Below are 72,089 nucleotides of genomic sequence, written 5' to 3' on the forward strand. Positions count from 1 at the left end.
AACTTTGCGGCAAGCACTTCCGGAACCGGTCGTCCCTGCGGAAACACCACCTGGTGCATACCGGAGATCGACCATACGATTGTCCGCACTGTGACGCTGTGTTTCGCAACACCACCAGTCTGGTGCGGCACGTTGCCCACAATCACAAGGGAATGGAACGGATCGACCCCGGAGACATCGTAGAGGAAGAACCTGAAGAGCAGGATCATACCGAGTACAAGTGTGCCATTTGCAACGAGGAGTTCGTGACGCAAGCCGAGTTGGTGCAGCACATCAATGTAACACACATTGGATCCGTTTAGGCCGTTAAAGGTAACTGATTAAACAAGTAAAACGGCTATAAAAAAAACTACAACTTTTATTAGATGACCCGTCCATACTATAAATATTTGATCCTTGAATTGGAATTGTCGATTACCTACCTAATAACATTCAGAGAAATCAAAAAAAATGACAGATACTTAACATGGTAGGAACCTTGATGGCTACAGCATAGTTATGTGAATACGCATGAATCTGGAAGTAGAAATCCATCTAGAAATTTCTTCGTAGGGACTATTTATAAGTTCCGTCAGAGTTTCCTCCTGAAATTTCATTAGAAATACCTCTTGGAATGCCTTCCAAGATTTATTCTGCATTTTCTGAATTCCTCCCAGAGATTCTTCCGGATTACTACCGGTATTTTCTCAAGCTTCGAACATTTTTTTCAGGGATTCTTCTACGAGCATCTTCCTGAATTACGACCGATTTTTCTCGAGGATTTTGTCGAATTTCTTCCAACATTTCTTCAATAGATCTTCCCGATATTGCTTCCAGTATCCCTCGTGGCATTTCCCGGAGATCCTTCGGCGCTTTCCTCAATGACATTTTCGTGGATTTTTTTTTCTAGGATGTATTCCGAGATGTTCACAAGATTTTCTCCCCTTCTCTTGGACGCTGTCGCGAAATTTCTCCTAGAAATTTTCTCGAGGTATCTCTTAAGAACTTTTCGCGATTCATTCCATTGCACCTGGAGACGACGCATCGTGGCAGAAGCTGATTATACTTGATATATGGTAATTAGCCAGCTATGTAGATGCAAATATTAAAACGGGACATTCCACAAAAGTTCAGCTTATTGGACGCAGTGGCTTAATTTCCCCAACAGGGGAGAAAAAAATGGATAATTATGGAAGAGTCTTCGGGACCAACTCAGCAAAAACTACGACAGAAAACCCGGAAGTTGTTTAACCGGGCCAAGAAACACAACAGTGGGAACAATACAAAGAGCCGCTCACAGTCTATAACAGGGAAATTCAAAGGTCGAAGAGGATCAATTTGGAGCAACACATGTGAAAACATTGGAAGTACTCCGATTATTGCTAGGTTGTAAAAAATCCTAGCTGAAGATCATTCAATAGGTCTTGGAACTCTTAAAAAAGAAGACGGTTCTTTTACGAAGAGCTCCGAAGAAATCTTAGGAACAATGATGGAAACATGTTCTATTGTTGATTTCACTCCAGACCAGAATACACTGAAAAAAGTTTTCACGTTATTTTCCTGATTTTCACATGGACTGTTAAAGAGTTCCACAATATCAGTCTTGTCAGGTGACTACTGATACTACACCATCGTCACAATCACTCCAGGCCGTTCAATATCAAGACGACAATTGCAGGCAACGACTTGATATTGACCCGCACTCTAGATCACAATCATTGCAATTGATCTGATATTATAATGATGCGTTAGCGTAGTTACTGATCTGATATTTTAGTGATGCACGCCAAAACTCAAAGTTTTTCATGACCAAGGTCCAAAGCTTGTTACTTTGTACCATCTCGGTAAGTCTTCATATGGATTTTAACGCGAATTTTAAACATGGTCTATCAGTGATATTTACACACCATCACAGTCCGTCCAATTCTGATAGAACAAGGAGAGTGACAGTGACTCGACAGAGCGCACGCTGACTTGGATCACAGCTGGCCTATCAAAATCATCTGTTTGCTTGCCATTGACAGTGACAGAGTGCAACTCTGCTGTTCACATGTGTATGTTCATTGAATTATATGGAAATAAACACACAGACTTTGCGAAATTATGTGATTTTCCCATAGAAGCTATGTGATTTCCTAATCTTTTTCATATACCGTATTAATTTCATGTGATATTTCAGCACACTGGATTGCTTCACTAACTATTCCTGAAGTGGGTTTATTTTGACGGGCTGGTCCTGACGAATTAGGGTGGGCGGGGCAAGATGGGTCGCGGGGCAAGATGGGTCAGTGCCATTTTCGGGCGCATTACTCATGTTTCGGTTATGGTAATAATTTTGTTAGATGACCAGCATGAATATACAAAAGTTTGGGACATTGATTGAAAAATTATTTACTCTCATTGGAAATAAAAAATAAAATGGTTTTTAGCCATATTTCTTATACGATACATGCCATATAATCTCCATATAAACGGCCGCGGGGCAAGATGGGTCACCTTCAATTTTGAACGTTTTTTGGAGCATTCAAAAGTTATTTATTTTTTATTACAAGACTATCTCATAAATGACTTCAATCAAGCGGAATGAACGCTCAAAATTATAACATAAAATTATGATAATTTTTTAGTGAAAACATCGATTTTCAAGTCGCCTTAGGACCACTCAAATCGTAAAGTTTTTTATTTTCCAAACAAATTTATAAAAAGTTTACTAGTAGCATTTGTTTACTTAATATGGATATGGAGTATATATGAATGCGGAACAAATCTTATATTTTGACGTTTTTCGTTGAGAAAATGTGAATTACTTAAATGGTGACCCATCTTGCCCCGCACTTTTTTCACGGCCCAAAAACAATCACTTTTTAAAACTGCTTGTTTAACATTATATTTTGTATTTAATGAACTTTTTATCGACTTTTAGCATAACTAACTAGTGTATTAAAGAGTAGCGGACGAATACAAACCAATACGATTTGAATTTACAAAGTTATAGTGATCCATCCTTAGGTGACCCATCTTGCCCCGCCCCACCCTACTAACGAGATAGAAAATGTTTGTTTTTACAACAAAGAGCAGGATTCACAAGACTTTTCGCACATAAACAAAGAAAAAGTAAATGATTTTTCGCATGCCTCGTAGAAGGAATTACAAGAATATGAATCTCTAGGACCAAAAATTGCCACTTTGAAGAAGCATCACCCTCCCTGAATCGAAACATATTCATGTTTTAAGGACAAGGTATTTGGAGTACATAGCTCAAAACTTCTAGAGCACCGTTTTTTAGAACCGTTGAACGGATTGGGATGAAAATACATCACGCAGATTGCTCAGTGGTTGTCAACAGCGTGATGCATTTTAATCCAAATCCGTTCAACGGTTCTAAAAAACGGTGCTATAGAAATTTTGAGCAATGTACTCCAAATACCTTGTCCTTAATGTATCGCTGGGAATTCTCAAAAATCTATCGAATCACGTAAATCTAGTTAAAAAGTTTAAATTACATGAATTCTGAATTGTGCAACTAAAAATGATAACTGTGGAAATTCCTTCGATTGGCACCAGAAGTACAGCTTCCGCTCGATAACTGGGCTTTGACGACAGTTCAGTTAGTGAGCGCCGCTCGATAACTGGACTGAGCTCCTAGAGTCGGAGGCTATTGTTATATTATGTTTTGTTTACTGATTTGCAAAATGTGAGGTTAAATTTCGTTTATTTTTGACAGACAGCTGCTTTTTAACTGGACTTTGGACTAGTTATCGAGCGCCCAGTTAAAAAGCAGTCCAGTTAAACAGCAGTCAGTTATCGAGCGGATGCTTTAGGTTATTAGGAACATTCAAGAACGAAAACCATGACCGAAAACGCAAAGCTGTGAGAATAAGCTAGCAAATTTGGAAAATAGGACCCTAAAATTTAGGATTCCGAGCAGATTACTAAAATGTTTCTACTGAAGTCAGAAACTAACTGTAAGGTAACGTATATTTTTCTATTGTTCTACGACTGCACATTTGTGCAGAATCAATTTGCCCAATTTTTATTCCATCAACGGAAATGCATAATCGTTCACTGAGTGATGTAATAACTGAAGAAAGTCGTACCAATTACAACGTGTGCAGACCACCTCGTATCCTTCTATAATAATTATAGTGCCTGAATTAGCTTAACGTCCCCAGTAGTTGAGTTTCCCGTAAATTTCAACTTCAAAAATGTTTTTTTTTTATAAAATGACAAAGTTGCAATTGAATTAATATAACATCAACCATTCAATGCAAAATATAGATTTATTGGGTTTCACTTAACGTTTTGGCCTCTTCGGAATTGTCCAACCCGGAACTACTGCTACTACTACAACTACTACTTGCTTCTTCCTGATTCTTCGCTGCACCAAAATAATCCTCCGTCTTGAACACCTTCGCCGGTTCGTACATCCCGTTCGCATTCCTATTGGTCTGCCGTTCGGCAGGCTTAGGTTTACCGAAAATGTTCAGTGACTTGAGCAGCACGTTGATTGTTTTGTCCGGAATATCCAGTTCTTCCTCGGCTATCTGCACCTGCCGCTCCACCGTATCCAGATTTTTGGAAACCATCGTAACGAAACGCTCCAGCGCATCCAACCGATCGCACAGACTGTCGAACTCCGGCTTCATGGCCGCTATCTTGGGAATGTTCTGCTGGACGGCCACCGACGATTCCTCCTTGACCAGTTCCAGGAGATTTTCAAACTCTTCCATCCGAAGCAGCAGCTCGTCGATGCTGGAGCTGATTGGCAGGATCTAGAATGGGGATGAGCAATATGCATACAACGTATGATAAGCAGTAGACATGGTTTGAATGTTACCTCTGTTTCTAGATTGGACGCTTTGAAATAGCAGGAATAGTCTTCGGGTGGTTGTTCTTCTGCCATGGCGACTCAATAGATATAAGAACTTTACTAACAATAATATAATCGCGGACGCTATCACATTGTAAATTACGAATAAATGCAATTGAAGCCAAACTCAAACGCAAAACTACATTATTCCGATTCAGATTCTACATGCACCTAGGGTGCTTGCTTATCGTATTTTGCGATTTTGTTGTGGTTCCCCCTTTGCACGAATCGCAGCTGAATGTATACAATGTAGAGCGAAGGCTTTTCGTTTGTGTGTTAGTCGGTATAAGTTCCCTCGAGGTACTGTAATCGCCAGAAAGGCAAAGAATGATAGATACAGTGATGATGTGTGTCTTATTTGAAAAGTATTGTATTCTGGATGTCTTATTTTGAATCGAATTGTCTGAAATTGTGTAATTTTCTACTATACTGATCATTTTGTAAAATGAACAGCTTTCTTTATGTTTTTTGTTATTCAAAAAAAATCATATAAGTTTTTTACCAGGGAAGGACTCTAAGGTAATCTGTGAACTTATGGTCCTCCGGAAAGTAGGGGGTTGGTGTCCGACCCTGTGAGCCATTCGTAAAAAAAGTCATTGTAACGGAAAACTAGTAACAGAATAGGAATAATACTAACCGAGACAAACGGGAATGACCCCAGCGAACAAAAAGGACTTGCTATTGGAAACTCGGTACGTGAAACTGCCAATCGCTCAACTTCATGGGGAACACAGCATACTCTTCAAATGAGTGTAATCAGTTTCGTATCTTTTGATTCCGCCCTATGTTGCTTATCCTTTGACAGATACGCGTATTTCGACTACCAATTGTAATCTTCCTCAGTGTCAGTTATCCACAAAGTCGGTACAAGACAGCATACTCGTTGATCTACTGAAAGACCGTAGACGAGATCAACGACGCATAATACGCATTACCAGGGCTGCAGCAATATTCGCGAGTTGGGAACAGCTTTCATCATATCGCCCAGAGGAGGCGCGTAATCGGTTGGTAACCGATTGACCAAAGAATATCCAGGTTGAGGATCAAGGACCGATTCTTCAACTTCAGCATAATCAACGTGGACAGCCTTCTTTCGGGAAGCACTGATGATGCCAAGGGCGCATCCTACGCGCAGATAGAATAAGAATACGACCGCTGTACAAGCCGCAACGCGGCGTCAAGATTATCATAGGAGAACTACCTAACCGCTCAGGTAGGCCAGGAGGAAGAATTCAGACCGATGATTGGAAAGCTCAGCGCTCACCAGCTGACGAACGAAAACGACTTACGAGTTACGACTCATCGATTTCACCACCTTCAAACAACATAGCCATACGTAGCACCTATTTCCAATACAGCCTCCTTTACCGTTTCACCTGGAGATCACCACAACAGACGGAATCGCGAATCGATCACGTTCTGATTGATGGACGGCATTATTTCGATTTCAGGACCTATCGTGGCGCTAACGTCAACTACCACCTGGTGATGGTCAAACTGCGGCTAAAACTTTCCGCCATCGACAATGTACGTTACCGGGGTTCGCCACGGTTGAACCTAGAGCGACTGAAGCCTCAGCACGCACAGAATCTCGAGGAAGCGTTGCCAGACGGACGATGGTGAGCTCAATGTGGCCCCTATGGAGTACTGCTGGAGTGCAGTACCATCAACCATCAACGACGTAGCCAACAGCACCATCGGGCATGTGGAAATAAGTCGACGGATCGAATGGTTCGACTTGGAGTGCAAAGCGATGTTGGTAATGCTGAATGGCAGAACGTGGAACGCTACAAACAGAACCGGAAACAGCAGACCGGCCTCTTTCGGGGGAAAAGGCGCAGTCTGAAAGAAGCGGAGTACGAAGAAATGTAACTTCTGTGCCGTTCCCAAGAAACACAGAAGTTCTACCAGAAGCTCAACACAGCCCGCAACGGCTTCGTGTCGCGTGTCTTGATGGACGACCGTGAAGTGATCGAAAGGTGGAAGCAGCACATTGATGAGCAGGGCTGGATCTAAGAAGGGGCCGGGGATACAAGCCCCCACATTTTAGGGGCCCCCACAAAAAATCATTTTTGATTGCTACACATTTATTTTATTTTTCATATTGCTCAAGTACTGTTCAAAAACAAGGAAAAAACTTTTTTGCTCACCGCTCAGAGGGGCCTCCACATCTGTTCTGGCCCCGAGCCCCACAATCCTTAATCCTGTATCTGTAGGCTCCGGAAACTAAGGCAACGAAGGAAACGACTAGGTACGCCAGTGCTGCATCCATCCATTGCTGATCCAAGTACCACGCTGCGCTGAGGTAAGTTAGGGATGTCATTCACCAGCTCATAACCAACAAAGCAGTTGGTGAGGATTGTATTGTAGCAGAACTAATGACTAATAGAAGCTAATAGACGAGATCTGGAAAACTGAACAGCTACAGTAGGTGTGAAAGAAAGGTGCAATCTACAAGAAAGGCGACTAGTAGCCTACTACTAAGGAGTGTGAGAACTTTTGACAGATCACTACACACCCAATTTTTTGTTCATGATCCAGCAAATTTTTTTGCTGGCAGCATATCAGCAATACATCGATTTACTGAACTTCAGCAAACATCTCTTTATTTTACTGAAATTTTGCAATATTGATTGCTGAACGCATTTCAGTAGTTAATTTTTTGCTGAAAATCAGCACTTCACTCGACCGATTTGACATTTCGCCGAAAATCAGCAAAAAACTTTGCTGAACGCACTCCAGCAATTCATTTTTCGCTGAACACCCAGCAACCCGGGTCTTTCTGTCACAAGGTCTGTCATTCCGAAAAGTCAAAACATTGTCGTCTCGTCTCACAGTTCGCGTGCAGTTCGATCGAGTGTTTTCGAAAAAAGTGAGTTTTTGTGGGTTAAAATTAAGAATAGGGCACTGCATTGTTTTGATTTTGAATGGGTTTTTGACGTTTCTTGGCCTTGTTGTTTACTAAATTTCTGTAAGAGTGAAAGAGAAGGAGAGAATTTCATGCAGTGCCCTATGGATCCAGAACTACAGGCCGTCCTCTCTCTCTCTTCATGGCGTAACGTCCTCACTGGGACAAAGCCTGCTTCTCAGCTTAGTGTTCTACATATGAGCACTTCCACAGTTATTAACTGAGAGCTTCCTCTGCCAATGACCATTTTGCATGCGTATATCGTGTGGCAGGCACGAAGATACTCTATGCCCAAGGAAGTCAAGGAAATTTCCTTTACGAAAAGATCCTGGACCGACCGGGAATCGAACCCGTCACCCTCAGCATGGTCATGCTGAATACCCGTGCGTTTACCGCCTCGGCTATATGGGCCGTCCTGAAGGATTTAAAACAAAATGAGAGCCTGGACTTGGAGGAGCTATTCCGTGAGTAATTTTATCATAAATATTTGTGATTTTTAGGACCGAGCGGAATTAAACAAAAATGGCGGATTATCTTAGATGTTTTTACTGTAAGCTACAAGTGGGAGGTTATGTAGACGGACTGCGTCGGCATTTAAAATTTCATGCCGATAGATGCCTCCGACGAGAATTTTGACGAGCTTCCCGATGAAAATTTACCGGAGGAGAATGAGTACTGTTCGGCGCAGTCTATTCGAGAATTTGCAGCGATATCCCTCTGTCGACTGAAGGCAGACGTTTCCTTCACAGATAAGGAAGTGCAAGAAGTCATAAGTTTTGGTGAATCCATTATCGGGCAGATTAATAGCTTTGTTCGACACACGGTGTCGACTTTCTTGGATCAGTATGCCTCTCACATCCCAGCAGAGCGAATAGTCGAACTTCAAAATAATTTGAGTTTGGAGGATGTTTTTGAAGAAGTTAAAACCCCTGCTAAGCAACAACAATTTCTTAGTAAGTTGGTTTAACCCCCCAAACTCGAACTATCATGCTGAGAGAAAAGGAATCAAGCAGATTTGTACAGGGAAAAAAAAGCATCCACCAAGGTAATTTTTCCTGAAAATTTAATGAATGGCAGTACGGCCGGAGCAAATATGTTTTGAACTTTTATCTAAAACGTCTTTGATTCACAAAAATACACAACTCTTTTAATTTTCAACTTTGTAACTTAAATCTTGATAAGGTGTTTGAATCAATATGACCCAGGCAGGCACCTTTCAACTGTTGTGTGAAGAATTAGCCTTAGTTAAAATTCACGAATAAAAACAATACCTTTCAACTATCGAATGAATTCGTTAACTGCACTTGTTGCAGACGTCAAAGATCATATGACGTCAAAATCATCTAAAATCCTTTTTAAAATCTAAAAAAAAACGTTTCAATGCAGCTGAGAGTGCATTCAGATGCAGTTGTCACCTTATTTGTAGAGACGAACCAGCCAAGAGCTGAAAGTCTCTGATATAAAGACCAATCAATCAATCAATCACCTTATTTGTTAAAAAAAAATAGCAAAATGGTTACAGTTAACGGACTTTCAGTTGAAAAGAATTGTTGTTAAACTGTTTACACCCAACGAACGTCTACTGTATGGTTTATTAACAACTCCTTAGCTGGTCAGCAGCTTGCGATAAAAGTTTTAACAAATGTGTTTAACAAATTGTTCCGGCCTCATATAATTAATTAAAATTGTTAATATCATGTGTCAATATCAATGGCATAGATCATAGTTCGTGCCTGCCACACGATATATGCATGCAAAATGGTCATTGGTAGAGAAAGCTCTCAATAAAAAAAACTGTGGAAGTGCTTAAAGAACCTTATGCTGAGAAGCAGGCTTAGTCATAGTGGAACGTTACGTCAAGAAAGGAGGGAAGGATGGTAGCCACATTTGGTTGTGTTTTAAAAAAATTCGCGGCATTTCTGCAACACCTGGCGGATGGTGAACATCTGGTCCGTTGTAGCGCGTTCACCCATAAATCCAGCCTGATATTGCCCCACGAACTCTCTTGCAATCGGTGATAGACGGCGGCATAAAATTTGAGAGAGTATCTTGTAGGCAGCGCTCAGTAGTGTGATCGCGCGGTAGTTCCCGCAATCCAACTTGTCGCCCTTTTTGTAGATGGGACACACGATACCTTCCATCCATTCCTCCGGTAATACTTCCTCCTCCCAAATCTTGGTAATGACCCAGTGTAGTGCTCCCACCAGTGCTTCTCCACCGTATTTTAGAAGCTCGCTTGGTAGTTGATCTGCTCCAGCGGCCTTGTTGTTTTCAACCGGCCAACCTCCTCCTCAATCTCTTGAAGGTCAGGGGCCGGAAGTCTTTCGTCCTGTGCACATACTCCTAGATCTGTTACCACGCCACCTTCGGTACCGTCTACCCCCGTTGGTTTGACCTCATCTAATCTGAACACTTTTTAATTTGACCCCCTCTAATCTGCACATCGTTCAAACCAAAAATGGTTCAAACGTCATTCTACTCATGGAACGGGGTGAAACGGAACGCAGAATCAAAACAAAATAGCAAAAAGGGTTACCATCAGTGTGTTTTTCGATGCTCACAGGGTTACTAGAAGTTCAAATTAAAAAATGAACCCCGTTGGTTTGCATGAGGTGTCGTTCAAACCAACGGGGGTAGACGGTACTTGCAACGTCGCCATTGAGGTGCTCATCGTAATGCTGCCGCCACCTCTCGACCACCTCACGCTCGCTCGTGAGAATATTCCCGTGATTATCTCGGCACATGTCGGCTTGTGGCACAAAGCCTCTGCGCGAGCGGTTCAGCTTCTCGTAGAACTTTCGTGTGTCCTTAGCGCGGTACAGCTCTTCCATCGCTTCGCGATCTCGTTCTTCCTGCTGGCGCTTCTTCATCCGGAAGACTGAGTTCTGCCTGTTCCGCGCCTGTTTGTAACGTGCCTCATTCGCTCTCGTACGGTGTTGCAGCATTCTCGCCCATGCTGCATTCTTCTCGTTTTTCAACTGTTCACATTCGCCGTCGTACCAGTCGTTTCTGTGATTCGGAGTCGCGAAGCCTAGTGCTGTAGCCGAGGTACTACCTATGGCGGATCGGATGTCCCTCCAGCCATCTTCAAGTGTAGCTGCGCCAAGCTGCTCTTCCGTTGGTAGGGCCACTGCTAACTGTTGCGCGTAGTTTTGGCCACTTCTACGTTACGCAGCTGCTCGATGTTGAGCCGCGGCGTTCGACTTCGACGCGTGGTGATAACTGTCGAAAGTTTTGAGCGCATGCGTACAGCGACTAAGTAGTGATCCGAATCTATATTCGCACTGCGGTATGTGCGGACGTTGGTTATATCTGAGAAGAATTTACCGTCGATTAGAACGGTAGTTGGTCGGGTGATCTCCAGGTGGCTTTGTGGATATCTTTGCGGGGAAAGAAGGTGCTTCGGACTACCATACCACGGGAGGCTGCAAAGTTTACGCATCGCTGGCCGTTATCATTCGATACGGCGTGCAGGCTGTTTCGCCCGATTACCGGTCTGTACATTTCCTCCCTTCCTACCTGCGCGTTCATGTCGCCGACAACGATTTTCACGTCACGCGGCGAGCAACCATCGTATGTTTGCTCTAACTGCGCGTAGAACGCTTCTTTCTCGTCATCGGGTCTCCCTTCGTGTGGGCAGTGGACGTTAATGATGCTGTAGTTGAAGAAACGGCCCTTAACTCTCAACATGCACATCCTTGCGTTGATCGGCTGCCACCCGATCACACGTTGTCGCATCTTGCCTAACACTATAAATCCTGTTCCCAGTTCATTGGTGGTGCCACAGCTTTGGTAGAAGGTAGCCGCTCGATGCCCGCTTTTCCACACTTTCTGTCCAGTCCAACAAAGTTCCTGCAACGCCACGATGTCGAAATTGCGGGGATGTAGTTCGTCGTAGATTATCCTGTCACATCCTGCGAAACCTAGTGACTTGCAATTCCATGTTCTAAGTTTCCAATCGTAGTCCTTATTTCGTCGCGTGGGTCTTTGCCGATTGTATCGAGTCGTATTTTCTCCTATGTTATTCGCAATGGGGATTTTTACGGGTGGCTTATTGGGCCTACGCCAACACTCCTGTCTCGCCGGAGGGCCATCGTGCCAGTTCTGTTTAACGTCCCAACCAACACTGGGACGACCACGCTGATGGGGCTACCACCTTGGATCCAGCTGGGCGTGGTGCAGCGTTTCTTACTCAGCCGCTGGATGCCAGAACAGACGCTGTTTGAGCCGCACCTCCTTGGTGAACAGACACTCGGATCGTACCTCCTCAATCTAGCTGAAGTCAGAAGGACAACAGTGCCCAGGCTGCACTACCAGCTAAGCACACAACTCTTAGCTGGCGGTCTTTGTCATCGCTTGACCCGTGGAAGCATGAGGTAGGAACTTGTGAGGACCAGAGCTATATTGGACGCTCTCCTTATCGACTCACCGTTTTGCAGCCCAAAATACGAACGATGAAATATAGGCATATAATTATACAGAATGATAAGTGTCTTAACGTTAGGTTGTTTTGATTTTACTCTTGATTTTACTAGTAAGACTGCAGTGTTGCTTCAATTCGTGAACAGCTTGTACCGCCTTAAAAGATATGCCTTCAAAAATTATCAAATACCTAAATGCGAAAAGATACGGCAAAGTGGCGAACCCTATACCTTCTACACTGCTAACAGAATTGATAGACGACTTGGGCAAAATGTCATTTCGCTTTGAGCTCGTTTCTCCGGTTTCTCCAGTTTCTCATACAGCAGGAAAGGAACCAGAAACATAAACCTTTGCATCATGACCCTCCTCTTCGCTCTCCCGCGAGAACACAAACGAGGAGAGCTTATACGCAAGAGGCGCACACAAAGCAAGCACGCAAGCGAAACGTCATCGCACACCGTGTCATGGCTTTAGTAGAAGAAAATTCAAGTGTGATTGCGAGAGTACAACAAAACTAGCTGCTGGAGCGATTGCACGAGCCGCGCGATGTGAAAAACAAATCGGAATCGGAAACGGATCAAAAGTTTATAATCGGAAAATTGGCCACCTTCGCGAATCGGCCTTTTCCCGACCGGATCTAGTTAGCCGGGAAGGAGACAGTACAGTTTGGTGGTTTTGCGCGACGGCTGCTGAGATCATCGCGACTGGACGATTCGAACAGCCAGCAACCATATGGAGAAAGGATCGACATTCGTGGCAGAAAATTATCGGAATTAGCTAATATTCGGTAAGTTTAGGTGGGCGGTTTGAGGATAATCATAAAAATCGGAAATTTGATCAATACGCGGCGGTGACCTTTGACATTCGGCAAGCTGGCAGCATGCTATCATAAAACTTAATGTTCGCACATAACTAGCTTGCTGAATGCCTCTGGCTACTTTGTTGTGGTTTGATAATAGCACTAACAACGCGGCTACGGTAACGGTGGGAAGAAAATAAGAAAAAAAAAAACATGAACACATCACCGGTTGTTGCGTAGATATATCTGAGAATTATACCTGCTATTTGCTATTCATATCAACCAGCTAAGGTGCGATAATAATGGCTCGGTGATAAGTGCTGCACCGGGTATTGCTATCAAGAAGCCATATCTAACAGTTGTGTGTAGGTGTAGAAACATATACATAGCGAGTTGACTTTCGTATGGTTCGGGTATTTTCGTCAAAATAAGTTGACTCCACAAGCACAAAAATAGTGTGAAAATTAAACGCTTAGGGGGATTAGGGGCATAATGGACACCCGGGGCGAAATGGACACCCCTGTTTTTGCGGAAACCGTTGACTTTTATGTAAAACTTTTAATGCATAAGTGTAAAGGAACAAGTCATTGTTATATTTTTCAAAAGTACCATTTATATTCCTTCAAAATAACCAAAATATCATTTAAATTGAAGTATGTTTTTCATATGGTGGATTTCTTATAATTTCGAAGCAGCAGCAAATAAGGTATTACGAGTGTTTGAGTGTGTCCACCATACAAACAAGTGAATTGTTAGCTTATCTACATGTATACGCAGATTTAGCAATGGATGAAGTATTATAATTTTGGTCAGAACTTACTGAAAATAGCAATTTTAATGTTGTAGTCGATTCGGGGCGAAATGAACACCGGCAATGGACTACCTGCATCGATTTCCGACACATTTCACCACGAGAGGCGCTCCAAATATAATTAAACTCTATCGGAAACTAATGGAAACTATTGAATGTTCCGCCAAACTCCAACAGATGGGGACTCTGTTGCGTAAACAACTTTACAGTAGTTGCCCCAATGTAGGGTCAGAATGTGGTTTATGAAATTTCACTTCAGATTGAATCTATATATATAAAAATGTAGTGGCATACGTGGGACCGCGCATAACTTGCGAACGGAGGGTCCGATTTGGGTCGTCTTAGTTTTGTTCTGTTAGTTTTCACCCAAGGAAGGTTTATGAGCCATAAAACATGGGCAAATCGAGAGTTTTTGAAAATCCATTCTTCATACATTTTGAACGGGAACTTGGGCTTGGCTAGGGACTTGAAACGTCAAAAAACGCAGTAGGCAGAACAAAGTTTGCCGGGTTCAGCTAGTTTTTAATAGAAATTTGTTAACGCATTTCAGTGCGTTGTTTTTAATTTGAATGTATTATTTATAAAACAAATTACATGCAACTATTTGTATTGAAAATAGACATTGAAAATTATTCAAACAACTTATCTTGAGCTGAAACAGTATTATGCCTCTCAAGAAAAATCAGAATATGGCGATTATCTGCCTCTGGCTTCTGATATTAGCGCGACAGCCACTAATCATAACAGCGTCGCCAGATTTAAAAGTATATAATTCCATTATATGGGGTTTGACAGCAAGAACACTCATTCCACTGAGCCACTCTTGCCGTTCATCACAAATACATTCAAAAACATCTGTCAATTCGTGATACCCACGTGCTTTTGTTTTTGGCGGGAACACTTTTTCTTTTGTTTTGCCTTGCGACTGTCATGCGGCGGTATGCCTTGCGAGCGTACGACCGCCGCAGGACTCTAATAAAAGATAAGCGCGACAATACAGTTTTAGGTGCAGTACGGTAAAGCTGCTACAGCAAAATTTTGACAGATCGTTTGCACCATCGGCATCATCACCGCCACCGCGAAGTCGTGAGCGCATGCATCAGCATAGCAGCCAAACAAAATAAAAAATATCGCGGTTTCTAGTGCTTGTTTAGTGAAGAAAAATTACCTTAGAGCCTGAAATTTTCGCAGGAGGAAATCAGGTAAGTCTAGTCTAGTCGTTGGTAAATACCGTCCTCCCAACATCCAACCTCAACAGTGATTTTTTTTAGATTGGTGGACGAGTACAAATTCAACAAATGCGAGAGGAAAAAATGGGCACAGGAGCTCAAAGAAGTGCTGCAACTAGCACCAGAAACGTTGGAAAACTTTCCCCGTGAAAATATTCGGCCCAAAATAGTGAACAAAGGGCCGTGGAAGGTGGCGTTACAAATATACGTGGTTTAACCATTTTTACCCGGATTCAACACATCTGGATTATGTGGCAGGCGGTCACGCAAACGGGCTCGAATCCTTCATACACTAACTGATCGGATATCCCGTTGGACAAAAGGGAAGCCCACCCCGGCACGATTGGAGAGCAGTCCACGTCGATTCCGGATGATCGTTGCGAACGTTTACAGTGCCATCGTGGAGGCAAAAGGCCATCAGTCAGATTCAAGCCGCAGATTCCACGAAATGTGAATCGATAAGTGTTCTATTTCGGTGCATTAGTTGGCAACTGTTGCTAGTGCAGCATAGGTATATCGGACTAGTCCGACCACTTGCAGAAAAAAAAATGTTTAACTTTTACTTGAGCGTTTATTGAAAACAGTCAATAAAAGATTTAATATACGTTTCAAACAAAGCGCCAACTTATCTCAATCCGAGTCTCAATCCATATCCGTTCATACAGCAATCATCCCACTTCCGTTGCACCATTTCTGCACTTCGAATTAACGAGATGTCAACGCAGACTTTAATGAAAACAATCTATAGTACAAAGGCCCAAAGAGATTTTATAGTGGAATCAGGCTAAATGCTTGTCAAATTTATTATTATAGAAACGTTTGATTCTTAAGGAATATGATGCGTCACCTCGCAGCCTGGGAGAACTTGGTGAACCAATTTTGATAACTTCTGATTAAACGTGAAAGTGACTCATAAACTGTTTCAAAGTTTTATAAGAGACAATGTGGCATGTAATGCGTCACCTCGCAGCCTGGGAGAACTTGGTGAACCAATTTTAATAACTTCTGATTAAACGTAAAAGTGACTTATAAACTGTTTCAAAATTTTGTAAGAGACAATGTGATACAAAAATTAGGCATTTAATGCGTCACCTCGCAGCCTGGGAGAACTTGGTGAACCAATTTTAATAACTTCTGATTAAACGTAAAAGTGACTTATAAACTGTTTCAAAATTTTGTAAGAGACAATGTGATACAAGAATTAGGCATTTAATGCGTCACCTCGCAGCCTGGGAGAACTTGGTGAACCAGTTTTGATAACTTCTGATTAAACGTAAAAGTGACTTATAAACTGTTTCAAAGTTTTATAAGAGACAATGTGATACAAGAATTGGGCATTTAATGCGTCACCTCGCAGCCTGGGAGAACTTGGTGAACCAGTTTTGATAACTTCTGATTAAACGTAAAAGTGACTTATAAACTGTTTCAAAGTTTTATAAGAGACAATGTGATACAAGAATTAGGCATTTAATGCGTCACCTCGCAGCCTGGGAGAACTTGGTGAACCAGTTTTGATAACTTCTGATTAAACGTAAAAGTGACTCATAAACTGTTTCAAAGTTTTATAAGAGACAATGTGGCATGTAATGCGTCACCTCGCAGCCTGGGAGAACTTGATGAACTAGTTTTGATAACTTCTGATTAAACGTAAAAGTGACATATAAACTGTTTCAAAATTTTGTAAGAGACAATGTGATACAAAAATTAGGCATTTAATGCGTCACCTCGCAGCCTGGGAGAACTTGGTGAATTAATTTTGATAACTTCTGATTAAACGTAAAAGTGACTCATAAACTGTTTCAAAGTTTTATAAGAGACAATGTGGCATGTAATGCGTCACCTCGCAGCCTGGGAGAACTTGGTGAACCAATGTTGATAAATTCTGATTAAACGTAAAATTGACTCATAAACTGTTTCAAAGTTTTATAAGAGACAATGTGATACAAAAGTTGGCATGTAATGCGTCACCTCGCAGCCTGGGAGAACTTGGTGAACCAGTTTTGGTAACTTCTGATTAAACGTAAAAGTGACTTATAAACTGTTTCCAAGTTTAATAAGAGACAATGTGATACAAAAGTTAGGCATGTAATGCGTCACCTCGCAGCCTGGGAGAACTTGGTGAACCAATTTTGATAACTTCTGATTAAACGTAAAAGTGACTCATAAACTGTTTCAAAGTTTTATAAGAGACAATGTGGCATGTAATGCGTCACCTCGCAGCCTGGGAGAACTTGGTGAACCAGTTTTGATAACTTCTGATTAAACGTAAAAGTGACTTATAAACTGTTTCAAAGTTTTATAAGAGACAATGTGATACAAGAATTAGGCATTTAATGCGTCACCTCGCAGCCTGGGAGAACTTGGTGAACCAGTTTTGATAACTTCTGATTAAACGTAAAAGTGACTCATAAACTGTTTCAAAGTTTTATAAGAGACAATGTGGCATGTAATGCGTCACCTCGCAGCCTGGGAGAACTTGGTGAACCAGTTTTGATAACTTCTGATTAAACGTAAAAGTGACTTATAAACTGTTTCAAAGTTTTATAAGAGACAATGTGATACAAGAATTAGGCATTTAATGCGTCACCTCGCAGCCTGGGAGAACTTGGTGAACCAGTTTTGATAACTTCTGATTAAACGTAAAAGTGACTCATAAACTGTTTCAAAGTTTTATAAGAGACAATGTGGCATGTAATGCGTCACCTCGCAGCCTGGGAGAACTTGATGAACTAGTTTTGATAACTTCTGATTAAACGTAAAAGTGACATATAAACTGTTTCAAAATTTTGTAAGAGACAATGTGATACAAAAATTAGGCATTTAATGCGTCACCTCGCAGCCTGGGAGAACTTGGTGAATTAATTTTGATAACTTCTGATTAAACGTAAAAGTGACTCCTAAACTGTTTCAAAGTTTTATAAGAGACAATGTGGCATGTAATGCGTCACCTCGCAGCCTGGGAGAACTTGGTGAACCAATGTTGATAAATTCTGATTAAACGTAAAATTGACTCATAAACTGTTTCAAAGTTTTATAAGAGACAATGTGATACAAAAGTTGGCATGTAATGCGTCACCTCGCAGCCTGGGAGAACTTGGTGAACCAGTTTTGGTAACTTCTGATTAAACGTAAAAGTGACTTATAAACTGTTTCCAAGTTTAATAAGAGACAATGTGATACAAAAGTTAGGCATGTAATGCGTCACCTCGCAGCCTGGGAGAACTTGGTGAACCAATTTTGATAACTTCTGATTAAACGTAAAAGTGACTCATAAACTGTTTCAAAGTTTTATAAGAGACAATGTGGCATGTAATGCGTCACCTCGCAGCCTGGGAGAACTTGGTGAACCAATTTTGATAACTTCTGATTAAACGTAAAAGTGACTCATAAACTGTTTCAAAGTTTTATAAGAGACAATGTGGCATGTAATGCGTCACCTCGCAGCCTGGGAGAACTTGGTGAACCAATGTTGATAAATTCTGATTAAACGTAAAATTGACTCATAAACTGTTTCAAAGTTTTATAAGAGACAATGTGATACAAAAGTTGGCATGTAATGCGTCACCTCGCAGCCTGGGAGAACTTGGTGAACCAGTTTTGGTAACTTCTGATTAAACGTAAAAGTGACTTATAAACTGTTTCCAAGTTTAATAAGAGACAATGTGATACAAAAGTTAGGCATGTAATGCGTCACCTCGCAGCCTGGGAGAACTTGGTGAACCAATTTTGATAACTTCTGATTAAACGTAAAAGTGACTCATAAACTGTTTCAAAGTTTTATAAGAGACAATGTGGCATGTAATGCGTCACCTCGCAGCCTGGGAGAACTTGGTGAACCAGTTTTGATAACTTCTGATTAAACGTAAAAGTGACTTATAAACTGTTTCAAAGTTTTATAAGAGACAATGTGATACAAGAATTAGGCATTTAATGCGTCACCTCGCAGCCTGGGAGAACTTGGTGAACCAGTTTTGATAACTTCTGATTAAACGTAAAAGTGACTCATAAACTGTTTCAAAGTTTTATAAGAGACAATGTGGCATGTAATGCGTCACCTCGCAGCCTGGGAGAACTTGGTGAACCAGTTTTGATAACTTCTGATTAAACGTAAAAGTGACTTATAAACTGTTTCAAAGTTTTATAAGAGACAATGTGATACAAGATTTGGGCATTTAATGCGTCACCTCGCAGCCTGGGAGAACTTGGTGAACCAGTTTTGATAACTTCTGATTAAACGTAAAAGTGACTTATAAACTGTTTCAAAGTTTTATAAGAGACAATGTGATACAAGAATTAGGCATTTAATGCGTCACCTCGCAGCCTGGGAGAACTTGGTGAACCAGTTTTGATAACTTCTGATTAAACGTAAAAGTGACTCATAAACTGTTTCAAAGTTTTATAAGAGACAATGTGGCATGTAATGCGTCACCTCGCAGCCTGGGAGAACTTGATGAACTAGTTTTGATAACTTCTGATTAAACGTAAAAGTGACATATAAACTGTTTCAAAATTTTGTAAGAGACAATGTGATACAAAAATTAGGCATTTAATGCGTCACCTCGCAGCCTGGGAGAACTTGGTGAATTAATTTTGATAACTTCTGATTAAACGTAAAAGTGACTCATAAACTGTTTCAAAGTTTTATAAGAGACAATGTGGCATGTAATGCGTCACCTCGCAGCCTGGGAGAACTTGGTGAACCAATGTTGATAAATTCTGATTAAACGTAAAATTGACTCATAAACTGTTTCAAAGTTTTATAAGAGACAATGTGATACAAAAGTTGGCATGTAATGCGTCACCTCGCAGCCTGGGAGAACTTGGTGAACCAGTTTTGGTAACTTCTGATTAAACGTAAAAGTGACTTATAAACTGTTTCCAAGTTTAATAAGAGACAATGTGATACAAAAGTTAGGCATGTAATGCGTCACCTCGCAGCCTGGGAGAACTTGGTGAACCAATTTTGATAACTTCTGATTAAACGTAAAAGTGACTCATAAACTGTTTCAAAGTTTTATAAGAGACAATGTGGCATGTAATGCGTCACCTCGCAGCCTGGGAGAACTTGGTGAACCAATGTTGATAAATTCTGATTAAACGTAAAATTGACTCATAAACTGTTTCAAAGTTTTATAAGAGACAATGTGGCATGTAATGCGTCACCTCGCAGCCTGGGAGAACTTGGTGAACCTTTTTTGATAACTTTTGATTAAATGTAAAAGTGACTTATAAACTGTTTCAAAGTTTTATAAGAGACAATGTAGCATGTAATGCATCACCTCGCAGCCTGGGAGAACTTGTAAGAAATTGGTGAACCAGCTTTAACTGTGAAAATAGCTTTAAGAAAACAAAATAGTAAATCCACCCTTGGGCTATCGGATATTTTATAGAGCCCAGCAAAACAACCAACCAACCTCCCTCCCCCCTTTTCGTGGTTTTTAATACTTATAAACATATACAAACTACAATAGTTAAACAAAAATCACTACTTTCTCTAATGCTGACGGTGTCTACAACGGAGATGTCTAGAATGGTGTTCGCCATGTAGGTGGTTTGGTAGCCGGATTGATAGATATTGAACAGCCATGATGGTCAGAATAAACTGAAAGAAATAGAAAAAAAGAATAAATATTAAACACGATCACATTCCGCATTGATTATTGAAGTATTGACCCACTGGAGGAATCCTTAGAGGAATACCATAGGAAATCTTTGAAGGCACTCTTGGAGGAATCCCTGAAGAAACTGTTAAAGGCATTGTTGTAGGAAGTCCGGTAGTCATCCCTGAAAGAACTCCTGAAGTAATCCCTGTAGGAATGCCTGAAGGAACTCCTGGAGGAATCTCTGAATGAACTCCTGAAGGAATCACTGAAAGAACTTTAGAATGAATACTTGAAGTTATCCCTATACGAACTCCTTGAGTGATTTTTGAATTTCTGAGAGAACACTCCTGGATGAATCCCTGAAGGAACATCTGAAGATATCCCTAGCAGAAATCCTGAAGAAACTTCTAAAGGAATTCTGAAGGAACTCTCGGAAGAATTCCTGAAGGATTTTAGGAGGAATCCCTAAAAGAACTCACGGAGGAATCTCTGATGAAACTACTAAAGATATCCCCCTCGTTTTCCGGAATAGCTTTCCAACAGTTTATCTTGGCATTTTTACCGATAGTTTTCCGATATTTCTCTTGGATTTCCCCGCGAAATTTCGCTAGTAGCTGCATCCAGCATTCCATGAGGTTTTCAATTCCTTTTTGGATGTCCTCATGTTTTCCTTTCAGGATTATTCTTTGACCTTTCTGGAAGTACCTGTTAGCCTAAAGGAATATTCAGAATCTTAGGACAATTTCCTTTTAAAGATTTTGGGAAGAGTTCTGAGAATAATGCACAGAAAATCTGTAAAAAAAATCTCAGGTGGATCACTGCGAGAAATCCAGCACAACTACAAGGAACAGTATGGCTCTGATAAAATTCACGGGAAGAAATTAATAAGCAATATCACATTTTCTGCAGTCACTCTGGAAAAAATCTTAGGAGAAAGTTTATGGTAAATTCAGAAAAACTCTAAGAGGCATCCCAGGAATCTTTGGAGAGAAGTTCCAGGAGAAACTCCGAGATAAATCTCAGGTAAAACTTTAAATCAAACCCCGTGAGAGCCTTTAAAAATCATACCGGCTGAAACTCCCGTAGAAAACGAGGAAGGAACTCTAGAAGAAAGATCACAGAAATTTCTTGCAGGTATTACAGAAAAAACTTTGGAAAAAGTGTCTGGAGGAACTAATGCAGAAAATTCGTGAAAAACTCCACAAAAAATCCTTGGAGGAGCTCCAGTAGAAATCCAAGGAATAACTTCTATAGCCTCTCTGATAGAAATTCTGGAAAGATGTCCTGGGGAAGTCCCAAGAGAAACACCAGAGGGAATCGCGTAAAATCCCAAAGAGGAATCCCGGAAGATTTTTTGCAAAAACCTCTATGATTTATCCTGATATAAATTCTTATAGAGAATTCGGGATAAATTCTGAAATCCTACCATGAATCCTACGATTTTTCTTTTCGAATAAAATACAGGAGGAACATCGGGAAAATCCTACAAGGATCTCTGGGAGCAATAGCAGGCACCCCCGTGAAAAACTCCAGGAGCGATAGGTCGTAATTCAGGAATCCTTGAAAAAAAAATCTGCAAGGAATTCGGAAGTTTACCTGTCCTGGAAAAAACTCAAAAAGGAATTCCAAGAAAAATGGCGTGAAAAATACGGAGTTTTGTGAGAAATTTTGGGAGGCATTCCAGGAGGTATTTCTAAAAAAGTTCTATAAGAAACCCTGACTGAATATCTGAAAAAATCTTTGCAGCGGAATTTCTACATAGATTTTAACTTCCGGAATCGTCGCTTTGTCGGAAATATTTGCTAGATCTATGAGCTCTTCTTGGTTTCCCGAATATCCAGATTTCTTCTTGATTTAAGTTGCTTTGCGAATAATCTTTCAGAGGATTTCAGAGATCTACAAGTATAGTAAGTTCACTTATTTTTATTGATACGACCGAATTCGAATGAGTGTAATCACTTTCGTACCTTTTAATTCCGCCCTATGTTGCTTATCCTTTGACAGATTGCCTATTTCGACTACCACTTGTAATCTTCTTCAGTGTCAGTTATCCACGACCGAATGTTTTATTTTTTGTCAGAGTAAAATTTTCCTGAGCACTGAAGATGTTCCCTGAGTATTCCAGGTTTTTCCAGGGAGTACACACCTTGTTGAGGGAATGCCGAAAGAATGCTTGAAGGAACTCCTGAGAAAATCCCTGAAGAACTTCTGGAGGGATTCTGAAGTAACTTCTGCATGAATCTCTGAAAGAACTCCTAAAGGTATCTCTGAAGGAAGTGCGAGAAAGATTATTGAAAGAAATCCCGAAGAAATTCTGAAGGGATCTCTGAAGAAACTCCTGGAGAAATCCCTGAAGGAACACCTAGAGAAAGTCCCTGTAGATACACCTAAAGGAATTTCTGAAGGAGCTTCTGAAGGAATCCCTGAACATACTTCTGCAAGCATCCTTAAAGGAAGTTCTGAAGGTATTCCTGAAAGAACTCCTGAAGGAAAGCTGATGAACCTCTTGGAGGAATCCTTGAAGGAACTCCTGGAAAAATCCCTCACGGAACTCCTGGAGGAACACCCGATGGATTTCCTAAAAAATCCCTGAAAAAACTCCTGAAGGTTCTCTTTTCTTTTTATTCTTTGGTGCTTTACGTTACCTCTGGAATTTTGCCGGCCTCTCTTCAACTTAGTGTTCTTTGAGCATTTCTACAGTTACTAATTGAAGGTCTTTCTTTGCCTGCCAATGCATAAGTCTAACTGAAGAGTTGGACCAACTCCTGAAGACATGTTGAAGGAAGTTCTGGAAGGAGCTCTTTGAGAAAACTTTAAAGGAACTACTGGAGGAATCCATTAAGAAATTCGAAATTCTTTGAGAAACCCTGGAATCCTTAGAGTATATCCTGGATGAAAAACCATAAGAAATCTCTGAAGGAACTCTGGAGGTATCCCTGCAGGAACTTCTAAAGGTATCCTTGAAGGAGGTTCAACAGGTATCCCTGGAAGAACTCCTGAAGAAACTTCTAGAAAAATGCTGAAGCAGTCTCTGAAGGAAGTATGGGGCAATCCCTGAAGAAACTCTTGGAGAAATCCCTAGAGGAGCTCCTGAAAGAATACTCTAAGGAACTTCTGAAATAATCTCTGAGAGAGCTCCTGAAAAAACTTCTACAGGAATCTACAGTTCCTTAAGGTAAAGCAGACAGTGGCAAGTTGGAACGGGTGGGATAGAATGAAACTGCAGGCTAACGTGATGTTATCGAATTATGACAAACCATTTGAATGTTTTCGAATGAAGCAATATTTTGGTAAAGGAAAAATTTCCAAATTGTATTGAAATCTGTTTCAAATCTTCGCGTTTCATCTTACCCCAACCGTGTCAACTTGCCCCGGTGTCCCTACTCCTTGAGGAATTCCTGTTTTAACTTCAGGAGGAATTCCTGGAAGAACTGTTGAAGGAATCCCTGAAGGCAGTGTTAAGAATACTCACATGCAAACAATTATACTCACTTGCTATTATCTCAGTTTAGAAGCATGCTATCAAAAACGGTGTTTGAAGGACTTTTTAATTGTAGCTTTATCTAAAAGTTTGCCGAACAAAGTAGAGGTCTCACGTGCACACTGAAGTTGTCAGGGAGCTATGAGCACGAGGTGAGTATAAATTATAATGATTTTACTCACCTTGTGCTCACGACTCACTCCCGATTTTGGTATGCGTGTGGGACTGTTACTGTATATGGCAAAATTCTAGATAGCACTAGAATGTAAATCAGGCCAAACATATCTAAAGGTCCTATCTGCAGAAGAGAGGCTCTCTTTGGTTTCCCTCTCTTTCATTAATATCTCAGCTGTTTATTTGAATTATGATTGTCTCCTTGCATTAAACGATTGTCAAAACAATCGGCTTTGGATTAGTATTGCAAAAGTAGTTGAAAAATGTACCATTAAATTGCAATAATTGAAAGAGAAAGTGAACAAAGAGAGCCTCCCAAATGCAGATAGGACCTATTGAAATGTTTGGCCTGAAATGTGCTTCGTACACCGTTTTTTGGTAGCATGCATCTGAACGGATATAGAAGCAAGTGAGTATTCCCAACACTGTGGAACTTTTAAATGTATCCAGGAAGGAAGTCCAACAGGTATCCTTGAAAGAACTCCCGAAGGAATGCTGAAGCAATCTCTAAAGGAACTATGGGACAATCCCTGAAGGAATTCCTGGAGTAATTCCTGAAGGAACTCTTGGATAAATCCCTGAAAGAAGTACTGAAGGAATTCTTGAAGGAGCTCTTGGAGAAATCTCTGCTAGAAACTCATGAAGGAATCTCTAAATCTTCCTGGAATCCTCCAGAAACTTCTGAAAAAATCTCTGAAAAAGCTTCTGAAATCATGAAGGAATTCGTGGAGGAATCCATGGAGTAACCCTTTAAAAATCTGAAAGAAATCCTTGGAGTAGGATGAATCTCTCAATATCTTAGAAAATCCCTACAGGAGCTCTGGTGAAAACCTTGAAGGAGCTCCTGGAGGAATCGCAGCAAGAACTCTTGGAAGAATCCCTGAAGGAACTCCTAAATGTGTATTTGGAAACAGTTCAGCAGAAAGAACTACATAAATTGAAGTCAATTGCATTGAAATTGACTGAGTTAAGCAGCAAGTGCCCAAAATAAGTCAGCCTGCGCACAATGCACGACATTAAAACGGGGAGGCAGCTAGGCGCATGCTGCCACCCGCCTTCCTTTCTAATCATATCCTTACCTTATTGCTGTTGTTGGTTTCTTCCGTACTGATCCAGCTCCGCTGAACCCAATCCTTGCACAATCTTATCATCGCTAATATATAGATTGAATTATCGCTCATCCTGGCCTAAATGTCATTCCTCTCGATCGACTCACGGGAAGCGCATCCATCGGCAGGATGTACCAACTGTATACGATATGGTTTGCAGAGTGGGTATTCTCGAACATCGGACGGGTGCTTTCCATTAACGGACCAACCCTCCCGACACTCAGCTCCCGTCCTCTCCCGACGTAATCATTCATATTACCGAAGCTCCTCCTTGCAATTTTCGGAAACTCTTCAGCAACATCCTTTTCGTTTTTCTACAAAAAATACAAGGCTATTTTGATTTGGGATCATTCAAGTTTTCTTGGGGGAATGGAATCCCACCAATGGAAATCCAAATCTCTCTGGATTTCCCAATAATCTAATGTAAATACAAACCTGAGATTGCAGCTCCAGCGAGAGGCACGTTTCATTATCACCGTCAGGGCGAACATTTTTCCTTCCGCAGACGATGGAGATTGTTGGCTGGCGGAGATGGTGTTCCGGAACGCACCGTTTGCACCTTTCGCACACATTTTTTCCTGCAATGTAGATGAAATATTACATAAATTCATGCAGATTACTATTTCAACCCAAATTTTTACCTTTTCGTTTGTGTCGATTCACGTTTGCTTCGGGAACGGGAGAAACCACTTCTTTTATTTTGTTTTGTTTGACAGATGGATAAACATGAATCCATGTATATTCAAGGTGCCCATGTGGCCCATGTATATGCAAACGAAAATCAATCAGCATCGAGGCAGAAGTTTTCAATCGAAAAAATGTATGAAGATTTGAACATTTTTTCAATTATTTTAAATATTTCGAAGTTTTGGCAAAAAATATTTGGTAACGCAGATCGCTATAATTATTACCTACAACCAGTACCAAATATTTTTTCCGATAAAACGTTTATTAGGTCAAAAAACCATTTCTTGTAACTTTCTTCATATATTTTAAAATCGAAAAACTCTTGCTCACTAGCGCCATCTCTTGCAATTTCCGCCGAAGCGGGTAATCCATTATGAATGGATGTACGTGCGTTGCATACTGTTAGGCGTTTAAGAAAATTTGAAAAAAATCAATCCGGTTATTTTAGCCTAAAATTTATTTAATTAACTTAGGAGTTATGTAAACTCGTCTAAGATAGAGTATTAGATCTGTGGTATTGATCTCCGTAGGCAAATTACTTAACTGATCGATATTCTCAAAGATACAGCATAAAATATGCAGGGGTGTCCATTATGCCCCGTTGGGTGTCCATTTCGCCCCGTACCTTTCCTACCAGCCCCAAAAAACACACGGTTTTCAATTCATTATTTCTTCACAATAATGACATTCTAGCAGCTGTAAATGATTGAAATACGTAGGAAACAAGTTAAAGTTGTAAGCCAACTGATAATATGTTAAGCACCGACAAACTGACGTGACACTCGGTTTCAGAACATGACCGAGAATGTTAAACGGTCAATTCAAAAGCCAGTGATCGCTAATGTCAAATTGACAGCAACAAAATGATGACGCCCTTGCATCAAGCGGCGGCGCCGGCGTCGTGATCCAACGTTTTGTAAACATAAACACGTGATGGACCATCACTGATGGTCGGTATAATGAGTCTGCGCACGGCGTGTGTATGGGAAAAGTTTATAACAAAAAAAATAGGCATCGTCAAATTTTTCGCTATTCAAAAATAGAGGCTTTCAGCTTTCATTTGCAGGGTCCCTCAAAAAAATCCACCGAGGGATCCCGAACAACTTTTTCAGAATACTGTTTTTCCTCATACAAAATGCACGGTTCCAAATTAATCCCTATTTCTACTTAACAAACATACCCAATTTTTGTATGAAAAAGTTCCCCCGACGGAATATTTCGATGTTGGGCTTGAATGAAAGCTGGTAGCGTCAACTTTCACGTAGCGTAAAAATTAGCGATGCCCATTTTTTTGTAATAAATTTGTTCTACCAGACACACCGTGTGCGTCTTCAAGTGCACTTCGAATAGGTCATTTTTACCACCATTTCACAATTAACATTTCAGCATAAAAGCTAAGAAAGTACCTAATTAAATGGAATCAAATATTGGTGGCTGTTTCCACCTACTTGCACATTCTTCTGAGCCAGCGAATTCAGCGAGCGTTGTGACGATGTTGCTGCTCCTGCTGCCGCTTAGACATCGAGGGCTCGGCTGATCACTATTTTATGTTTTAATGAATGAGTTCATATCGAATTAATCACTTATATTGTTCAACCAATAAAAAGTTAATCGGAAACTTTTAATTTAAGTATGATACATAATATTATGAATCATAATTTATGATAAATTGATAGCATCTCGATGCTGAATAGCAACAGCAAAGGCAAAGGCAGCGATGACCGACACCGACGACGGCGACGACGACGACGACTACGACAGGCGACGCCACGGAATGTAAACATGCACTCTACATTCAAACCAATCAAAACATGAAAATCTGTTAAATTGATAAGCGTTCAACGCTTACAAAAGCTGTATTTTGAAACAGAATTCATTTATTTTTATTTTATTCGTCAATTATCAAAAGTATAATTAATTATTTTCAACTAAAGAGCATCATCCATCGTTTAGAAAACCTTTTAATTTCAACACACGTGTGTGTGGTAATATTTAGGAGTGCTCGATATTGTGCGATCAAAATACTTCTGAACCAAAATCAACAGATGGCGCTAGTGTTTCAATGGCTTTAAATTTGAACTTTTGGACGCGCATTTCGTGATACTTTGTTCTAGCCACCACGTCAGTTTGTCGGTGTGTTAAGTTTTTGTCTGTTACACAGGCCTAACATACTCATTTGCTTAGGGTGTCCATTATGCCCCTAATCCCCCTATTTGCTTAACCATGAGGTGTTCAGTTTAGTCCGGTTGTTTTAAATTGCTACTAATAATCTAGAAGGGATGGATTTGATTCCCATCCGGTGTTTATTTGTTCATAATGTTATTATTGATTGTTGTTAACGATATTAGAACCTGAAAGATGTCGATTGTTTGGATGCTCCCTATGATCTGATCTCACGCTTTGTACCTGCTTGAACATATGCTGGAGATACCCAATCAATTTAAATCTAGCGTTTAGAGTTCGGCAAAGAGCTATCGAATCTCTTCATGCATCATTTTTACGCCATTTACAGTTCCTTTTTTTTATTTTCCACGTTTTGTGTCAAGATTTCGTTTCTAGTTCTTTATATGAAGAATCTTAACACTTCGCCAGAAAACGAGGATTCCTAAAATGCAATAGCACGCTGATCGAATGGTCGGACGACTACGGCTGTTATCGTAAAGCACCTAAACGTTAAGTGGTTAAACCGCGAAGTGGGCAATCAGACTAATCGACGCAAGAGGTCACTAGGAGACAGCACTTTTAGTAATCATAATCTGGAATTCATCATAGACGTTAAATGTTCTATGCCGACTCGCTGATGGACAACATGAACTTCGATATATCAGCGAGTATGCGGGTCCTTCTAACGTTCGTTGAGCAACGCTACGGTTCTCCTGGCGAATCAAAGCACAAGCTGAAGCCGAAATTCAAGAATCGATAACTTCTTCGTGGTGTTTTCAAGATGAGCGAGTTCATGTCTTCCTTGCAGAAGCTTGAGGATTTCAACTAGGGTGCCTGTACCAATTATGGCACTACATAAGGAAAACTATTTGTTCAAAAATAACGAGAAGACCAACGAATATCATCAATATGTTTAAAAATAGCTTAGTTTCCATACTTTACAGGAAAAATATAGAAACGGAGCCAGAACTACTTTTAGTATTTATTACAGCGTGTGCCAATGATAGGAACCCTGTATCAGTTATGGCTACATTTCTTAACTTCGGTTTTTTTTTCGCACTATTTGCATGCATTCCTTATGGGATTAGCTATAACTGGTACAGTATGGCGAACAAGAGTGCAAGGAAACCGAAATTTTAAGGAACATGATTTATTTCTACCATAATTTGAGCAAAATGTGAAGTTTAAATGAGTGCAACCTTCTCCTGTGAACGTGATCTGTTGTTCACAATTTTTTTCTTGTTGATTTACTTCGTTAAAGGGTGAACATCAACTATGGCGAATAATTGGTACTATAGCCATAATTGGAACACTTACTCTATTCAGTTTAGAAGTTTCGGATGCTGTTTGTGCTGGAACAAGAAGGACCGGACATGCTAACGAAGCGTAGACACGGGTTCTTATCGGGCCGTCGATTGAAGATTGCCAACTGTACCACATCATCCGAGCCGGAACAGCGAAAAGCATGTGGAAAGCCTCGAAGAAGATCTCCGAGACGTCCATCCATGTCATGAAAGATTACATGTTACTGAAGCTATACCCGCAGCGATTACATATTGGGAGGAAGCGAAGAATATCGAACCACATGAACGAGGTAACGGCATTAACGAACAGCCTAACAACAATTGGAAAATAACTCAAGAATCACTTGATCGTCGCGATGCTTTCAACTTCTACGGCATCCTAAGGTAGCTAGGTAATGGCCCTTGAGTCTTAATCAACGTGTACAGCCCACACTCAGGAAGCTGACAAGGACGCATTCTACGCGCAACTTAAACGCGAATACGTCCACCGCCGCGTCTAGATCATCATAGGAGGCCAACGCAAGTTCAACGCTCAAGAGCTGCCGGACGAAAATGGCCTACGCCTCTTCGATTCCCTCGCCTTCAAGAACATGGCCATTCGTAGCACATTCTGTCAGCACAGCCTCCCTTACCGTTACACCTGAAGATCACCACAGCAAACGGAATTGTAAATCGACCACGTGCTGATTGATGGCAGGCACTTCTCCGACTTCATCGACTCTGATCACTCCTGGTGATGGTTAAGTTGCGCCTAAAAACTCTCCGTTATTTGCAATGTACCGGTACTGCAGTACCGGTGGCCGCCCCGATACTGTCTAGAACGACTGAAGCAACCGGATGTCACCATCGCATACACGCAGAATCTCGAGGCAGCGTTGCCGGACGGCGAGGGTGTGCTCGATGTGACCGCTCTGAAGGACTGCTGGAGTACAGTCAAAGCAGCCACTATCAACGCAGCCGAGAGCACTATCGAGTACGTACAATGGAGTCGATAAAAAATTGGTTCGACGAGGTGTGCTGAGCGGTTTTGGAGGAGAAGGACGCAGCGCAAGCGGTAATGCTGCAGCATGGAACCCGACAGAATGTAGAGCGATACAGACAGAAGCGAAAGCAGCAGACCCTCCTTTTCCAGAAGAAAAAGTGCCGCCTGGAAGAAGCGGAGTGCAAGAAAATAGAACTTCTGTGCCGTTCACAAGAAACATGAAAATTCTACCAGAAGATTATCTTAGATTATCTTTGAAAAATGCGTAATAATTTGAAATTCTTTCTTAGGCAAAGTTGTGGCCCCTGTTCCACTCTACAATTAATTCTTTGATACCAAACTTCTAGCTCTTATCGTTTTCTTGCAATTAAATTAACGATTTAAATGTGCGGCACAATGCGCAAAAAAGTGCTTACCATGACAGTTGCAAATTTATGATCTGAAACGCGATGTTTTAATCGAAATTGAAAGAAAACGATAGAAGTTTGATGTCAAAGAACGAATTGTAGAGTGAAACAGGGGCCACAACTTTGCCTAAGAAAAAGTTTTAAATTATTATGCATTTTTCAAAGATAATTGACAAAAACCAATTAAAACTCACTACTATTGAGCCATTTTCTCTAGAAAACCTAATAAAGAAATGAAAAGAAAATTCAATAATCTTTCAAATAAGGGTAAAAAAACTGCAAATTGTTTGACCATTTTAAAGTTATAGCCAGTTAAGGTGAATATATAACGAAGCCACACCTCGAATTTGCAAAAGCACAAATCTGAAGAACCGAGGGTTGGTTTGAGCTGAAAAGTTGATCGATTGGTCACCACCAGCGGGTCACCAATCGATCAAATTTTCAGCGCAATCCGTCTGTTGGTTCCTCAGATTTGTGCTCTTGAAAATTCGAGGTGTGGCTTCGTTATATATTCACCTTAAGGCAATAATAGTCAAAAACATGAATAGTTCAATAACTTCGCAACGATTGAGATTTGACCATATGCGTAGAACAATTCCCAACTAACATTTTCAGCGCTATAAGCTTCAGTCATTTGCTTTCTGTTGTGTAACCATCGAATAAAAGCAGTCAACGCTCTATAAAAAGGAAGCTAGTCGAATATAAATCATAAGCTAATACACGACTGCAAAACAAGCACCATACAGCTACCAAACTCGGTTTTCAGAAATCCATCGCTTGTCACTGGGGTTGCCTTTACTCCACTCTATTCCAACTCCGGGAGATTTCCCGGAAGATGTAAAAACTTGAGCAAATCGAATAGGATCCCCACTAACAAAACAGCAGCTACTATACAGACAATTCGTTATACTGACAAATCCCAAAACCAGCAGCGCTTTGAAGGCCGTTATGCGATATCATTACAGCTAGAAGCTGTAATAAAGAAACTGTTGGCATGCCAACACGGCTTGACAAATGTAAACATTATTGTCAAAACAAACTTTAAGCGGGATATATAGCTACTACACAAATTCTTTACAGCTATCCATCTCTGTGCTGTGAAATTATTTGGGTTGCTTTTATTGCACTTTAATTCAATGCCGGAAGATTTGCCGGAAGATGTGCAAATCGAGTAAGACCAATACAACAGCTGCTTTTATACAGTACGTTTTGTAATGTTGCCAAATACACACAACAGCAGCGCTTTGTAGCTGTTTAAAGAACACTCTTTCAGCTAGAAGCTGTGACGAAGAACCTGCTGGGGCAACCACACAGCTTGTTCAATGTAAACATTATTGCGTTTCTTGTAGCACAATTATGAAGCCTTGTCTGGAGTAAAACGAAACGGGCTATTTTCTGTGCTATTTATATATAGCAGTGTGGCAGCAAGGACATCATCGGGACCATTGGATACGGAGATCGGGAGTTCGATTCCGAGTAGCGGCAAGTACTTTAATTATTCAATTTTAAAAGCGAGGATTCCAGTGCCACATGTATTGCGTCACGGTATCCATAACCTAATTATATTTAATCGATTAATTTGGAGATGCCGTATAACTGTTATTTAACAACTGTGAAAAGGCTGAAAAAGCGCCTTCTAAAGATGTTATTCAGTTAGTGGTTACATAGGAGTCGAGAAAAGAGCTATGATTTGGTGTCATAGAAGCTGCTCGCACAGCATGTATAAGTGGATTAAGTTCGCCAGATTCATTGGTATAGGGCTTGCATAGAAGCTTCCGTCCATATATACAACACAGTAACTCAGCATCAAGCTGTATTGAGGACGCTTTGTTGACGTTTACATTCACAATAAATGTTAGTTGTTTTTTTTTTCACCATTTATGGTCCTCTATTACCCTTTAAAAAGTTTTCACTCAGGAGCCTAACACCCTGTATATGTTATGATATTGTAGAGAAAATTAAAAAATTTGTTTTATGAGATGTGAAATTTAGCGACCTTTGTACTATTCAGTGGTTTGAAAATTCTGATGGTCTTCAGCTTCAGGCGCTGTCTTGTAAAGGTTAGTGACCAAAATGGGTAAATTTTTAAACAACCTTTCAGAAAATTAGCCTGTTAGAGATCATGGAACGTCGAAACATAGATTTCTTAACGTCAGATGGACGAAAATGAGGTTTGAAGTTGAAAAACACTTTCGCAGTATGGTGGAGCGGACCTGGTGTGATGGTTAGAATACTTGACTATCACTTCGAGGGCCTGGGATCGAATCCCACTCCTGACAAACTCGCAAAATGTGAGTTCTTCCTTCGGAAGGGAAATAAAGCGTGGGTTCCGAGATGAACTAGCCTAGGGCTCTCAATAATACAGATAAAACAAACTTTCGTATTATTTCCTGCCGCATACTGTATTCGTCTACCTTGATTTCATGCTGACAATAACGTGAGCCGTGAAATACGAATGTGCATCATCAGTCGTGCATACTACGGGCTCCACAAGAAACTACGGTTAAAGAAAATTCACCCCCGCACTAAATGTATCATGTACGCTGGATGAACCAAGAGCTCGCTGCAGTCTACGGCGAACCCAGCATCCAGAAGGTGGCGAAAGCTGGAAGAATACAGTGATAGACATTCGTTTAGCCGAGACCAAAAAAAGTGTCAGAAAACTCATACAAAAGATTTTATGATAAAACTTTTTTATCGTAGTGATAGTATATCTAGTACTGTTTTATAAAAAATGTGATACATCACACTTACATATACACTGAAACAAAAACGAGGGTAAAAACCCTTCAAATGTCATTTTTTGCCTAGACATTCGTTTGGCCGAGGTAAATGAAAAATTGGTTTTCAATAGATTTTTTGCAATTTCGTGAGTATATTTCGAGGATATACTCCAAGGCATTTAGTTTATGACGTGTTAGCAAGATAATTGACCTTAAAAGTTTACTTTTTTGTATAATTCAGAGAAATATTATTGCTAATTTAGAGAAAATGTTCCACTTTGCGGAAGATTGAAAAGCTACCGCAGCTGTCAGACTGATGATTTTCACCAATGTATCATCAATCAGTCCAAGGATACCTTGGATTGAGCCTTGGATACCACGCCAATGATCATTGTTTGTTGTTGCTTTTCAGAACATTTCACTTTGCAAGCATGCTTTGATTTGACCAAACTTTTCAATGATTCGATCATTTTCATGGCTGCGGTAGGACTTTGACAGCTGCGGTAGATCTCGGCGGCTACCGCAGAGTGGAAAATTTTCTAAAAATCCGCAATATAAAATAATGTCCCGATAAGGAGAAGCGACAATAAAAACAATAATTTAACAAAAATGATTTCTGTAAACACTCAAACATAAGCTAGATTAGCAGTTTTGAAAATATGGCACAGAGTTATTGTTAGAAATGTTCAAATTATTGCATAAAATGTCATGAAAAAAATATGTATATTGGTTTTTGGTTGTTTAAACTTTAAAATGGGATTGATAAAAGCTAAAATAAATAGTTCTGCATTGAAATAAAGACGTGCCCTAATGGCTGTGGAGTATACCTGTTTGATACTAGCATTACTAAATGAGTTAGAAGACTGCTAAGTGAAAGAACTGCAAGAAGTGTCAGAATTTTTGTTCCCTGTTTATTTAAAAGCAGATGCTCATACAAAAATGCAAGATAATGTCAAACAATTGGCTTATTTCATTCAATTTGAAAAAATATATTATAAATGAGTCTTAGTTGCTAACCACATTCATTTTAACATGATTTATTTGAAAAGAATGTCTAAATTATGGAACATTCATGCTAGAAATTTGAATACGTTCGGTGCCATTTCTCGAAATGTGAGCCGTCCAATATATGTTTTTTCAGCCAGAATACAGTCTAGAAGATATTGGGAGCTATTAAAAGACGTAATAGTAGTAAATGCTGTGATATATGCAAGTGAAACCATCATATTTCATCAAAACAATACTTAAATACGTGATTTTTTTATGGTTTGCGTTATTTTTTTCTGTTAAAAATATTGTTTTTCGTAAATTTTCAACCTGCCTTGGTCATGAAACTTTCATGAGATTCTTTTGAAACACTTCCGATAAAAATAACTACATCAAATCTCAATTTGGAAACATTTACAATATTATGACATATTTATATGAGATGCATGCAAAATTAATAAGGCAACACTTCCAAAAACGATCTAATTCATGATTTACAAGTCGATCCATAATGCAGGTCACCATACAAACTGATTTTGTTGGATATTTTTCGAAATTTGTTAGTTTTTTATTATGGAATTCTAAAAATTGTACAATTCGGCTAAACGAATGTCTAGGCAAAAAATGACATTTGAAGGGCTTTTACCCTCGTTTTTGTTTCAGTGTATATGTAAGTGTGATGTATCACATTTTTATAAAACTGTACTAGATATACTATCACTACGATAAAAAAGTTTTATCATAAAATCTTTTGTATGAGTTTCCTGACACTTTTTTGAAATTTTTTTGGCCTCGGCTAAACGAATGTCTATCACTGTATAATGGACAGAGCATGTTGCAAGAATGCTGGACAACATCCCTGTAAAGTTGGTATTCGCTACCCATTCGGTTGACATAAGCAGGCGTAGAGCGTAGAAAGCACAATGCTATGGGTGGACCATGTGGAGCAGAATCTGTTGAGGATTGGGCGTGACCGAGTATGGAGAGTGACAGCCACGAACCGAGTATTGTGGCGTTCTATCGTTGATTATGTCAGTAATGTACAAAGCCATGATTATAAGAAGCTCACCAAGGACATCAAGAATGCTGAACAGAAGAAACGATCAATTCTGACTATACATGTCAATGGTTGCTACTCCGTTATTGATCTGAACTGGTACCAGTTGCACTGTGATCCAACTGAATAAGGGGCTGGGACATTCCACTTATTCTCAAAGTGCAATTTTAGCAGCTCATGCTTATTTGATCAATAACGGCGCCGGCCAAGTCCTTATAGTCAGCTGGGAAAGGAATGTTAGAGTGTACTGGTTGTTGCTACTAGAGACCGAGAGCACTCTGCGTCCCACAACCCGCACGGACTGGGGTAGTTGTTAGACGGAAAGGATGGGAGATCTGGGAGTCACCGTTGGGTTGGTGATGCGATCCATGGATAGGGTTATTTATAGTGTTCGTGATAGATTGTGTGGTGAATAAGATGAATAAGGTCAAGCGGCACAGCACGCTTTGGTTGCATAACTTATAGGCGTTATATATACACTGCACAGTGGTCCACGAATCAGATTTACGAGGAAAGATGCATGCAGCGCCTTCAAATGATATTTTAGACAAATATGGTCTTCTACAAAGTTGTTCCTAAAAATAAGGCCATTTTTTCAATATACATGAAAATTAGGGTGGTCCATATTTTCAAAGAAATTGGTAACCAAACTTTTTTATTTGCAAGAATAACTGTATACATACTTCGGGAAAGTTGTAGATCTATCAATTTTGAGCAAGTTTGCTGAAGACACTTTTTATGTAGCTTTAAAATTGACCGATCTAGAGGTATTTTTCTGAATAAGCTTAGGGTGGTTCAAGAAAAACCGGTTTTCTGGCGTTAACTTTTTCAGTTTCGATTTTTCATCAAAGTCGCCCAAGAAACACTTGTAGAGCATTTGAAGACGCGTCGTTTCGTGCACTTAGATGATCGTTATCTCTTTTGGTTCAAAAGTTATAGGCATTTTTCGTAAAAAATCATAGTTTTTTAAAAAGGTGTTAAGACGGGTTAGGGCAAACATAAAAAATATCTTTTGCCCGCATTCAAAAGAAGAAATGTTGTTATAAAACATATCAAAAAATTAGAGGGGTGTTATTTTTGTAACTCAAGTGAAAAATACTTGAAAAGTGCCTATTTTTTCTAGAAAATCATCAATATCTTTTGAACGGAATGACGTAGCAACATTTTCAGCGCACGAAAATGCGCGTTTTTGGAAGCTCTAAAAGTGGTTCTTAGGCGACTTTAACGAAAAATTTGAAACAAAAAAGATAAAGCAATAAAACGATTTGTTCTAGCGTCACCCTATGAAAACTATGGGAAAATGCTCCAAATTTGGTCAAAACAGTTTAAACCCTTTATCTTTTTTGTTTCAAATTTCTCATCAAAGTTGTCTAAGAACCAGTTTTAGAGCTTTAAAAAACGCACATTTTCGTGCGCTGAAAATGTTGCTACGTCATTCCGTTCAAAAGATATTGATGATTTTCTAGGAAAAATAGGCACTTTTCAAGTATTTTTCACTTGAGTTACAAAAATAACACCCCTCTAATTTTTTGATATGTTTTATAACAACATTTCTTCTTTTGAATGCGGGCAAAAGATATTTTTTATGTTTGCCCCAACCAGTCTTAACACTTTTTTAAAAAACTATGATTTTTTACGAAAAATGCCTGTAACTTTTGAACCAAAAGAGATAACGATCATCTCAGCGCACGAAACGACGCGTCTTCAAATGCTCTACAAGTGTTTCTTGGGCGACTTTGATGAAAAATCGAAACTGAAAAAGTTAACGCCAGAAAACCGGTTTTTCTTGAACCACCCTAAGCTTATTCAGAAAAATGCCTCTAGATCGGTCAATTTTAAAGCTACATAAAAAGTGTCTTCAGCAAACTTGCTCAAAATTGATAGATCTACAACTTTCCCGAAGAATGTATAAGTTATTCTTGCAAAAAAAAAAAAGTTTGATTACCAATTTCTTTGAAAATATGGACCACCCTAATTTTCATGTATATTGAAAAAATGGCCTTATTTTTAGGAACAACTTTGTAGAAGACCATATTTGTCTAAAAAATCATTTGAAGGCGCTGCATGCATCTTTCCTCATAAATCTGGTTCGTGGACCATTGTGCACTGTGCTGTGAGTGGAAGTTATAAGGGAGGGAAACAACTTTTTTCAATTCGTTTCTGGTTCTAGCGATGGCTATGAACATATGAATATACATGAGTTGTTTATGTAGAGAAGAGAGAATGAGAGAAAGTGGATAGAAAGATACAAAGTAGGATGAAAAGGACGGGCCAGGGATTGAACCCATGACCTTCTGCATACGAATCAGAAGCGGTAGCCACTAGACCACCAAGCCCAAGAATGCTGAACAGAAGAAACCGAAGCAAAAGTTGATGACGGTTACAGTTGGTGAAGCATGTCTGATCGCAAGCGATGTTGGATGAGTAAGCGACTCCACCCATTACCAATAATAGGGTATTGGTTCCCTTCTTAAGCATGTGGCTCCCATTTTCATCCTACGAAAAACAAAGGATTGAAGCGCTGTTTGTTTTGTTTCTTATTTTTGTATTTTTTGTTAGAAGTGAGCACCCATGGAAACAAAAAGAACGGAATCAATCAGTGCCGTAATCGCTTGTTTTTGAATAAGATGATTATGGGAGCGTGAGATTACTGATGGCACACATACCCTAGTTTGTTGAAGATATGTTAAAATTTGTTGAACAAAATTCTGTTTAACGATCAATTTGACCCCGAAATAAGGCCTATTAAATGAATTAACTAACGGTTTTTTGAACAATACTAGTTTATGGTTTTTTATGGTTGTTTTTTCTTGAAAAATAAAATATCTTATTATCTGGATACCTTGCATAGATATCTGCCCATTCTTCCATCACTGAAAATGAATTGGATGATTAGTTTGCACTGGTTATATTTTTTTTTAATATCAAACTCTCCTATTTTTTCCAGGATTATACTACAACAGTTGCAGGCATGAATCCCACCAGAAGTAGCTGCTAGAGCCCGTTAAAAAAACACCCTACATTCCGGTCATCCAACAGGGAAACTTCCCTCATTCCCAGTAACTACCACTCGACCAATACAGAGACAGCATCATATCACTTAGAACCTAAGGCAATCAATCAGTCCCACTACGCAAACATCCACACCCAACGATCGACTATGACCAACATCAAGTATGAACGGGTCAAGCAAACCATCGATCACGAACCCCAGAACGAGGAAATCGAACTGGAAGGTGAGACTCAAGTGCGCCGCCATGGCCTGGGCGGATCCAAGAGCCACCAGTACGTAGTGGCCAGCAGTCGGTCCGCGGGTGGCGCAGGACCGACCGCGAAGCGGAAAAGCTTCACCCACACCATCGTAGTCACGCTGATCCTGATCCTGTGCTACTTCACGCTCTCGATCGGGCTCACCTTCTACCAGCGGCGATTGCTGCAGGAACTCAAATTCCCGCTGTCGGTGGTGCTATACCACCTGTGCGTTAAACTAGTCATGTCCGCCGTGGTACGGGCTATCCTACGTTGTGCCACCAAGAAGAAACGCATCCTGCTGGACTGGAGAACGTCGGTACGGAAAATCCTGCCCACCGGGTTGGCCAGTGGGATCGATATTGGGTTCTCCAACTGGGGACTGGAGCTGGTGCAGATCTCACTGTGAGTATGCTATGAATGAGATTATTTTTATGTTTTGCTACATAACTTAAATTTGGATTGGTCGACTGATAAACAGCGTTTCCGATGACGAAATGCTGTTCTTATTTTTTCGTCCAGCAGGTTTTTCTTGTGAGCAATTGATTGATTGATTTATCTTTATTTGAGAGACTTTCAGCCCTTGGCTGGTTCGTCTCTTTTCTTGTGAGCAAGAATTTGCTTGTAGAGATCTCAGTTGGTGTTCCTGAGGTCTCGATAGAATTAACTCATGGTCTCTCTATTGAGAAGGTAATATGCTTATGATCTGAGAGATACCTTGTCAGATACTTCCCAAGAGGTAATAGGACACAATCAGTATAGTACTAGTTTTGTAGTAATAAGCTGATTTTTTGTATGGTGAGAGGGTTAAGGACAAACGTCTTGAAATCCCGCTTCAACAGTGCATCAGAACTTCAAACGCACAAATCTCAAGAAACAAGCTTCAAACAACAGTGCATTTTATTATTCCGTTCTTGCTCACTTGTAATGAGCTTGAAATAAGAAGCTCAGGTGCGTCGATTTTGTTTACGGAGAGATTTGTGCGGAGCGAATGTCGGCAATTGTGGCGCCCATTTTGGGATTGTAACAAATCTGTATTTAATTCTCCGTTTCTGCTAAAATGATGCAGAAAGCGTGGGTAATATGATTCCTTGCCTAATTTGATGCTGTTCGAGCAAAACTCTATTGTTTAACTTGCAAGAAATGGAGAAAACAACAACACTGTTCCTCAAGGTTCTCCAACAGCTTCACATTAGACAAGAAAACATAATACCCACTACCCACGCTTTTTGCACCATTTCACTGATTATGTCCTACTGTATCATTTAGAATTTGACTACAAAGTGTCAAATCAAGTACTCTCAGAAATAAAAATATACACGGAATTACTATTATTTATGCATTTTGTATCCGCATCTCTCTCACTCTCTTTCTGTTTTCATGCTATGGATTACTGCACGAATTTATACTGGCCTGCTTACTCTCACACGAATTTTGACGTTTGAGAGGTGTCGGCACCGCTCAAACATCAAAATTTCTGTGAGAGTAAGCAGGCCAACATAAATTCGTGCAGTGGACCATCTGGTGCTTCGCCTGGGTTGACGAACCACTTCTCTTCAACCCAGGCTAAACGGCAGATAGCATGAAAACAGAAAGAGAATGAGAGAGATGCGGATACAAAATGCATAAATAATAGTAATTCCGTGACGGACGCAAAATTTTCACGTGCCGTGTTTTTCGCTTGCTCCCTGTCAGCGATTAATAGAACTGCTTGTCTCAAACAAAATAATGTGAATTTTTAAATGAGATGATATTGTAAAGTTTATGTTGAATAGGAACAATACTAGTGGATGGTGGACACAGTAAAAACGGAACGACACTGACTTCAAAACGGATGTTCACCAGCTGTTGCAGTTTGGGCACCGACGAACCGACGTGACAGCTAGAACAAATAAATTCAAATTTGTTGTCCCCGACACCATGATGAAAAATAGCCAAACACTACCGCCACCCCTATAACGGTTCGCGATGATTCGATAGCTGGATCCCAAACCCCCGTGTGTTGATATAGGAAAAGGTTCGCGTCTGCGCTGATTTGACAGAAGCGTTCGCTCGCTTCGCTGGTTGACCGTTAAATTTGGGGGGGACAGTTTTGAAACACCACTGTCACGTCGGTTCGTCGGTGGTTTGGGTTCCGGAGCCGTGTCAACCAGTGTACGAGATAGATGCATGGGTCCCACTCAAATCCTTGTATTCGGTGAGATCGAACGATTTTGTTCATTGTTTATTCCATTATATCTGGTATAATCAGGTAAGCGTGTATAATAGATATTTTTCACATCATGAAATGCATTACATAATTGCTTTCTCGCCAAGGAAAGCATCCCATTACTTCCCATCCAGTTTCCAACTCCAGATATCTATGAAGTGGGCCAAGTTCTTGGACATATTCTGAGTAGATATCTAATCAACATGCCCTCCCCATCCCCGCTGATCGTAAGGACCTGGCCAGGTGTCGAACAAAGAGGTCGTTTAATGAAAGGTTTGCCAAGTTAACGTCTCTATCGACAGCCACCCCAGGATGTGTACGGTCGGCTATGCTATGCTATGCTATGCTAAATAATAGTAATTCCGTGTATACTTTTATTTCTGAGTGTACATCATGTCACCTAGAGTTAACATATGTTGGTTTGTCCCCTTTATTACATATATCAATGTAATTAGCAGAAATATATTCTAAAAATAATCACCACGTTTTTTTATGTCGATGCTTTCCCATAAAGTGTGGTGAGCGGTGGCATCGCAGCCGATGATAAAAAAAGTAATTAGCTATTACAGGCGCGTTTTCGGTCATCGGGTTACTTATAAAACAACGGTTTTAATTATAGCCGACGTTTCGAGCGTTTATTCACTCATCTTCAGGGCAAACTACAATTTACATACAAAGTTTGAGTAGTCAAGTAATTTGTTACATAAAACATTAAATTACTCACATTAAGGCTCAAATAACCATCATTCAGTCATCAGCAATCATCAATTTTTCAAAAGCAGTTTTCTTCCTCTAAGTCACAAATCCATCATTGAAAATTATTTCACTGTTATCCAGATGGTGGCCAGAGTGCAGTGATAAATTGTTATAAACATTGGTTGAGATTCCAGCGAGAAAACTGCTTTTGAGTTTTTGCTAAACGATGATGGTTTGTTTCCTCTTAAAGGTTGTTTTTAGGTCAAGTGGGTTTGAACATGGACAATTTGAACGGTTGACAACATTACACTGAAATTATAATCACACATATAAATTTCGGACCTAATGGCTTGATTCATTTTTAATTAACAAAACTTTGAACGGAGCACAAACTTACACAGCTTTCACCAAGGCACATCTAAACAACGTCGGCTATAATTAAAACCGTTGTTTTATAAGTAACCCGATGACCGAAAACGCGCCTGTAATTGCTAATTACTATCCAAACGGTCGTTATTCCATCGATAAAAAAAAGTGCTGGTTTTGTTGTGTGCAGCTGGTGACAAATTCGCAGATTGAGGACGTCGGAGCTTCTTCTTCATCACCAGGAAAGTAAGCTGATGCTATATTAATGATTGACTTACCCCTGGCTGTTTGAACCTCCACCCTGATGGCTACGATGTCTTTTTGGATGGATTCTATAATGGGTGTAAAATGAATCCTTCCATTTTGGTGTTTTAAGGGCCATCACTTATGATTGTTGATCCACGGTTCCTGTTCCTGTACCAACACCAGGTCGAGAACTTCTTTGGCAAACCCTTGCAAGAGTACGCCTGATGCCCATCTTGCATGTTGGTGGTTTACCTGAACCATTTTTTTACTGGTAATTGCGTTGACGATCCGCTTTTTGTGAATGGCGGTCTTTCTTGGTATTCAGTTTCAGATGAACTTCACATTAGTCAGTAGTATTTACCGGACTCGGCCCAGAAATTTGTTGCTGCTGGTCCACTTGAGGGCCCGGCAGCGTGTTCCCTAGGTCTTTACCCTGTATCATACTGGCGATTTCCGCTTCCATTGCCATATCTTGAACCTCTCTACAGTCAGTGTGTCCGTGACCTGCTTGTCGGTCCTGTAGTTTTGCAGTATGATACTAGTAGTTGATTTAAAATCCCCATCTTGTTAATTTCATAGTTAAAACCAGCTCAACATCATTCCTGTTAGGGGAAGATCTTTGCAGAACTCTCCAGGAGTCCGTGTCCAGGTCATTCTGTGACTCGATGAATGCCATTATTTGCTCGTTGCTTTTCATGGCGCTTATCGGCAGGTAGTCTACCAAGATTTCCGATCTAGGAGTGTTCTTTTCGTCGACCGCTATCAACTCAACTCCCTCGCATACGAGTAAGCTCGGAGTTATCATTTTTAACCGATCCTTTTAAGCCTGGTCATGGCAGTTAATAACAGGAAGTCTGTTTTTATGGTGCAGCTGCTGAAAATTGTTTTTACATCTGTACCCCGATTCTGGTGGTATTCTTTGTTAATAATGGTATCTTGTACCATTATTAGCTACTGTGTTGCTAGAGTTGTACTGCCATCTTACCCAGGGACCTTCATATTCCCGGGTATAGTATTAGCAGTTTTAGCTTTTCGCTTCGTGCCCGAGAACTTCGTATTCCCAAGTTGACTGTAGACTTCTGCTTTAGCCTATTTACCTGGCACTTTAAGTTTCCCGGGTTTGCAGCGTTCAGCGTCTTCTTTTTTTCCTTCTTGTTCGCAACTTTCGAGATGCCGGGTTGCATATGGACAGCACCTGCCCTTCCATCTTGGAAATTTGGATCTTTGTACCCTTGCAGCCGGATGTTCACTGATGATGTGACTAGGGTAATGAGAATGGTCCTTGTGCGGCCTTCCCGTGGGTGTTGATACCCCTTTTGTCGTTTTGGGTTGTGGCTTCTCACATCTCGATAGTCGTTAGGTTATCTCTGGGCCTTTTCGATGGTTCAGGCTGCACTTTTGGCCTGCAGGCAAGGCGATAGGCCTCGTCTTTAACATTGCCCTGATCTAGCAATTTTTCGCTTTTTACCGGCACCACTCAGCATGATTCGGTCCTGCTTTTGCTGAGAATGTTCCGGATTTGCAAATGTTGAACCTCTTGATGTCTCGATCGTCCTCGTCACTGTCTTCCATCTCGGAGTTCTTTGAAGTGTCCAAATTGATCAATGGATAACTGGACAGATTTTCCAGTGATTTACTATCTAGCTGTGCTTCAAATAGGTGATCTGAAATTTGGAAAAAATAGATCTTAATTACATATTTGTTACATATTGTATCGGTTAAAAGGAATAAGAAATCAGACAGAAATGCCGAAGACGAACCAGCCAAGGGCTGAAAGTCTCTTTAATAAAGAAAAATCAATCAATCAACAGAAATGCCGCCTTAAGAAAATAATCGAAATTAGGCGTGCTAACAATTCAAAATTTATACATTTTTTACTGCAATTATTCAGTATGAGTACATTTAGAGCGGAGGAGCATAAAAGTTATACCGTCAAACGGGGTTACTTGCAACAGCGGTGTAACTTGCAACATGATGACATACACTAAATGTAAAGCATTTTCTAATAATAATGAAAACTAGTATGCCCTACTATTTCGGTTATAGAGATTATGTGTATCAAAGATTGATTTAGTATAAAAATTAGCTTTGTTTCTTTGTTTATGGTTTAGCTACACTGTTAAAACGGATTGCTCATTTTATGCCATAAAAACAAGTATGAAAATCGTGCTTGACCTCTTCCTTATGGTGAGTACGATAAGTCTGATGACCTTGCTTGCAGTTAGGATACCTAATAGTAAGCTTAGCCAAACGATAAAAGTTTGATAAACTTATCGACTAAGTAATGCAAAAAATCCTTATTATATTTGACAACCACCATGGGGTAACTTGCAACAGTTGAATTTGACGAAACCGTCTATTATTTATCTTCTTTTCACGATATATTTGATAGAAATAACCGAAATGGATCATTTATTGATTACGTAACGCGTTAATTTTCAAATGACAATTCATTTTTGCATTTTTTTTTTTGCACGTGACTTTCAAACATTGTTAGGAAATACCACATTTTGAAGTTTTATTCATGTTTTATCATGTTAAAAGTTCAATTTTTGTTTATGAACTCTGTAAAGCAATCACCAACATCAATTCTGAATGGATGGAGTAAATTATTTCAGTTTAATACCCAAATTAGCGAGTTTGACATTTACAAAGTAGGATAGGTGTGTTTTAATCATGTTAATTTGGCTGAAATTGCCAAACACCACTTCAAACTGAAAACTACTTGAAAATGACTCACTCTACCTTTTCAAGAAATGACAATAACCATTGTTGACATTTTGTAATGAGTGCTAAGTCACGAGAATCATATATATTTTGTGTTTGAGGGACGTGAGATCTGTTGCTAAACGATATACTCTCGCTTGCAATAACTATCAATCCTTTCATGAAAAATTATATGTGAATTGGTTAGTGTACATCTTTTCATGGTATGTTTCATACATAACATCCAAAATTTACAATACGACTAAATACTAGAATGTTAGTGCTGTTTAATGATAGCTAACTTAGCTTCATGTCCTATGTTGCAAGTTACCCCACAGATGGGGAAACTTGCAACAAGCATGTATTTCGCACCTCCAGATTAGGTGGCAACGTATTTTGGTAAACCAAGTGCTGCATAGTATTCTACTCGGGGTAATTAGCGTACACGATGCTTTACAGGATAGTTCAAATGTTTAGATTTTCAATGATATTGCTTCAAAGTCGAAAAGTGTTGCAAGTTACCCCATTTGACGGTACATTAACGCGATCGATTATTTTTCTAGATACACAATGACGAAGTCCACCACGATCGTATTCATTTTAATATTTGCCATTTTGCTGAAACTGGAAAAGAAGGTGAGTAGGTATATCATCAGCCAAGCAAGGTTTTCCTCTACCAAACGTGCAACCAATTCCATTCCAGAGCTGGTCCCTGGCGGCCATTGTGGTGATGATATCCGGCGGATTGTTCCTTTTCACGTACAAATCAACGCACTTCGACGCGCTGGGATTCTCGTTCCTGCTGTTCGCCTCGTTGTCAAGTGGAATACGCTGGTCGTTCGCCCAGCTTATCATGCAGAAGTCCAAGCTGGGCCTGCACAACCCGATCGATATGATCTTCCATATGCAACCGTGGATGATACTGGCCGTGCTGCCGTTTACGATTGGATTTGAAGGTATAGCTTGTGCTGGGTGAATATTGATGAAGAGGTTGATTGTCAGCTTATGATTTCAGGAAAGCGTATATTTGATGGCTTAAACGTTGTCATGCAGACCGACACTTCAATTGTAATGGATATGTGGCTTAAAATTTCGATAGGCGCATTCATCGCGTTCGCTATGGAAGTGAGTGAGTTCCTAGTGCTGTGCAGTACGTCCAGTTTGACGCTGTCAGTGGCAGGGATATTCAAGGTACGTATGATTTCTAATTAAGTTTCAATTGATATAGCAAATCTATCGGCAGTCTGTTAAACAATTGTGTTTTGGCATATTTTTCACGTAACATTGGCATGAATTTCTTTCTTAGTATAACAATCTAAAAGCATGTGCTCGCGCTCATAAAAACCTATTTTTGTTCCACAGGAAATCTGCCAGCTGGTTCTGGCAGTGGAACTGTACGGCGACCAGCTCAGCCTGATCAACGTGCTTGGCCTGGTGATGTGTCTCGGAGGCATATGCTGCCACGTGGTGCACAAGTTCTGGACCTATACCGACGAGCAGCAGTCGATTGACACCTACAGCGGCTACGATGATGACGAAGACGAATCCACCGCTGTAGTTGGACACAATGGTCTTTCGTCGTCGCCCAAGTACAACCCAAAGTTCGATCTGACCACTACTGCGCGCTTCAATAAGGCCACCGGTCAACAACGGCCCCTATTGGTGAACGAGAATCGAGACGCAGAGGATTCGGACCACCTGGTGGTGAACAACCGGAACTACGTCTCAGACGATAGTGATCAGGGCGAACACGACACTCAGGACGTGCTATTCGATATACTGAAAAGGCGCGAGCGATAACTTTTTTGAGGACCCCTACTACCACTGACCTTATTATTCTAACGTACATTACGATCGCCTACTTTGATTTGTTAACTCTACGCTTATCGATCACTCCTTGCAGGGGCGATGCCCAGAGTGGGAACTGAATTTGAAATTCCGACTAGTTTTGTTACGATTTGTACATTCGTTTTAATATCTATTAGTTAGTTAATTTTACCATACGATGGCATTGTATATTTATATAGTTAACTATTTATGTAGTTTTCTTCCATTTTCCCCACCGAAGCGGTGGAAATATTTGTGAATATATTATCTTTTGCAACTACAGTGAAATCTATCCAATATTTTTAATTAGAACGAAGCATCATTTCCGTTGTAACGGCATTTAAATATGATACAGTGTTACCAGCACTATTAAGTGACAAAAAGTCCCACATTTCCACGTGAATGGTATAAACTAGTAACCCCGTTGAGTACGAAAAATATACGATAACAAAATTATAAAGCAAAAATAACCTGATGTAAGAACGATCGTGATAACTGCTTATGTTCAAACAATTTTTTTGTATACAAATATTCACCGACATACCACAACACTCGCCAATCTATCGCGCGCGCGTTCAATATGTGCACATCTTTTACGTTTTATGTTTATAAATCAATGTATTTGAAAAACAAATATGGGAATCAAAAATCACAACCCATAACTGAAATATATAGGTAGTGTTCTGGGAAAGTAACTGTTTTGTGATTATTTATGTCGTAAGCCTGCGATATTCCAGAGAAAAGTCCATTTGTCCACCGTGTAAGTAAGCAAATGAGTGGGCCTGTTGAGGGACTTGGCTTCGAGAAAGGACACGGACACTTGAGAAATAACGACTAGCTTTATTTAAAACGTCCGTACTGGTTGGAGTGTTACAGTGGAATAATCTGTTATGAAGAAATAACAATGGTGGTTGCTATGCTGGCAACCCAGGGGCAATTGCTAATACGTTAACACCCCCCCCCCCCCCCCTCAATCAGCCACCCCTAAATGACAGCATAGCTCATGTCGGCTTGGGTCCGTTCAGCCGAAACAAATTTTCATAGTTTGATCTGTAGCCAGAGAAGTATCCGATTATCTTCCCTAGTGTACTGCCTTCCTGCCAGCTTTGCCTATACTGCACCTGATCTTCCGGGCTCCTTGTGTTTCTAGGGTTGTCCGGTCTCCTTGCACAAGCATCTGCTCGTCTGTGGTCATCAGCACTAGCGATGTCTCCTGTATCACCTTTGCGAAACCAATCTTCATTTTCACTTTCGGGTTCTCCTGCATAGGTGGCGTTTTGGCGATCATCTTCAGTTTCACATAGCCTTGATGGGTTATCTACTTGGTTATCTACCATGAAACCTTAAGTGTAGAATTAGCTTCATGTTAAAATACACATTAATAAAAACAAAAAAAAAAAAATACCATGAAACTCACAGATTTCCTCTCCTGAGACCAAGCTTCGGAATGATTCTGCCAGCTGCAATCCCTTTTGAGATGCCCCCTCCTACCGCAGCCGTGACATTTTCCGGTAAACTTTTGCTGCTTCTCCTGGTGTCCTGTAAATGCTGCAGGTACTTCCTCTTCAAAGTCCGAATGCTCAGTTTCCACACGGTCCGCACGATTCAACTCTTCTGCCAACAGCCTTTGCTTGACGAGATCCAAGGTTAACTCTTCCTCACTCATATTCTCCAAGGCTGTCACAAGCGGGTCGTATGAGTCCGGTAACGTTAGAAACAGCTGCGACACCAAATCTGCTTCGACCAAGTTCGCACCTGCCGTTTTCAGCTTTCTTACCAACCCTTCGAACTCGATGAAGTGGCTTCTCATCTTGGTTCCACTCTTCATGCGCAGCCGCGCCAGCTGCTTCCGGATGAGGGTCTGGTTGGTAATCGACTTCTTCGCATACGTTGCCTCCAAACCTTCCCACATCAGCTTCGTCGTTGATTTCTCCCGAACGACCTCTAGGCAGTCGTCCGCCAGGCAGCTTACCAACAGCGCTTTTCCCTTGCGGTCCTTCTCCAGGAATTTGGTCCTCTCGGTTACTTGATCCGGAACATCTTCCGTCAGCACCTCCGAGACTCCAGCCGCTTCCAAAAATAGCCTGACACGGTAGCTCCAGTTCTCGTATCCTCCAGTGTCTCCACGAAACTGCGGAATTGCGCAGGCAAGATCCTTCTGCGTGGTGCCCATAACCTGTTGAGGGACTTGGCTTCGAGAAAGGACACGGACACTTGAGAAATAACGACTAGCTTTACTTAAAACTCCGTACTGGTTGGAGTGTTACTTCTTCTTCTTCTTCTTCTTTATGGCTCTACGTCCCAACTGGGACTTGGCCTGCCTCGCTTCAACTTAGTGTTCTTTGAGCACTTCCACAGTTATTAATTGAAGGGCTTTCTTTGCCTGCCATTGCATGAAATTGTATATTGTGAGGCAAGTACAATGATACACTATGCCCAGGAAGTCGAGAAAATTTTCCCGACCGGAACGGGAATCGAACCCGCCGTCTCCGGATTGGCGATCCATAGCCTTAACCACTAGGCTAACTGGAGACCCTGGAGTGTTACAGTGGAATAATCTGTTATGAAGAAATAACAATGGTGGTTGCTGTGATGTATTAACCCTTATGTGGCCGGCAGGGTACCCGGGTACCCAGCGCTCAATTAAAATACACGGTGTAGAAAAAAGCAAAAAGTTTGCCGGCCACATAACGGTTAATCTTAAGAGTGTCAAATAACTTGAGTCACGAGGAATAAAGAGAATGTTCAGTTACAGGGGGAAGGACAATATAGAATAAGCGGTGTGATAGGGAAAACGGGTGAAATAAAGATGGCTTTCTGAGTGCGCGACTAAACCGGACTAGATGTGTTTGGTGGTGACAAATTCCGAAATCGAAGACGTAAGAATTTGGCGAACGAGGTTGGGGATTTATTTATCGCGGTTGTGAGTTGTTTGGTAGGCAGACCCTCGAGAGAAACTTTTTGGCGTTTGGTGAGCCAGGCTCGGAGCCAGGTGAGTGCTGTTTTCGACATTTTACCGCTGATTTTACTATGGGATCTTGACCAACAACACTAAAAGCATGATTGTAGTGAATGGAGGGTACTACGCCCTGTTGTCCGGGTGATACAAGTGAGGTTATTGTCAATTTTATCATAGTGATGGTGCGAGCAACAAAGTCTGTCAATCGTGAAATACCAGTGGAACTAGAAAAGAAAGCGGTGGTGTGGAGTTGGAATAATGTTGCATAGAATATGAATTAGTGTTGGTGATGGGAAAGGCGCTGTTAGCCTTGGCGTCGCTCATGGAAATAATTCGGAAGCGGTAAGTAATGGTTAACTGAGAGAGGTAGAGATAGAGCAGAGAGTTAGCAACTTGAACTGTTGGTTCAAGATTTTTGACCGGAATGTGTATGTGCGAGTGTCCTTGATTCCTTTAGGGGGGGAGGTGAATCTAAACTGTTGGTTTAGAAGATAGTTCTGTGAAACCAAGAGCTCCAAACTGTTAGTTTGGAAGATAAAGAGATGTGAACTGCTGGTTCAATAGAGTTAATAAACTATAGAGGACGAATGTCGCTGCTGTTCCCTTTGTTCTCACTTGCAAACATGTCGGGTATCTATCTGTCAAACTGCATACTTTTTCGCTTTGACACTTATAGCCCGGCCTATCTCCGCCAGCAAGAGATGTTTCGGCAGCGACGCCAGCGACATTCTTCCTCTATAGTTTATTAACTCTATTGCTGGTTCCATCAGAGTGAAAAATGTTGAATGCTATGAGGGAATGAGGGGTCAACTACTCAAGAAATATTTTGTCTGTACTGTTGGTATAGATTATTTGGTAAAACTATGACATCCGAACTGTTGGTTTGGAACTTGAAGCATAAGAATACTAAGGAGATCCGAGCTGAATTGAGCTTGGAATTCCGAGATTCTTTCGGAGAAATAAAACATAGAGCTGTTGGATGGGAGTTAATTGTGAGTTTGATAAATGAAAGAACTTGAGTATTGGGAAATAATGTTTTGGCCAAAATAACACTTATAAATAAATTTAAAAATAAAAAAAATTAAAAAACTGAAGGGATATATCTCACAAAACTATAATCATGCCTTAATTATAAAGCAAAGGGGACTGTTTTCATATGTTACCTACAATCATGCAGTGTTCATTGGTCAAGAAGAAAGCCTATAACATATAACATGGAGTAATATTTTTTTGGATCATATATCATTTTTTGATAGTGATTCAAACATCATGGAAGCATTTCGGCCAGTGCGGCCATTTGACATGAACATTGAGGATAACCGCATGGCATCTGAATGGGAGAAATGGAAAAGACAACTGGAATGTTATTTCATTGCTTGTGGAGTTCAAGATCAGTCCGACAAACTTGCAAAGCTCTTGTACCTGGGAGGCCCAGACTTACAAGAGTTGTACGATAATCTGCCAGATGCAAAGCGTGTTCCTTTGATAGTAACAGAACCTCCTCATTACGACGTGGCCATTAAAGCCCTGGATGATCACTTCGAACCGAAACGGATGATTGCATACGAGCGTTATCCGTTCAGACAAATGGCTCAAAAGCCACAAGAACGGTTATCTGATTTTGCGTTGCGCTTGAGGATCCAAGCCAAACGATGTGGGTTTACTCTTGAGCACTTTGAGGAAATGATCGTGGATCAAATTACCGAGAAATGTAATTCTGAACCACTACGAGTTGAAATTTTGAAGAAGGACCACAGATCTTTGAGTGAAATCATTGCTCTGGGAACTACCATGGCTGATACAAAAACAAAGTCGATGCAAATGAGCAAAATGAGCGGATCTTTTGGCGGAGCTTCAGACGAAGCTAGAATTCAAATGGTGCGGGATAGGTCTTTGCGATCCAAACCAAGATTGCCAGTGAAGGTTGCCATGAATCAAGGAACAGTAATGACATGTTTTGCGTGTGGTCGTCTAGGACATCTAAAGGCCAGTAAATGGTGCCCGGCAAAAGATGCACAGTGTAATAAGTGTCAGGCATACGGCCACTTCTCAAAGACGTGTTTTCGGTTCGGATCTTCAGGTCCGGGTTCATCATCATCAGAACAGGAGAGGTTTCATCAGGACCGAAACGCTAGACTCGGCAAACGCAAATCGGAATTCAGAAGCAACCCCGGGAATAACAGCTACGGAAATGAGGGTTTTGGGAGACCGGCAAAGCGCATTCGTGCAGTAACGGAGGAGGGTGAGCACGAGAAACGGATGGAGAAAGAAGATGGTTATGTGTTCTACGCCATGGGGAGCAACGAATTTCATTTTGCTGTCGGAGGAGTTACTATCCGTATGACTATTGACTCGGGTGCAGATGCCAACATTATTTCGTTGGAAACTTGGACTCAAATGAAGGAGGCAGGGGCAATAGTCACAGATCAAGGGCACCCACACCGGGTTTTGAGAGCGTACGCGTCGGACACTCCACTGAAGCTTGTCGGTACATTCAGAGCTAACATTACTGCCGGTTCTAATGAAGTGAACGCAAAGTTCTATGTCGCAGACGGTGGTCGCCAATGTCTGCTTGGAGCGAAGACTGCCGAGGAACTACACGTCTTGAAAATCGGCTTTGATGTTGCGACAGTAAGTGGGGGCACTAAGGCGTTTCCTAAGGTGAAAGGGGTACTGCTGGAAATCCCAATTGACGAGTCTGTCCAACCAGTTCAACAACCGTACCGTAGAACACCGATCGCAATGGAGAAAATGGTTGAAAAACGACTCCAAGAACTGCTGGATAAAGACATAATCAAAAGAGTTACCGAACCATCGGCCTGAGTTTCTCCTCTAGTGCCGGTATTGAAGGATTCCGGTGAGGTTCGACTTTGTGTGGATATGCGGCGAGCAAACCGTGCTGTTCTTCGAGAAAAACACCCTCTGCCAGTGATCGACGAGTTGCTTGGCGGAATAGACGGGGCGGTTCGTTTTTCCAAAGTCGATGTCAAAGATGCTTATCATCAAATCGAAATTTCCGAGCGATCCCGAGAAATAACCACATTCATGACAAAGTACGGGCTATTCAGGTAAAGCATAGTTTTTGGGTGTTGCCATACTCATGAGTTACTGAAATAAAACTATCGAAGAGAACTTATGCGTTTCATTTTCTTTTATAGATATAAGAGATTAATGTTCGGTATCTGTTCGGCTCCCGAGTTATTCCAGAAGGTGATGGAGACAATTGTTGCTGGCTTGGAGGGCGTGGTTGTGTTTTTGGATGACGTAATGGTTTATGGGAGGTCCAGTGAGGAACATGATAGGAGACTGAATGCTCTTCTGAACCGATTGGAATCCTACGGAGTTTTGCTCAATCATCAAAAGTGTCAGTACAACGTTTCTAGTCTACAGTTTCTGGGTTATGATCTATCAGCAGACGGGGTGAAGCCGACTGAAAGTCGAGTACAAGCAATCCAGGAATTTCGTGCTCCGCTGTCCGCTTCTGAACTTCGTAGCTTTTTGGGCTTAGTGACATACGTGGGTAGATTCGTACCTCACTTAGCATCAAAAACCGATCCTCTTAGGAGCCTTTTGAGAAAAGGAGTTCCATTCAAGTGGGAAGAGATACACCAAAAAGCTTTTGAGTCGATCAAACAAGAAATACTGTCGACTGGCTTTCTGGGATTTTTCAACCCAGCGGACACCACCTTGCTCATCGCAGATGCTAGCCCTACCGGTCTTGGAGCGGTACTTCTTCAGGAAAATCGCAGTAATGAGAAAAGAATCATCGCTTTTGCTAGTAAGGCGCTAACAGACTTGGAGAGAAAGTATTTCCAGACAGAACGGGAGGCGCTGGCACTGGTTTGGGCGGTTGAGAGGTTTAAACTGTTTCTTCTGGGAACAAAATTCAAATTGATAACTGACTGTAAGCCGTTGGACTTCCTTTTCTCTCACCTATCGAAGCCCTGTCCGCGCATCGAAAGATGGGTGTTGCGAGTACAGTCATTCTCTTTTGAAGTCGTTTATCAACCAGGAGCCACCAATCTCGCGGATTCACATTCAAGACTGCCTGTCGTACAACCGAAGCCTTTTGATCAGGACACGGAGTTGTATATCATGAAAGTTACAACCTCCGCGATTCCTGAAGCACTGACGATTCAAGAGATAGAACAGCATACAAACAGGGATGATATGATTCAGAAGGTTATGATTGCGCTTGATAATGGCGTCTGGCCAGATGAGATTAAGATGTTCAAACCTTTTCAAACAGAGTTGTATCGATCGGGAGGTCTATTGATGAGAGGTGAACGGATCGTTTTCCCTGCAGATCTTCAGCAACAGACGCTGCGAATAGCGCATGAGTCGCATCCAGGCATAGTTTCTATGAAAAGAAGGCTGCGGCAGAAAGTGTGGTGGCCTGCTGTGAACAAACAGGCAGAAAAGGTGGTGAAGAGCTGTAAATCGTGCACAATTGTGTCTGCCCTCGATCCACCGGAACCGATAAAGAACACTAGGATGCCAGATAGAGCATGGGCGGATTTAGCAGCTGATTTCGTAGGGCCTCTTCCGTCGGGACACAATCTCCTTGTCATTGTCGACTATTTCAACCGTTTTGTCGAAGTCGTCGTAATGAAGCAAATCACCGCTACCTTAACCGTTCAAGCGTTCCATGAGACATTTTGTCGGTTTGGCTTTCCAGAGACGCTGAAAACCGACAATGGCCCCCAATTCACGGGAGAAGAGATGAAAACATTTTGCAAACAGTTTGGAATAGAGCATCGAAAAACCACTCCATACTGGCCTCAAGCCAATGGGGAAGTGGAGCGCGTTAATGGGATGATCGAGAAACACTTGAAAATAAGTCATCTGGAGGAGACGGAGTGGAAGTGGGATTTGCGAATGAGTGTCCTCATGTATAACTCAACGCCACATTCGTCCACAGGAGTTGCACCATCGGTTCTGTTGTTTGGTAGATTAATACGCGATAAGTTGCCAGCAGTATCCACCGGCCCAAACCGATTGATCGAAGAAGCAATGGACCGGGATAAAGTATCGAAGCGGAAGAGTGCTGATTATACAGATAGTCGTCGGAGAGCTAAACAGAGAGAACTGAAGGCCGGTGATATTGTCTTCGTCAAAAGGATGATAAAGGATAATAAATTGGCATCTACGTTTAGCCCAGAAGAATGGAAGATTGTTCATCGCTGCGGATCTGATGTAACCTTGCAGTCCATGGTATCAGACAAAATTATCCACAGAAACGTGGCGCATCTCAAGCTGCGGACATCTAGTCGAAGTGACAGTCAAGAGGAAACATCGGACGAAGAAGAAGTATCAACAGAAGACATCTGGAGCAGTCGAGGAGGAGCCACCACTCAGGAAACTGATGGCCATGAGCAACAATCGGGAGAAGAGTCATCAGTGCGTCCACGAAGGATGATCAATAAACCAGGTTACCTAGAAGACTACAAAATAAATAATTGTCAGTGATTTGTATGAAAAGGAGGAATGTGATGTATTAATCCTAAGAGTGTCAAATAACTTGAGTCACGAGGAATAAAGAGAATGTTCAGTTACAGGGGGAAGGACAATATAGAATAAGCGGTGTGATAGGGAAAACGGGTGAAATAAAGATGGCTTTCTGAGTGCGCGACTAAACCGGACTAGATGTGTTTGGTGGTGACAAATTCCGAAATCGAAGACGTAACAGTTGCTATGCTGGCAACCCAGGGGCAATTGCTACTACGTTAACAGGGCCATAGTGATGGTTTGTTCAGATTAAGTTGGTGAGACAACGTAAGATAGAATCGAGTTTTACTAACGAAGAAACGTTCACAAAGCTTACGTAGGGGAAGGGGTGGTAAAATGAGCATACTAAGCTTTTACTTGATTTTTTCCACTATTCAGTAGTAAAACCTAAAATAAACGACAGATAATCATTATTCAATCATACATTAATACAAATATTAATAATTTTTAGTCAGATTCATTGCTAAATATGTATTTTTTTTCGTGTTTTAGAACACGAGACAATTATCGACTGTTCTATAGAATGCGGGTAAAATGAGCAAGGGGCGGTGGTAAAATGAGCATATGGAGGTGGTAATATGAACACCTTGGGAAATAAAAACCAACTTCATGTAATTTTCAACAATATTGTTAAATAAAAAGATTGTAAACTGATCTATTATTAAAAATCATCAGCTCTTCATAACAAATATCACAACTGTTACTTTTCTTCTTCAAATATTTACATTTATTTCTTAACAAACAAAATAAGTTTGAAAACCGTAAAACGAGCACATATTCAGTGTTTGCAAATTCGGTGCAAAAATAAAAACTTCAAAATTGGAGACCCATTCCTGGGCAATACAAGTACTCAGTTGCAGAATCGGCATCCGAGATCGTCTTCGTTCGTACCGCATTATGTGTGGAACCATATCAAACAGGAATGACACTTCTTCCATCCTTGGCCATCAACGGAATCCGAAAAAGTTTGCGAGCATCTTTCATGTTGACCCCATAGAATGGTCTTGGTCTCCAAGTCAAGAAGATGCTGAACCAGTACACGCTCTTGTTCTGGCGAGAACACCGTTTTCTCGAGCCGAGTCCTCTTTCCTTACCCCTGAAAATGTTGTGTGTAATAGCATCATGACGGAAAGATCAACGGCACGCTTTGCCGCGGTCATCTGCTCATCTGTCCTGGTTTGCCGCTCCATTTTCCTCTCATAAATCCGTCCCATCTAAAAGTACGAAAAGGAACTTAATCTTGCTCATCTTACCACCACATTTGGGTGCTCATTTTACCCGCAAAGGGCTTTCAGTTTAAAACGTCTTATTATAACGTGGAAAACAATACTAAATACTTACTATCAATGTTAACAGCTGAGTAATAAGGTAACTTATTGTCCTGTGGCGTTTGATTAGATTAATTGAACGTTTACATCACAAGAATCGCTATATAATGCAAGCCGAAAATTAGATCACAGACAAACAACTACACGGGTGGTTTGTTTTTGTTTATTATTTATGTTATTCGACGGCTCAATGCAACATAGTGATGCTCAAACAGGTTTTTATGAGTAAAATAATGGGTGGCCTAAAGATTATAATATTTTATTTGACCAAATACCGTAATTTAAGAACCTGCTCATTTTACCACCCCTGCTCATTTTACCACCTCTTCCCCTACCAGCTACGATAGTGTGGCCTCGCAGCGGATCGCAGGTAGCTATCTGGCAGAGCATCTCGTACTGTGTCTAGGTCACCAATCGATACTGCAGCAGTGGGCTCTGTATTTGCCTAGACTAGATGCTCAACAACAACGGTCAGTTCACTGTCGAGTTCTCATCAAGCTGATCGATGGATGATGCAGAGTGTGAAACTATATCAAGGCAGCTTCGACAGTATTGCAATGAATCAACCATAGCTCTATGGCAGCATTTTTAGATTGTATTGTTCTTGATGTTGTGTGTGTCCGCGTAAGCTATCACATTTGTTTTCTTTTACGTACAACCGTAGACCAATTCCCGTTTTTATTAATGGAAAACCGTTGGTTTTGGCGGGGCGGTATGTTCGTACAAACGGTTGATCATGTATTATAGTACCCTACCTGTATATACATACAATAAAAGATAGTGTTTGTTGTGCCTCCGCCATGGCAGGACGGCTGGATAATCGATCGTGTTTTAATTACTTCTAAAATCACAACGTACTATTAAATGGGTCCACCCGTGCACGATCAGCAGGTTTACTCAAATTTGGGTTGAATGAGGGGGGGTCTTGGGTTGAATTTACCTACTCTTAAGTAAATGTTTTTGCTGGAGGTGAAGGCAATTTACCTAGTGTGAGTTTAATCGATTTACTCAAATTTGGCTTATTGGGCCGAACTATGGGATTGCGTCAAAAGAACTCAGTTTTGGGTAGTTTGGCGGTTCCGTGTAGAAACCTCTCCCATCACTGTCAGTGCGCACAATCGTCTCGCGTTTGCGCGGACAACGACAGTTCACTAGGCCTTTGGATAGGATATTATGAATTCGGTTGGAGATCGAAAAACTTTTTTTGAGAAAAATATTTTTGTTTATTTTGGGATGTTTACAACTTACATCGGAAGTGACGTATATGATAGTGCATCATTGAACGCACACAGCGCACTACCCCCGGTACTGAAAAAAAGTGTCGCTAGTCGAAAAGTGTCGCTAGTCAAAACGTCGCTATTCGGTTTGGTGCTGGCGCCATAATAGAAACCGTAATCCTTCGGAAGCAGTTCACCAGCCGTGCACGGAACATGTCGTCCAGTAAGACACTGTTGCGTACTGACTCAGAAGGTTACGGTAGAAGGTGTGAAAGTTTCGGTATATTGTCATATGGTCGATTTTGTATTTGTTTTTTTTTTTCTTGTCATGTCAAGGTTTAAAGAATGTTATTGTTCAAATTCATTTTGTGCCCTGTAATACACTAATCTTTGGTGTGTCTCTGATCCATTAGATGGTCGATGTGTTCATTATGTCAATTAGATGAGGATCTAAATCTAATTGACATAATGAACACATCGACCATCATTTCAGTACTGTTTTTTATCTTTGAAAGTTGTCTTTCGTCCATATCCCTAGCACTATCAGCATCGGTCCAAACAGGTCCTAACTATAGAAAAAAAAACTCCTACAATTCAACAAAAAATGTAAAAATCTCTAATTTGACATAAAAAGGTTAAGTCAGGGTGGCCACTCAACTCGGTAAAATAAATTCCCGGTTATTTCCCGGTTTTTCCCGGTACCTAAAATTTTTTTCCCGGTTTTCTAGAAAGTGATTTATAGGTTAAATCGGAACACTGATGTTGCTATTTTATATTTTCTCATTTTTCTGATTTTGTAAACAATTTAACCTTACTGGAAGCGTACCATTGCCAAAGGTCTAACAATGTCAAAAAATATCATTCATCATAAGCAGCCCAAGTGAAGTAGACTTTTGGCTCAATTGAGCGCGTTCTAGCAGGTCGGCTTTAATAAATTTTACATTTATATATTTTTTGAATTCCCAAAAAAACATAACACCATAACTGTTCAATTTTATGCTTTAAGCTTGAACTGTTTAACGCTCAAAATGACATAAAAATACTTGAATGCGATTTTTTGTACTAGAGGTTCTTTTGTTATGTGCAAGTTATCAACATTCAAAATTCAGAAAACGTTAGTAAAATCTCGAACAAAGCGAAAACTAAATCTTGCCTAACAATTAGAAGCGAATGAGCCCTGCTATTAGAGCATCTTTGATGGAAAAACAAAATCCAATATAGGCTTCATTTAGTAAGAAGCCCATATTTTCTCTAGTCTTAAAAACTTTAAATATTTCTCAAGAAAGTATTTTCGGAATTTTATACATATTAGATATGCTCTATTCAAAATTAGGGTAAAGATTTCAAATAGAAATGCCAAATGATTTTTTTGAAAAAAAAACGCAAATCAATTTCTCGAGAATCTACTGGAGCAATCCCTGAGAGATTATTCGAAAAATCTCTTGAAGAAACTTGTAAAGGTAATCTGGAATGTAAAAACTGTTTGTGGAATCTCTGGAATAATTATTAAAGGATTCCTTGATAATGTTCACTGTTGAGATGCTTGACAGTATACTAATGAAAGAGGGACTTCTGAAGAAATCCAAAATTCAAATAGGTAAAATATAGTTGGAATTCCCTAATAAATTACTTCAAAAGTATTTGACGAAAAGCATGTAAAATCTTTAAGAACGTCTTAAGAAATTAAAAAAAAAATCAATAATTTTCTTTAAAAAAAAGGAAATTATTGGTAAAACTGCTTGATATGGTTGAATTGTTTTGGAAAAGTTACTTGTAAGACGTTTCAAGAAATCCCTAGGAAAATATCTTGTTAAATCTCTTAATGAATGTTTGGAGAAATCTCTAGGAGAATCTGCGAAGAAAACCTTGGTTTATCATCAAGAGGAATGTTAGGCAACCTAGAAGAATCGATTGTATACTATCTAAAGAACATGTCCAACATGAAATACTGGAAAAAATGTTATGAAATTCTTGAAGACGATCGATTTAACAGAATTTCTAAAATCATACACATTTGTAATTGTAAAGGAACACAGCGGTATTTTTTTAATATGGCAATATTTTTTTCTGTAATGATACAATACACTGACTGTCCTACCCAAGACACATTATTTAAAGTTTTCCATTTATACCTTAGCTTTTTCAAAAACAATTGTAATTCTCTACAACAGTTCTACTAAAAAGTCCAAGATTTGAAATCAAAATTTAAGAAAAATCTAAAATAAATCTCATGATTAAGTTTTGAACTCTGCATCTAGTATCTGCGATATAGTATCTTTAGATCACAAAAATATTGATCATGTTTAAGAAAAAATAATGATTCTCATGTAGATGCAATAGAAATTATTACCCTGGACCTTCAATTTTAAGGGTGGTTTATGTTCTAAGCCCGCGATCACCAAACTGCGGGCCGCACGTGAAGTCTGGTTCTCTATGTTGCCGTAGAATTCCTTGAAATGTTTCTTATGGAAGTTGTTCCACTCTCGAAATAATCAAGAATAATGTGTTAAATGATTCACAAATCAATCCAGGTGTTCACAAATCAATCCAGGTGTGTTAAATGATTCACAAATCAATCCGGAATTCCCGGTTGAGTGGCCACCCTGTTAAGTGAGTCGAAGTAGTCAGTGGGGCAATGAGAGCGAAAAAAGTCAGTCCAAAAGCCGATGATAAAGGAGGGATAATGAATAGTCTTTGCTGACCACATAAACGCCATGGGATAGGAAAAATGGTATTTTGGTGTGGAATTAGGGTGATGGTACAGACTTGACGATATCAATGCTATTCAGATGCAAACTAATTTTAAGGCTCAATAGTGAATCGCATACACAGCAAAAAAAAATCTTGTGATATCACATCATTTTCGCTGCACATCAGTCGCGTCGTAAAAAAGTGATGTACAGATTACATTTTTTTTTTCCACGCAGCAAATTAGCCGCCGCAGCTTGAAAAATTGGGTCTAGCAATCGCTATAGAGCCGAAATCGATAGATGAAATTAGGTAAAATACTGGCATGGATTCGTACATTGATCCGTTGATTGTGAAAGCATATACTTTACCTCTCGGCGATTTCACCGAGTTAGAATGAGCATGATAAATATGATACTGCTTCTAGGTATCTGCTGAAACGGGTTTATCGACGCTTTCCATTGCCAACCAGGATCTACATTAGCCTGGTACACGGTTTATATGGGAAAATATAAAAAATGGAAAAACTCTAACTCCTGTATACTTTTTGAGTTCCATTTTGGTCCCATACAAACTGTGCAAAATTTCAGATCGAGCAAAGAAACTATATTTTAGCGCCCGCCATTCTTAGTTTTCCATACGTTTAACTATGGGGAAAATTTACTTCTTCAAAGAAAAATCGCTTGAGGTCACCCATTGATTCCTAAAAATAAGTCGTTGAATAATTTCTGTAGATAACTTCACGAGGAATCAGACCTCCGAAGACCGCAAAGCGATCCAACATTCGTGGGAAAAGTTATTAAGCCCTACCCGATCGATGAAATGACGAGATTTTATTATTTATTGTTATTCCTTACATGTTAAACAGCGTTGGCATGCCGTTCGGTTTTCAGTCAATAACTTTTTCCACATGCCTTGGATCGCTTTGCGGTCTTCAAAGGGTTTGTTCCTCGTAAAATTTCCAACAGAAATCATTAATTGATATATTTTTAGGGGTTAAGGGGTAACCTGTGGCGATTTTTCTTTGAAAAAGTGATTTTCCCCATAGTAAATCGTATGAAAACTTAAAACGGCTGGCGCTAAAATATAGTTTCTCCGATCGAGCTGAAATTTTGCATATTTGATATGGCGCCAAAATGGAACTCAAAAAGTGTACAGGAGTAAAATGTCTGTTGGTGTCCCACACTATTGTACATGGGAAGTGTGATAAATGTTGGAAAACGATGTAATCGGCAGAAATTACATCCAAAAGTGGATACATCGCCAGAAGTTACGCGCCTGGATATTACAAAATTATTTGCTGTGTACCTTCCAAAACCAAAAAAAAAACAATAATCCACAAAATGCCAAACAAGTCACAGAAATCAAAAGCGCCCGATTGTTTATTTTGTCAATGAATTAACTACATCGGCTGTTTCCCTACTCTCCGCATCGACCAATGTGGCGCTAGCTTCTATGCGCGAAAAATCGCTAAAAGTAAATCTCGAATATGGCGAATAGCATCTAAAGGCAAATTTATCGAAGTGCAATGCAGTATTCGAAAAAATATTTGGTTGTGGTTGTGCACGATGGTGACCACCATTAAGCCGACCAAATTTTTTTCAGGAAAAGCTTTCCAATGGGCTACCCGCTTTGCGCGCAGCCACATTTGATCAGTAGGAGTAAATCAATTTAATTTTGTATGGCGAAATGCATCTAAACTTGAATTACTTGAAATACAAAGCTTTTCTTGAAAAAATATTTGGTAGGCTTAATAGTGGTCACCATTGTGCACAACCACTACCAAATATTTTTTCGAATAATGTGTTCCACTTTGAATAATATGCCTTTAGATGGTATTCGCCATACAATATTTTTGCGATTTACTTTTAGCGATTTTTCGCGCATAGAAGCTAGCGCCACATTGGTCGATGCGGAGAGTAGGAAAACAGCCGATGTAGTTAAGGTGAAACGGGACGCCGTGTTATTTTTCCTATCCTGCCTCTCTTTCTAACAATTTGCCTCACGATTTTGAAGATGGTAATCTCGAGTTCTATCGCACTGAAGATGCAGAAAAACAATCAGCATATGCGCTGCAAGTGAGCATACACAATGATAGGTTTTTGTTGCAAAATATGAAGTAGCATCTGAGATTACCATCTTAGTAACAACTGAGCAATGGCGGATATTTTCTCGATCGTCCCGTCCGCCCTTAATTCATTCAAGTTATTCAAGTTTAGATGCTTTTCACCATACAAAATCAAATGGATTTACTCCTGCTGATCAATTGTGGGTGTGCGCCAAGCGGGTAGTCCATTATAACAAACGGACACTTCTACACAGTTAGAAAAAATCACCGACTTCGGTAATGTTTCACCAAAATCTCAACCGTTAAGTTTGTGTTACAGGAAAAATTCGGTAAAGGTAGCAACTTTTACCGAAGTTCGTTAGAGTTTGACAGATAAACTATAACATTTTACCGAAATTTGTGAGTTTTTTAAAGAATTTCGTTTAAAATCCATTACCGAACGTTCAGCGGTTGAGATTTCGGTAAAAATAACCGAACACGATTAGCTGTGTATCCTCTCCGACTCGCCAGTCATCCCGGAAAAAATGTCCCTTCAGTTCTGGAAAATATATTATTCCCAATTAAGCCTTAAATCGAATTGTCCGCGTGGTCTAGGTAAGAACCAGTCATTGCCATACATATTAAATGCTAGACATGATCCCATGGATAGCATTTGCATATGAAAAAGCTTTGCTGATGTGACTTTCCTATATTAGGCAATTCTCTCATCTCATGTTTGTCTTCAAAACCTTGTCTAGTATAGAAAATTGAAGTTAATAAACAATACATTAAATAAAAAAAACTACCTAGATTAAGTTATCTATTATTTTTACTTAAGATGTATAAGACGTGTAGAATGCGATGGATCTCTTCAGTCGAGTCAAGTACAAGACACTGAAGACGACCTTACAGTTGAGGTCGAAATACGTATCTGTCAAAGGATGCAAATTCTTAGTGGAGTTCAAAGGAACCGTACTTAACCCGATTTTCTTTTTATTTACAGATATTCCCCTAACAAGCCCAGATTAATCATCATAAACAATACATTACAAGGTTCGAATTTCCATATAATGAGATCATTCATTCGCACTATAACACCATAGAAGATAATACCACATCGGCTGATTACAGTACAAATGTGAAAAATCTCCCTTTTCCCCTATCCGCAACCCGGGGACGCGCCCTGTTGGATTTCTACTAGTTCAACAATTTTGGGACACTGGGACACTACGGTAATTATCAACGACATGATAATTACCGTAGTGTCCCAGTGTCCCAAAATTGTGGAACTAATGTACAAAATTGTAAGTCCAATTCCATAAGAGCTATTTCTATATGTTAAAATTAATGTAATTGATAGGTATACAAGAAGCTCCCTCCTAAAAATCCGGCAAAACTTTATGTAACGAGGAACGGTTGACAGCGTAGGATTTTTAATTTTATTATTTGTTATAGGGTGACAAAGGGTATTATCGGCAGGTTTGTTCTCTTCGTCATGGGGGGTTTTTGTGGGCCGAATTGCCTGAAATTTGGGCATATATCTCAGCTTGGTTGGAAAGGATTTGGGTCCAAATCTGAGTTCAATAGGTTTCAAAAAACCTTCCATGACGAAGAGAACAAAACTGCCGAAAATACGTAAGTTCCCCTATGTAGTGTGATTAGTCTTTTCTAAATTTGTCCTATCCTTGTAGTTACCCCTTGGAAAAGGCTTAATAAAAAGCAATACCAATGCATATTAAAATATACCTTATACTTATGACACACATGTGATACAAGAATCACTGTACAATTGCGCTTGAAATGAGTGCCATACTGAAAATTCTCTCAGTTCAAGTCAGTCTTGTTAGAATTTTCTTGACACTGCGTACCGCTGTACAGGAATCACACTCGTAGAGTAACTCATGTATTTTGGACTGGCTGAGGACAACGTTGGAAAAATCGTCCCCTAGCTTCCTTAGAAAGCAATTGATTATGGTGCAAAGTTACTTTTACGCTTATTATATGATTGTACTTTGCGTTCTTGGTGACAGAAACCTTAACGAAAGAATTTTAAGCTGAGAAAATCACAATTTCCAATCGTCTGTTAGAATTGCATTTTGGACACCGAATATATGTTTTGGACACCCTTAGGTACCCGAATAAATAATACAGTAGAAAAACCAAATGTTGTATTGTAACAGTACTATTTAGAACCATATTGTTACAATAAACACCACTGTAAAAATAAAAAATACAAAAACAATAAGATGTAATGTAGACACCATACAGTGAATTGTAAATAAGATTTTTACAATATACTATACGGGTTGTTATTGCGATATTTTTATCCACTAAGACTTCAATGCAATAAATTTCGTCGTTCTCCGATTTCGGTGTCGCTCTCTGTTGCTGCTCATTAGCAATTCGCCCGATCTAATGACAGATTTCGCCGGCCGTCTCAATGTTTACCATTTTCTCTCATTGTTCTCGGTCTACCAGCTGATCATGTTTACACAACAAAATCAGCTGGACATCCGATGTTTACGTTCATCCTTATTGTTCGGCAACCACCAGCTGATCTTGTTTTCACAACAAACCACGCTGATTTCGCCTGAATATTGGGTAGGGAGCGAAAAGCTGTCGGAGATGACAGAAAAGAACGATTTCGGGGCGATTTCAATTTCGTCGCGAAAGTCTGATTATTCGTAAAAAATGCAATAAGTATCGTAACAATATAAAAACATATTTTTCTCCATATATATTTTTTTACAAAACCATGCATTTTATTGTAAATGAATTGTTCGAAATACTGATACGTGAGCTTTAATATACCGTACATTGTATGGTACACGTATGGTTTCAAACAATAAAATGTACCGTAAATATATTGTTTTTAATTGTAATTTTACTACAGGTTATAAATTTAATCATGGTTTTGGAATGGTTCTCTTTTGTATTGTTTTACATTAGATGAACTATATAACGTTATATTATCTCGTCATGTTCCTTCGATAATGGCAGTTCTAGCCAAACTAACCTAAACTCGTCTAAGTCTGAGTAGCCTCTGATTGCATTAACAGTTGAAGCACAGACAAACAGACGTAACTCTTAAAGGAAATTCCTCAAAAACTTTTGCCCGGTGTCTTTTTCATGAGCACACTGCCACCTGTTGGTAAAACCGCGCGAGACACGGTCGGCCATTATGGATTTCGATTTGACGTTTGCCTAACACTCACACTACTAAACAAAGCGCCTGTAATTTTCATTTGCATCATTCAGCAACGTGTACACTGGCAAACGTCAAAGCGATCGAACACTAGCGCCTCTGGTGGAAGGATCGCGCAAATCAAATGAAATTCGAATTGATCGTTAAATGCAAGTGCCAAGCCGTTTTGAAGAGTGTTACGTCTGTTTGTCTGTGGTTGAAGCTTAGGCTCCCATGTCCCACCAGCCAGAGAACTGGGTTTTGCAAACTAAGCATTATTTGTGGCAACACTTTGAGCGGCATGATGGAACTATTGTAGTGGAATTTTCCACAACATCTTTTTCTGCATCGCAAATTTATTATTTCCCACGAGAAATAATGAATTATGCTTAGCTTAACGACAACGTGCCGACTTTTGGTTACCTGACCGGCCGATGTCATCTAACACCCCATGCGCGGCTCGAATTGACCACGCAGCATTAATTCGTGTGAACATGCTTTATTCTTTCCTCAGGTAATGTGTAACTTTTCTAACTAATAAAAATCATTCATTCAATGTCCAACAAGCAAAGTGTATACATCGTGTCCTGATGACAGACCCGTGCGCCTTCTCCATTAATGTTCGCGAAGTACAGTACATGGCTGACCGTTGACCCGCGCCTTCTCCGTGATTAGTGAATTAGTGAAGCATGGTTCAGAAAGACTAAAGTGCAAAAAGGAACTAATAAGCCCCAGCGAATTCGAAAAACGACTTTCGCGGTGAACCTAGGTGAAGATATTTAAGCAAGTGCATCGTTTTAGATTACGCCAAGTCAATTATCAACGTTAAATTCCAGTTGATAACGTGAGATGAACAGTGTACGAAACCAGGATTCCAGAGAATCAGTTATGTTTATATTTTGAGTCGCTGATGGACAATTCAAACTAGGTGTATAAACACAACAGTTGGGTGTCGCAAATGTGTTACTGCAGCATGAACAAGTGAAACCTTGGATTCCAGATGATCAGTGATGTTTATATTTTGAGTCGCTGCTACATCGAGTACAGACACAACAATTGAGTGCAGTGGATATGTTACTACAATTTCGTGTGGATCCGATCTCAGCAGTAAAACCGAAGCAGTGTGCAGGGGGCACAAATGGCAACTTGGATGATAGTTGTTTGCAGCTCATGCACCACGGGATGCCGTTCCAGCTGACAGTAAAGCTAAGTACCATTATAAATGAAATAGTTCAAAAATTTAAAAATTGTGCGTTGTGATACCATTCAAGTTTACATTCAGGTAATGGATTTTCCTTTCTAACAATTTGAAAAGCAATCGTCAGTTTCTTATAATTTGAATAATATTATCAATGAATCAGTTCGAAAAGTTAAAAAAGCTTCATTCAAACTTGAAAAAATCCATACATAATAAAATTTCGGACAAAACCTTGCAAGCAAAACTTGACATAAGCACTGCGTTGTACAACGAAATAGAAGCATTTTTAAAGGAAAATTGTGCGATTTTGGAGGAAACAGTTTTTACTAATATATGTAAAAACTCGCGTCTCTTTAATTACGAAATACAACAAATTGTTAATCAAAAAATTGCTGAAAACAAAATACAAAATAATTTAAATTTGTCCAGTAGACACAGTTTGAAACGCGTTGCTAAGACTACGGTATTGTGTTCGCAGTTGCTGTTAGGCACAAGAAGAAAGAATCTACACAAATCCCCTCATCATCATTCTAAACATAAGAAACGTTCAAATTCTACACAGCCTTTGACCATCGCTCCAAACACAGCAATGGCCTTCAATATTGCTACTGCTGCGCAGCTAGCGCAGTTGATTCCAGCATTCGACGGTAAGCCGTCAGGATCAAAATCATTTATAGATGCGGTGGAATTAACTAAAACGATAGTGGCAGAGGCAAACCACGCGAGTGCAATACAATTGGTACTTACGAAATTGACAGGAAGAGCAAGAGATTTATTCTCTGTAGCTCCTGCAACTTTAGATGAAATTATCCAGAAAATTAAGGATAATTGTAGCGAAACCGGATCATGCGATTTAGCCGCAGCCAATTTGAAAAATTTGAAATTAAAGAAAACTGATGATATGGTAAATTTTTCAAAAGATGTCGAAAATCTTTGCGAAAACCTTGCTCAAGCGTACATTCGAGAGCAAGTTCCAGGAGATGTAGCTAAGAAATTGGCCCAAAAGCAAGCGATACAGACGCTAATTTCAAATTCACACAATTCTGAAACTAAAATAATGTTAAAAGTTGGCAAATTTACCACGGTACAAGAAGCCCTGAATGTTATGGTGGAAAATGAGCAAACAAGCCAAGGATCTACAGCATCAATTTTGCATGCTAATGTTAATGAAAGGAAAAATCACCGATACCCCAACAATGGTCGTGGTTATCAACAAAATTATGGATATAGGACACCAAACAACCGGCCAACAAATTTCTATGGAAATCGCGGAAGATTCACTTCCCGCGGTAGAGGATTTCATCGCAGAGGTGGTTTTCGTAATGGCCAAAATCAGTTTTACAGAAATTATGGTCCAAACAACTCAAATAATCAGTTAAATGGTAGCTCAAGAGTGTTTTATGCTACTGAGTTTCCTCCACAGCAACATGAACAGGTCAGGGTCATTTCAACTGGGCACGTACATCAACAGGCAGACCCTTTAGTCGCTCCGCAGCAAATCCAACCAACAGCACAAAGGCAGCACCCTTTAGGAGTTCCGTTCGGGCAGCATACACAATAAATGTATCTGCCTCAAATTTTGTGTGCATAAATATCGAAGCGTCGGAAACACCATGCATAATGATGCTTGATAGTGGTTCCGACATTTCGATCATTAAAGCACAACATATCAAGCCGTCACAAATTTATTTTCCAGATAACAAATGTAATATTACAGGTATTGGTACTGGGTCTGAGACCACCCTAGGAGATACAAAATCAAACGTAATTGTAGAAGATCTGACACTTCCTCAGAAATTCCACATCGTAAGGAACAACTTTCCAATTCCCACAGACGGGATTTTGGGAAGAGATTTTCTCTGTAAATATAGGTGTAACATAGATTACGATTCCTTTTTATTGTCTGTTAAAATAAATAATAATGTTATTCAAGTACCAATCACCAATGAATTGGAAGGTAATTTTATAATTCCACCTCGATGTGAGGTGATAAGACGAATCAATGTACACAATATTGTAGACAACGTTACCATTGCAGAAGAAATACAGCCAGGTGTGTTTTGTGCAAATGGTATTATAAGTAATAAAAATGCTTATATGAAAATTATTAATACTACTAATGAAACGAAAAAGGTATGTTCTAAGTTTGTACCAAAAATGGTTCCTTTAAATGAATATAAAATAAATTCATTAGAAAAACCATGGAATAAAGTTAAAGAACGTAGCAAGCTAGTATTGAAGGAATTAAATATGGATCCGAAGATTGATCCAAAAATTAAAGAAAAACTTGAACGACTGTGTGAGGAGTTCAACGATATTTTCGCACTTAAAAATGATGTTTTATCCGTGAACAATTTCTATAAACAAGAAATATGCCTCAACGATTCACGACCAGCATATATAAAAAATTATCGGACCCCTGAGTCTCAAAAAGAAGAAATAGATAACCAAATAAACAAAATGCTAAACGATGGTATAATTCAACCTTCTACTTCGCCCTACAACAACCCTATATTATTAGTGCCCAAAAAATCAGAAACTGATAAAAAATGGCGGTTGGTTATAGATTTTCGCCAACTAAATAAAAACATTTCCCCAGATAAATTCCCATTACCTAGAATCGATGAGATTCTCGACCAGTTGGGACGAGCAAAATATTTTTCAACGCTCGACCTAATGTCAGGATTTCATCAGATTCCGCTGACAGATGCAAGCAAAAAATTTACTGCTTTTTCTTCAAGTAAAGGACACTTTGAGTTTAATAGATTACCGTTTGGATTGAATATCAGTCCAAACAGTTTTCAGAGGATGATGTCGATCGCTCTATGCGGACTTCCTCCTCAATGTGCGTTTTTATATATCGATGATATCATCGTCATCGGTTGTTCGATAAATCATCATTTATCTAATCTCCGTGAAGTATTTTTATGCTTGAGAAAATATAATCTCAAACTGAATCTGCCAAAATGTCATTTCTTCAAAAGTGATGTAACCTATTTAGGACATCATATATCTAACAAGGGGATACAACCAGATAAAGCAAAATATTCAATTATAGAAAAATATCCTGTGCCAAAAACCCCTGATGAAACACGTCGATTTGTTGCCTTCTGCAACTACTATCGTCGGTTCATTCCAAACTTTGCTAATATTTGCAATCCATTAAACAAACTTCTAAGAAAAAATGAAACATTTATTTGGAGCGCAGAGTGCCAAAACGCTTTTGAAATGTTAAAAAAAAAGTTTATTATCACCAAACGTTCTACAATTTCCAGACTTCCAAAAGCAGTTCATATTAACAACTGATGCATCAAAAGTTGCATGTGGTGCTGTTCTTGCTCAATTACACGATGGTGTAGAGAAGCCAATTGCGTTTGCCAGCAAAGCATTCACAAAAGGCGAATCACATAAATCAACGATTGAACAAGAATTAACAGCAATTCACTGGGCTGTTTCATATTTTCGCCTTATATGGACGAAAATTTGTAATTAAAACGGATCACCGTCCGTTAATTTACCTTTTTTCAATGAAGAACCCATCATCAAAGCTCATTAGGATGAGATGGGATTTAGAAGAATATGATTTTTCCATTGAATATATAGAGGGTAAATCAAACATCGTAGCAGACGCATTTTCTCGCGTCCCGCTTGACATGGATGAGTTAAAACAGATGTATGTCATTACACGATCAATGACAAGAAATATATCAAGCCAACCAATTAATGAGTCTCAGATGCAGAAGCCTGATCAACTTCATGTATATGAAGCGCTCAATAATTCAGATGCTTTCAAACTATCTAAACTATCATTCATTAAATATCCACAGTCATCAAAACTATCGATGGTGCTGTCAAAGAAGAATTATAATCCGAGACTAACTCTAGCGTTAGATCTCAAATTAACAACAGAACATGAAAAGGAAGAAGCTTTGAAGCAAATTTTTAAAATATTGGAGAATAAAATCCAGAAATCCACAAATACAAGGCTGGCCAGCCATAAAACAAATGAGAATCAAAAAGGATTTTTGAGTAAAATGATAGCAATCGCAAAGAACGATACAATATTCCAACATATTGATATAAACTCATTTAAATACATTGGTAATAACATCCTTAGGGATGCCACCATATTGATATACGAAAGACCAAAACTAGTGACACATGAAGATGATATATTGAGAATTCTTAATCTACATCATGAAACTCCTATCGGAGGACATTTAGGTACAAATCGATTGTACAGAAAGCTTAGACCGTTATATTCATGGCCCCACATGAAAAAACGCATAGCTGAGTATGTAAAAGCATGCACACTATGTAAAACAAACAAACATTATTCTCAAGTTCAAACAAAATTTGTTCAAACTACTACCCCTACAAAATAATTTGATATACTTTCAATTGATACAGTTGGACCATTTACCTACACAAATAAAGGCAATCGCTATGCAGTAACCATGCAATGTGATCTTTCAAAATTTATTATAATAGTTCCCATTCCGGATAAATCTGCAACAACTATAGCAAAAGCAGTTATTGAAAAATGTATTTTGATATTTGGCCCAGTATCTTCGATAAAAACTGACCAAGGTACTGAATATAAAGGAGTATTCGATAAAGTTTGTGAACTTCTTAAGATAACACATACTTGTGCCAGTGCATATCACCCCCAAACCATTGGATCATTAGAAAGAAGCCACAAAACATTGAATGAGTATTTGAGGATTTTTACTAATGATACCAAAAATGATTGGGATGAATGGTTACCATTTTTTAGTTTCTGCTTCAACACAACACCATGTGTAGATCATGGATATACGCCATTTCAGTTAGTATTTGGAAAAACATGCAATTTATTTGATATAGCTTATTGTATTAAACCAGATCCTTTGTATAACTACGAAGCTTATGAGAAAGAATTGAAATTCAAACTTCAAACCACACATTTAAAAGTACGTGAAGCAAT

General features: G+C 39.9%; 4 protein-coding genes across 4 annotated transcripts in view; 3 read left to right on the top strand and 1 right to left on the bottom strand.

The window, feature by feature from the left end:
* LOC115267258 (zinc finger protein 808-like) overlaps positions 1-356 on the top strand; it is a 2,112-nt gene extending 1,756 nt beyond the window's left edge. Inside the window, exon 2 of the mRNA XM_029874160.2 lies at positions 1-356. This exon is cut by the window's left edge and continues 1,058 nt beyond it. Within this exon, the coding sequence (XP_029730020.2) occupies positions 1-302 (302 nt within the window). The 3' untranslated portion in view covers positions 303-356.
* A 3,884-nt stretch (positions 357-4,240) lies between these two features.
* Positions 4,241-5,099, bottom strand: LOC115257303 (biogenesis of lysosome-related organelles complex 1 subunit 4). Its single transcript, XM_029856766.2, has 2 exons — positions 4,817-5,099; positions 4,241-4,751 (listed from the first exon to the last, which is right to left on the bottom strand). Exons 1-2 carry the CDS (start codon positions 4,880-4,882, stop codon positions 4,260-4,262), a joined length of 558 nt encoding a protein of 185 aa, XP_029712626.2. The 5' UTR covers positions 4,883-5,099; the 3' UTR covers positions 4,241-4,259.
* A 7,503-nt stretch (positions 5,100-12,602) lies between these two features.
* Positions 12,603-47,689, top strand: LOC115267257 (solute carrier family 35 member C2). Its single transcript, XM_029874158.2, has 6 exons — positions 12,603-12,966; positions 38,643-39,349; positions 45,731-45,803; positions 45,871-46,123; positions 46,183-46,358; positions 46,530-47,689. The coding sequence occupies exons 2-6, from the start codon at positions 38,856-38,858 to the stop codon at positions 46,965-46,967; spliced, it is 1,434 nt and encodes a 477-aa protein (XP_029730018.1). The 5' UTR covers positions 12,603-12,966; positions 38,643-38,855; the 3' UTR covers positions 46,968-47,689.
* A 3,533-nt stretch (positions 47,690-51,222) lies between these two features.
* On the top strand, positions 51,223-52,776 carry LOC134286820 (uncharacterized). The gene has a single exon (XM_062848499.1). The coding sequence runs from the start codon at positions 51,223-51,225 to the stop codon at positions 52,774-52,776; it is 1,554 nt and encodes a 517-aa protein (XP_062704483.1).
* The last annotated feature ends 19,313 nt before the right edge of the window (positions 52,777-72,089 follow it).

Source organism: Aedes albopictus, chromosome 2 (genome assembly GCF_035046485.1).
Source record: "Aedes albopictus strain Foshan chromosome 2, AalbF5, whole genome shotgun sequence".
Lineage (NCBI taxonomy): Eukaryota > Metazoa > Arthropoda > Insecta > Diptera > Culicidae > Aedes > Aedes albopictus.

Bases quoted from the DNA above. Each gene is read 5' to 3' on its own strand.
- LOC134286820 (XM_062848499.1), top strand. From the start codon at position 51,223: ATGGAAGCATTTCGGCCAGTGCGGCCATTTGACATGAACATTGAGGAT.
- LOC115257303 (XM_029856766.2), bottom strand. From the start codon at position 4,882: ATGGCAGAAGAACAACCACCCGAAGACTATTCCTGCTATTTCAAAGCG. The intron at 4,752-4,816 runs GTAACATTCAAA...TCCCCATTCTAG, and splicing joins CGTCCAATCTAGAAACAGAG to ATCCTGCCAATCAGCTCCAG.
- LOC115267257 (XM_029874158.2), top strand. From the start codon at position 38,856: ATGACCAACATCAAGTATGAACGGGTCAAGCAAACCATCGATCACGAA. The intron at 46,124-46,182 runs GTATAGCTTGTG...TTATGATTTCAG, and splicing joins GTTTACGATTGGATTTGAAG to GAAAGCGTATATTTGATGGC. The intron at 46,359-46,529 runs GTACGTATGATT...TTTGTTCCACAG, and splicing joins CAGTGGCAGGGATATTCAAG to GAAATCTGCCAGCTGGTTCT.